Consider the following 60,948-nt stretch of genomic DNA (forward strand, 5'->3'; position numbering starts at 1 on the left):
GAAAAAACACGCACTGAACTGATTAACTTTATTACTGGAAGCGCAATGCAGAACACAATATTTCGGCAGATCGCCCGATCGTCAATTGAAGAATATTTGGATAAGCTTGAGAAAGAGAAAGTTATAACACCGATTGATACAAGCCAGTGGGTATCATAAATCATTACTGTGATGAAGAAAAACAATGAAATCCGGTTGGTAATAGAATGCAAAGTGTCGCTTAATATGGCACTAGTTCGCAAAACATATCCTTTATCAATAGCTCAAGATATCTTTGCTAACTTGGCGGGTTGCAAATATTTCTGTGCCCTTGATTTGGAGGGTGCTTACACACACTTAGAACTTTCAGAAAGGTGGTGAAGGAACTATACATGCTTTCACAGGGAGCCTCTTCAAGCACGTCTATACTTCAACAAGTAATGGACAAGATTTTGGATAATATTGGAAACGTGTCGTGTTATCTTGACGACGTTTTATTTACCGGGGAATCTGTAGACTAGCCAACAGGATCTCGCACATTTGGGACACATAATAAATGATAAAGGTCTAAAGCCATGTCCGGATAAAATATCCACCATTGATCTTTCCCGTCAAAAATTGTATCTCGTTTTATTGTCTCAGTTGATTCTTTGACTTCTTCAAGGTCAACTTTGCCAAAGAACCCATATTTGTTTAAGCCTCTAACTACTTTTAAAATCTAAAACAAAAGCCGCTGATGCCATCCATGCGAAACATTTTTGCAGTGCCTCCCCCTGTCGCACGTTTGTGATTCTGCTACTGATGGCAAAGATGTTTTTCGTCGTAGTAGTCCCATGACAATTTTATTTTTCGTTGAGATTTTACTGTTTTGTTAATTAGTTATTATTGTAGTGACCGTACTAGTTTTAAATCATTATTAGGATTACGAACAATCTGTTAATGTACACCATAAATAAACAAATAAACGTTCTGCCGTCGCCGAACGATTATGCTTTGCATTTTGAATAAAATATGGCTCGGCTCAACCTTCACTTTTTAAGAATGGTGATCCTGAAAAGAACCGAATAATTTCCAAAAATGCGCCTTTCGAAACATTAAAAGCAGCCACTCGATAGTTTGGATTTGCAAGAAACTGTAGCTTGAGAGCTGCTTCCACTGATGATGGTACTACAGACGCTACCGTTGCAGAACTGTACTCTACCGCTGCTGCCATGACCGCCACATGCGCCATCGTAGCGAAACAGCTACCGATGGTCCAATGTGGCTAGAAAATTTTATTGGAGGGGTTCTGGTGTAAGAATAATTTTTGTTTTGGGTCAGAGGGGGATGCTGCAAAAATTAATTCGTATGGATAGCACCAGTGCCATCCAAGTGAGATTTCCTCACAAGATTCTGATTTGGTTTTGTTGCTGTTTGTGATTGAGAAGAAATAATGGAAAATACATCAGTTACACCAGAAATAATTTTTGTTTTGGGTCAGAGGGGGATGCTGCAAAAATTAATTCGTATGGATAGCACCAGTGCCATCCAAGTGAGATTTCCTCACAAGATTCTGATTTGGTTTTGTTGCTGTTTGTGATTGGGAAGAAATAATGGAAAATACATCAGTTCTCTAAAGGCCATTAAAAAAGAAAGCTGATCTGAGTAGAAATTTCTGCAAAATACAAAACACAATCGATTAGTGACGGGATAAAGATCATTAGCAACGATGGCCTTACCAAGATGAATACACAGCTAGGTGTTGCAATCTGTCAAGTTTATGGACGAGAAGAAGGCGGGGGTGAAAAATTCATTTCGGTGCAAAACAGAAACAAACCGGCTGGCTCTCCCGTACTAAAATCCAAGATGGCTGAATCGTGAATTTAGCAGATTGGAACACCTAGTGGTGTATTCATCTTGGGCCTTACGTTGTCCAACGTCTACCTTTCGGTCGTGTCTTGAACACAATCCTTCTGATTTATTCGGTTAGAAATGTATCAATTATCAACATTTAGTAATGAACAATAAACATAACCTTCTGTTGACATGATTTGTGTTTTATTTTTTATTTTTTATTTTTTTTTTATTTTTGAAAAATTCACAACAGTTACCTTACCATGTTTGTTGCAGATAAAATAAAACGCAACATTGTCTTTATCCTCTGCAGATGAGGACAATGAATTATCGCTATTCTATTTTGTTGCTTGTTTTTTGCATGTTTTAGCGACAAAAAGAAGTTGTAGTTGAAAGTGCAGTAGGCATGCGTTTCCTAAAATCTATAATAAATTTGTTCGATGTTCTGCCAAACCGCAACAAGCAGCTTTTGAACTCAGTTGTACGGCTGAGGGACATTCGAAACGATTTGTGATCAGTTAAATCGGCTAAACGAAAGCTTCGGCATAAAAATGGGTATTTTTTTTTATTGTGCCTGGTGCGATTTGACAGAACCCCGGCTATTTGATATTATATTCCCAGTTTTCAGAAAACATCCTAGACCGGACCGAGAATCAAACTCGCCATCTCCGGATTGGCAATCCTATGCCTTAACGGCATTGACAACAGTTACAGTCAGTTAGCAATTGGAAAGGACAGTTAATATATGATGAAACCATGTTTACCTCTGGTGCTCCACAAAAATCACAGAAAGGATCGCTTGTTAGTGGACAGGTATCATTGGATCTGGATTCACTGATAAGTAATGCAACCATAATGAGATTCTTAAACACGTGTGCTTCCGATATATTTTGAGTAACGACACAAAAAACGGTGGAAATTTAAGTGAACAAAGAAGTTCCTCGTGGAAATTAAAATGTAGGTATTTCTTATAGAAACTTATTATTTTTAGTCGCAACCAAAAATATACGCCAGGTCGCCTAAGAAAAACATACCTCCGGAAAAAAAGCTACTTTGATATTTTTGAAAATTTGGCCACCACGTGGTGGATTCTGGCGGTAAATACTTTGATTGCAGGTGCTATTTGTACTGCTCATAAATTTTACACATCTATGAAAGCCTGAAATGATAACGAAAGTTTTCATTTTGTTTCAAGGCACAATATGAATTTATTTTCAATGGAAATAAAAACTTATTTCACGAAAAATTATCCGTAAAAATTCAATTTTTTTATAGAAATTCAAAAAAAATACCAGTGAAAATTGAACAAATTGTCTACGAACATTCTAACACAAATTTCCTTGAAAATTTAAACGAGATTTTCAAAAAAAAAATTAGGTTTGATGAAATTTTAGCTATCATAGTCCTATGTCAATAGTTTGCACAACCCCGTTGATGATTGTGTTGTTTTCGCTTACCACTGTTTTATAGTCAATATCCAGATAATTCTTTTTCAGCGTTGATCCGAATCCTTTTTTATGAGAATTACTTCATGCACATGAACCGATTAACAGGTGGCGATGGGGCAGCAACTTCGAACCAGATCACGGCGAATACCTCCCTTCAAATTTTATCAAAACACAAACACAACTTTCAAGGCACTAAATATTCCTGATTGCAGCAATGTTTTAACAAAAACTTTGTCCTACACTTTCAAGGCCCAAAAAAGATTTGCTCCGGTTATCATCCGACACCCGAAATAATGTAAACAAAACACTCCGCGTAGCGCGACCAAACAACCAGACCACGACCACTACGACGGCGACGACGTTGTCGAAAAAACGCAAAATCGCGAAGCAAACAAGACCACGGCGATAACGATGACGACGACGACAACAACGAAGAAGTCACGTTTGCTTGTTTCGAACCTCCGAACCGGAAGGAATCCGGACACCTACTTTCCGCCGCGACGACTTCCGGCTTGAACGCGCAACCAAAACCGGGCACTGACTGCACCCAAAGAAGCAAGCAAATCAAAGAAAGTAATGCACTATTTTCCGGACGGAACTTCAGCAGAACATTACGGTTTTCTGTTCACTTTTTTTACGCGATCATGCCTATGTACGTTTACGATACACGACGACGGGCGAATCAACGAAGCACACACGCATCAAGCAAAGCAACACTGTCGTAAAAATGCAATGAGGAACGATGGGCGGCGGATGACCACACGCAAAACTGTATGCGGACAACGGTATGGATTGAGTTGGTGTGCGTGCGATTTGTGTGCTGGAATTTTGACAGCAGAAAGGGAAATTTTGTTCGCTGTCATTGATCGAAATTTCCCTTTTATCTGACGAAGAAGACTGTGCGTAGTGATTAGTTGGGATGGAATTTTGCTGTATTTCATTAGATATTGTAGACAAATTTTATGCAACAGTGTAATATTACTTTTAATACTCTAATTTAAGCTCGCTGGATCTACTTATTTGTTGAATAAGGTAAGATTTGCTGCAGTATTCGGAATATAATTTTTACATAACATTGTCGCTAAAATTTCCCACAACAAACCGGTTACAGTAACGATCATAGATTTAGACTAGGATAGGATGTGCCAATTAGACATTAAAAATCGTACCGATTTTCTGTCAAAATCGTGCCGGTTGCTGATTGGGTGAAAATGACAATCGATTGCTTCGATCGGCGGTATCAAATTTTTTAAAGGGCAGCTTATTGCTACCTTCGCCGTGTTGCTGGGTAATTAAATTGAAATTTATGACAAAATTCAAAGTTTGTTTTTTGAGTTTTTGGGTAAAATTCATTTATGCTAGGCTGCAAATGATGTATGCATGATTCTTAATAGTTATGCTAATTTAAAACACTCAATGAGATGCATTATTGACCAACTTTTTACTCATTCCACTGTAAAACTCTAACATAACCATGTAAAAACTTTTTTCTGATAGTACGTAGCATCCTTTATTACGAATTATGTAAGAAGAGAACGAGAAAACATGATTTTTTCACATACACTATTCAGCGGATTTTGCATAAAAAATATTCGGAAGCACTGGCCACCACCTCGTTAAAGCAATCGACTGAAAAAACAACAAGGCAGTTGCAATTCTATTGTCACATCCTATCCTAGGATTTAGAAACGTGTAATTTTGAGCTTTGCAACAAAACAAATTTTGTGATCATTTTTCAAGGCTCTCATAGAATATGTGAAAACTGTATCCGCATTACAAATAGCACGTGCTATCAAAGCATTCACCGCCAGAATTCTTCATATGTGGCGGCTAAATTTTCAAAAATAGCAGCTTTTGGTCTGGGGAATGTTTTTCTTAAGGCGACTATCGAACACTTATTTTACGTTGCGGCTAAAAATAAGCAGGGAAGTAATTTTTTTTATGAGCGATACAATAAATTATAATTATTTAAACCATTCAAACCAGATTTTGGATTTAATTAGGAATGAAATTATGCTTGATAGGGTTGAAATCCTATTTGATGTAATTTTGATTTATATTTAGAGAAGATTTGATATTTCTTCAATTTGAATTAGATTGGGTTTTTTTTTTATTGGCTTGGATTGGGTTCAGACTATGACGAGCTTTATGAAATGATTTACATAGAATAAGGTTTGGATTGAGCCAATTTGGATATTATTTTGCTGGATTTCAACTAAGATTAGTAGTAACTGAATTTAGTGAATGGTTTGATTATAATTTGGATTGCTTTTTGTTTACATTGGGACTGAGTTTGGCTTGGATGTATCATCCCGACAACAATCCTGCTTCAAAACGACTTGAGAAGCTGTTAACCCGTCTATTTTTAGGATTTGATTTGCCTTTATGTTGGTTCCCAGTAATCAATGGATTATAATTGTTTATCTAAGGCCGATGACATAGTGACGCGTGTGCGTACGCGAACGCGTCCAAGACAAAGACAAAAGGAATCCTCTTGCTGATATTCTGCTTAACGAGTGCTTAGACGCGTTCGCGCACGCACACGCGTCACTATGTCATCGGCCCAAGTAACCTTTGCTCTACTTCAGCGATTCTCAACCTGGGGTACATGTACCCCTGGGGGTATCTCCGCTGGCCCTAGGGGGTACCTCGGACAAAAAAGCGTAATGGCGGACATATAACAATTTCAATCAAAATTCATTGATAAAGTATTGATAATTGTGTTTTCTATTTCAAAAATTTATATTGTATATAATATGAGATGCGATCAATAAATCCCAATTGACACAACCAGCACAATGTATGAAGGGCTGCGGAACAAAAGATCAAACGAACAGAACGTCGAATGAACAAAATGATTTGTTTTTCCCCAAAAACTCGGTTGCTTCGTTGCAAGAGAATTAGAAGCATCCTTTTACGCATCTCGGAAGCCTTCTTCCAAGCAGCTCGAAGGCTTCCTTTCAAGAGGCTCGGAAGCCTCTTTTCAAGAGGTTCGGAAGTCTCCTTTCAAGAGGCTCGGAAGCCTCCTCTCAAGAGGCTCGAAAGCCTCCTCTCAAGAGGCTTGGAAGCCTCCTCTCAAGAGGCTCGAAAGCCTCCTCTCAAGAGGCTCGGAAGCCTCCTCTCAAGAGGCTCGGAAGCCTTCTCTCAAGAGGCTCGAAACCCTCCTTTTAGGAAGCTCGGAAGCCTCTTTCCAAGAGGCTTGGAAGGATCCTTTCAAGAGGCTCGGAAGCCTCCTTCCAAGAGGCTTGGAAGGATCCTTTCAAGAGGCTCGGAAGCCTCCTTCCAAGAGGCTTGGAAGCCTTCTTTCAAGGCTCAAAAGCCTCTTTTTCAAGAGACTCCAAAACATCCTTTCAAGATGCTCGGCAGCCTTATTTCAAGAGGCTCGGAAGCCTCGCTTCAAGAAGTTAAGAATTCTTCTTTCGAGAGGCTCTGAAGCATCCTTTGAAGAGGCTCGGAAGCCTCCTTTCAAGAGGCTCGGAAGCCTCCTCTCAAGAGGCTCGGAAGCCTCCTCTCAAGAGGCTCGGAAGCCTCCTTTCAAGAGGCTCGGAAGCCTCCTTTCAAGAGGCTCGGAAGCCTCCTCTCAAGAGGCTCGGAAGCCTCCTCTCAAGAGGCTCGGAAGCCTCCTCTCAAGAGGCTCGGAAACCTCCTCTCAAGAGGCTCGGAAGCCTCCTCTCAAGAGGCTCGGAAGCCTCCTCTCAAGAGGCTCAGAAGCCTCCTCTCAAGAGGCCCAGAGGCCTCCTCCCAAGAGGCCCGGAAGCCTCCTCTCAACAGGCTCGGAAGCCTCCTCTCAAGAGGCTCGGAAGCCTCCTCTCAAGAGGCTCGAAAGCCTCCTCTCAAGAGGTTCGGAAACCTCCTTTCAAGAGGCTCGGAAGCCTTCTCTCAAGAGGCTTGGAAGGATCCTTCCAAGATACTCGGAAGCCTTATTTCAAGAGGCTCGGAAGCCTCCTTTCAAAAGGCTCGGAAGCCTCGCTTCAAGAAGCTCAGAATTTTTCTTTCAATAGGCTTGGAAGCATACTATCAAGAGGCTCAGAAGCGTTCTTTCAAGATGCAACGGAAGCTTCCTTTTAAGTGGCTCGAAAACCGCCTTCAAGAGGCTCGGAAGCCTCTCTACAAGAGACACAGAAGCCTCTAATAAAAAGGCGCGGAAGCCTACTCTAAAGGGACTCAAAAGCTTAAAGGAGTTTCCCTTCAAAATGGCTCGGAATTATGTTTTCAAGAGGATTGGAAGCCTACTTACGAGAGGGGGTACCTCAAATCATGCAAAAGTTCGAAGGGGTACCTCTTAAGAAAAAGGTTGAGAACCGCTGCTCTACTATATAAAGAAAACCAATATGTCATTCCTCATTCTGTATTATTTGGACTTCCAATTCTTTTTAAGTTAGTTCTTTTTAAGAAAAGTCAAGTCCATTTTATTCCGGAAGTAATCCGAACATAACAATTGGCGACGAGGACACAAGAACCGGAAGCAATGGCAGATCTTCAGCAAGCAATCCTTCAAATGGCCGAGCTTCTGCAGAAGCCAACGCAGCCGACACCAGCACCTAGCAACCCGGAGCAAACAATCGAAGCCTTAGCAACGAAGATTTGTGAATTTTCATTCGACCCGGAAAACGGAATTGCTTTCGAGAAGTGGTACAGCCGTTACTAGAACCTTTTCGATTCTGACGCCAGGAACTTCGACGACGCCGCCAAGGTCCGACTGCTGCTGCGAAAGTTGGATACACCGGCACATACCCGGTATGTCAACTTTATCCTGCCGAAGCTCTCAAAAGACGTGAATTTTGCCGACACTATCAAAACCCTTAAGTAAATTTTCGGAGCGCAAATGTCATGGCTACGCGGACATTAGAGCAAGACTACTCTCCAGAACCGAAAACGAGGTAGCAGGAACACCCGTCATTCTTCAAACCCTGATCGACGACTATCAACTGCTCGTCAATCTCCAAGCGGACACTTCCATGATCGAGCGTCAATCATTCTCGAAATCAACGGTGCACGCACTTCAAGAGAAGAATGACAAGGGAATCCATCGTCAGAAACAGCCATCGAAGCCGGAAAGTACAACAGTTGAACTACGACTTCGAGATTAAACACGTATCCACGAATGACTTTGGTTGTGCAGATGTGCTATCCCGGCTGATCGATAAAACCATACAACCAGAAGAAGAATATGTCATCGCAGCGCTCACCCTCGAGTTAGATTTGTCAAACATTCTTTCCGATGCAACGGAAAACGTTCCCGTCTCATTTGCAGCATTGAAGAAAGCAACATCAACAAATGTCACGCTAAAAAAATATAAAGTACATTCGTGACGGATGGCCCAACTGATCCAAGAATCTCCCCACTGCTGTTCAACCATATTACAACAGACGAGAATCACTCAGCATAATCGACGGTTGTGTAATGTTTGGCGATAGGGTCATTGGTCCTGAGATGTTCCGACGAAGAATCCTGCAACAGTTCCACCGAGGAGCTTCGTATACTGGCCCGGTATCGACAACGACATCGAGGACTACGTGAAACACTGCACACCATGTTCAAAAGCAGTCAAAACTTCTACTAAAACAACATTAGAATAGTGGCCAATTCCTGTCAAACCCTGGTCAAGGATTCATATCGATTACGCAGGATAGGTAGATGGCGTATATTTTCTATTAATAGTCGATCCATATTCTAAGTGGAGTGAGTGCACTCAACGAGATCAACGATAACCAAAACCACCATCAAAATACTTAACTGAACCTTCGCAACATTCGGCATTCCGGAGCTAATAGTGTCCGACAATGGCACTCAATTTTCGAGCCATAAATTTCAAGCATTCTGTACAAATCAAGGCATTCGTCATATCCGCATCGCACCGTACTACCCACAATCAAACGGGTTAGCCGAAATATTCGTGGATACCCTGAAGGAGGAGAAGCATTAGAAGAAGCACTCAGCACCTTTTTGCACGTATACCGTTCGAATCCATCCAGCGACTTGAATGACAAAAATCCCGCTGAACTGATGTTTAGGAGACCGCTTCGTACCGTATCGTCATTGCTCAAACCTACTGAACGTAACACAGGCTCCATATCAAGAGACAGGAAGAAGCAGAGGGTTTGAGAATATTTATCAACCTTGCAATCTCGAACAAAGTGGAAAGTAGCAGTCGATAACGTGAAAGTAGGAGACTTGGTGAAGATAACTGAACCAAAGATTTCTCGAGGAGAATGGCCTTTGGGACGTGATGTAAAGTAATGGGAGATGATGAACTTGTCCGTTATGCTGATGTTCGTACTCAGAATTCAACACTGCGTCGTCCAGTTACTAAGTTAGCAATTATTGAGGGTCTGGATTAGATAGTTGCCCACAAGGATGTTATCGATCATTTAGTAATCTGCGTTCGATCATGTAGTAGTTTGCCTATAACTCATTCCAGAGGCTGAATTCCAAAATGTGTTATACGGTGGACTTCTGATGCGAAGGTTTTTCTATATATCTGTGTTAACACGGGTACCGTCGAGCCGGTCGCCCTATCGCAACCGGTTGTACCGCATGACTATATTGGAGATCGCAGATCGACGTCGACGCTGATAAGCTGTCAACAGGACAAATACACAACAGAAGAAGAACATAGTCTCCAACGTGGATTTCGTGCGAAGTGTTATTCCTTAAATTTTCTATAATACAACGTGAATTTTTCTCATTAATAATAATCTAGTGGCTTAACCTAATTACAAACTAGAGCAGGTAATATAATTGAATTAAATCTAAAAACTAGATTCTAATTTCTAATGGTACCTACAACTACTTAGAAACTAATTATAACCTAGGAAGGCTGACAGTAAACAAAGGCAAGCAATTAAAAGGACACTGAATTGTAAGTAGTTACCCTAAAATACCTATGTGAAACCTAACGAAAATTAATTATACCCTATAGTTTGGAGCAAATACAAATTTGACTGCAAAGCCAGTGTATCGCCTTGTGTTACTGTCGCAACAATCTGCCTAATATATCGATGTTTAAATTCCACCATTGAAGGAGTTACAGTGCTAGTTGCAGTGACTTATACCAAATGATAACAAAATTCCAATCATTCAGTATAAGCTACTGCTACTAGCTCTATAGCTCTATTATCAGTATAATTGAAACATCGAACTGTTAGGCAGAGTTGTAGATGAACCTTTGAATTAGAAGTCCACCATACTACACATTTTGAAATCTAGCCTCTGGAATGTGTTATTGACAAACTACTAAATGATTGAACGCAGATTACTAAATGATCGAAAACATCCTTGGTTGCCCAGGACAAAACGAGGGGGGAGAAAATAAGATAATAAGTCACAGAAAAAGAGAATTTGCCTACCTTCTTCCTCTTTCCATACGCAATTACTATTTTATAAAATATTTCAACGGAATTATTTTGAGAATTCTGTAAAGGCACACAATCAACGCAGTATAGATTGCCAGGTAATATGTGTACGTACATTTAGCACTATAAGATGCAGTATGTGCACTATAAGATGCAATTGACCGGAAGATTAGATAAGCATCCCCCCCCCCAAAGGTTGATTCAAATATTCAAAAATGTACGTTTCCCGTCATATCTTTTTGACCGAAAATATTAATTTGAGGGGCCAATCAATTGTCAAAACATAATTTAACAAAATGAGATGTTTTTGGGCTCTGTAGGAAGGTTAACCGAACAATGTTCATTTGATGTTTTTGCTCTCCTCAACAGACCCCAGAGTTCCAACCACCGAAGCCCGCGATGACGTCGATGACCTTTGGTCAGAAGAAGTTCATTCCAACCGCACCGGAGAAGGGCAGTTTCCCACTGGACCACGAAGGTCAATGCAAAAAGCTGATGCTGTATTACATGCGTTGCCTGCGGTCAAATAACGACGATAACTCCGCCTGCCGACAGGAATCGAAGGCCTATCTGCAGTGCCGTATGGAGAACAATTTGATGGCCAAGGAGGAGTTTTCCAAGCTTGGATTTGCCGATCTGGAGGATGATGCCAAGAAGAATGAGAAGAGCGATAAGTGAATAATTTACTGCAGTGAAACAAGTGGACATAAATTTTAAACTATTGAAGAAAAACAATGACGAAAAGAAACATTCTGATCGGGTGCACCGGAAGCGTGGCCACGATTAAATTACCGTTACTAATTCAAAAACTGCGTGACTCAGTCCCGGACATACAAATCAAAGTGATTGTTACCCACCACGCGGAGCATTTCTTCTCCGCCTCGGACATCCCCGAAGATGTCCCCATCCAGCGGGATGCCGACGAGTGGAGCAGTTGGAGCGGTCGCGGTGATCCCGTCCTACACATCGAACTGGGCAAGTGGGCCGATCTGATGCTGGTGGCACCGCTGGACGCGAACACGCTGGCCAAAATGGCACAAGGTTTGTGCGACAATCTGCTGCTGTGTACGGCGAGGGCATGGGACTTTGGGAAACCGTTTTTCTTTGCCCCGGCCATGAACACCCGCATGTGGGACCATCCGATCACGGGTCCGCAGATCGAGACGCTCCGGTCGTGGGGTTTCAGGGAGATTCCGTGCGTGGCCAAGACGCTGATGTGCGGCGATACGGGGTTGGGTGCGATGGCCGAGGTTGATACGATTGTGCAACAGGTGGTGGGGTGTTTGGGGGAGATGGAGTTGAGAAATTCGTAGAGGTAAATAGTAAAATATTGTTCAAATTTGTACTAGAAAGTGTGTTATACATTCACTTAGAATTGTTAGAAAAAAATGTGGAAGTACCGTGACCTGCCCTAATTCCGCGCATCGCCAGATACTGTAATTTTTATAAAAAATCAGAACTTGGCTATCGGATCATGGACATCACAATATGTTTGAACATTTCACCAAATAATACGATGTCTATGATAGCCAGGTTCTGATTTTTGATGAAAACCACGGTATTAGGCGATGCGCGGAATTAGGGCAGGTCACGGTACTTCATTCTTCTTAAATACTTAAATACTTCTGAGTAAAATCGATGACAAACATTCCCAAACCATACCCGATAGCACAACGAATCCTGCACCAGCGAAAAACTCCAGGAAGGGGATCTCTATTTCGATTCGGATCGATCGGACTATTCACAGCTTATTGTCGAATTATGGATCACAATGAGTGAATAGATCGAATATTCTTTTAGATCAGCGGTTCTCAACTTGGGGTACATGTACCCCTGGGGGTACCTTCGTTGGCCCTAGGGGGTACCTCCGACAAAAATGCGTAATGGCGCACGTATTACTATTCTAATCAATTTTTATTTCAAAAATTCAAATTGTACATAATATGCAATGCGATCAATAAATCCAAATTGAATTCTGCCTTCCACAACCAGCACAATGCATAAAGGGCAGTGGTGGAAATCTGTGAACCTTGCTCACAAAACGAGAAGTAGGCAATGCAAAATACTCGCGAACACTTGTTTTGCCTTTTTCTTGCCTACCTACTACTCGCAGAGAAAACAAAAAAACGAACCACGAAAAATGTTCGTGAAGCTTCGCGAGTCATTCGGGTTGAATTGCAAAATGTCATAAAACAACCTCGGAACATGTTTATCACGGATGTTCAAGCAAGAACACCTTTGTTTATTGTTATTCTGTTTATCTCAAGTGAAAGTTATCCATTGTATTCGAAGTAACCACAAATACTCGCGACCGTGATTTTTACTCCCGAACAAAATATTGCCCTGCTTTTTTACTTTGCTCTGCCCGTACTCGCGAACAAAGCAAGCACCAGAAAAATGCTGGCAGTAGGTTCGCGCGAGTGTGGCATTTTTTGATAGGGCCAATTACAATCTTTTCTTACTTGTGAAGCGAGTATTTCCACCACTGATAAAGGGCTGCGGAACAAAAGATCGAACGAGCAAAACGTCGAATGAACAAAATGATTTTTTTTTTCACTAATGCTCGGTTGCTTCGTTGCAAGAGGATTAGAAGCATCCTTCTACGCATCTCAGAAGCCTTCTTCCAAGCAGCTTGAAGGCTTTCTTACAAAAGGCTCGGAAGCCTCCTGGGCACTTCAAAAGCCTCCTTTCAAGTGATTAGGTTGCCTCCTTTCAAGAGGCTGGCAAGCCTTCTTTTAAGAGGCTCGGAAGCCTCTTTTTAAGAGGCATGGAAACCTCCTTTCAAGAGGCTCGAAAGCCTTTTTCAAGAGGCTCAGAAGCTCCTTTCAAGTGGCTGAAAAGCCTCTTTCCAAGAAGCTAGAAAGCCTATTTCAAGAGGATCGGAAGCCTCCTTTCAAGAGGCTCAAAAATTCCTTTTAAGAGGCCCAAAAGCCTCCTTTCAAGAGGCTCGGAAGCCTCCCTCTCAAGAAGCTCAAAAGACTTCTTTTCTAGAGGCTCAAAAGCCTCCTTTTCCAGAGGCTCAAAAGCCTTCTTTCAAGAGGCTCGGAAGCCTCCTTTCAATATATTTTCAAAAGACGCGGAAGCCTCCTTTCAAGAGGCTCAGAAGCCTACTTTCAAGGGGCTAGGAAGTCTTCTTTCAAGAGGCTTCAACCGCCTCCTTCCAGGCTCAGAAGCCTTCTTCCAAGAGGCTCGGAGGCTTCATTTCAAAAGGCTCAAAAGCATCCTTTCAAGAGGCTCAAAAGCCTCCTTCTAAGAGGCTCGGAAGCGTCCTTGCAAGAGGCTAGGAAGACTCCTTTCAAGAGGCTCGGAAGCCTTTTTTCAAGGGGTTCGGAAGCCTTACAAGAGGCTCGGAAACCTCCTTTCAAGAGGCTCGGAAGCCTCATTTCAAGAGGTTCAAAAATCCCCTTCAACAGACTCAATAGCATCCTTTCAAGAGGCTCAAATGCCTCCCTCTAAGAGGTTCTAAAGTGTCCTTTCAAGAGGCTCGGAAGCCTCCTTCAAGAGGCTTGGAAGCCTTACAAGAGGCTTGGAAGCCTCCTTTCAAGAAACTCAAACTCCTCCTTTTCTAGAGGCCCAGAATCCTCCTATCAAGAGACTCGGAAGCCTCCTTTCAATTTCCTTTCAAGAGGCTCAGAAGCCTCCTTTTAAGAGGCTCAGAAGTCTTCTTTCAAGAGGCTCAAAAGCCTCCTTCCAAGAGGCTCCTATAAAGATGCTCGGAAAACTCCTTTTAACATCCTTTCAAGAGGCTGGGAAGCCTTCTTCCAAAAGGCTCGAAAGCTTTCTTCCAAAAGGCTCGGAAGCCTTCTTTCAAGAGGCTCGGAAGCCTCTTTTCAAGAGGTTTGGAAGTCTCCTTTCAAGATCCTTTCAAGAGGCTCAAAAACCTCCTTCCAGGCTCAGAAGCCTCCTTTCAATAGGCTCAAAAGCCTCCTTCCAAGAGGTTCGGAAGGCTCCTTTCAAGAGGGTAGAAAGCCACATTTCAAGAGACTTAAAAGCATCCTTTCGAGAGGCTCGGAAGCCTCCTTCTAAGAGGCTCGTAAGCGTCCTTTCAAAAGGCTCAGAAGCCTCCTCCTTTCAAGAGGCTCGGAAGGCTCCTTTCGAGAGGCTCGGAAGTTCCTATTCAAGAGGCTCAGAATCCTTCTTTCAAGAGGCTTAGAAGTCTACTTTCAAGTGGTTCGGAAGCCTTTTTTCAAGAGGCTTGGAAGCGTCGTTTTAAGCTGCAGAGGAAGCCTCCTTTTTAGTAGCTCAAAAACCGCCTTCAAGAGGCTCGGAGGCCTCTCTACAACAGGCTCAGAAGCCTCTAATGAAAAAAGCTTCCCTTCAAAGGGCTCGATATTATTCTTTCAAAAGGATTGGAAATCTAATTTCGAATTTAATTAATGCAATTAATGCAAAAGTTCCAAGGGGTACCTCTCAAGAAAAAGGTTGAGAACCGCTGTTTTAGATTATAATGTAATCCAATTAGGTACACTCTGAAAAATCTTCACGTCATATTTACCTGAAAATAAATGTGGTTCTCATCCACCATACTTTTCACGTAAGAGTGACCTGAATGGCATGTAACCTGAACAAAATTTTACCTCGTTGAGTTACGTGATTTATCAGGTGAATCTGACTGGATTTTCCAGTACTAATGACGTGAAGTTTGAAAGTAGTTACGTGTTTGATCAGGTGAACTTTACGTGATTTCTACGTACTGGTTACGTGAAATTTCAGTAAAAGCTACATGACATCATGTAACCACTACATGGTTTGAAATATATTGCAAAATTGTTTTTTAATGAATGCAAAATAAGCTAGTGACTGCCTGCAGCCGTAAACAGGAGACTTCTTCGCATTGTTGATGCACTTGATGCGTTCAACTGCATTTGATGCAGAATGATGTTTTTATCATTAGGCAGAAAATGCTGTCATTCGGCCATTGCGCTTCGGGAAAACACTGTTGGAGAGAACAAATCAGTTACTGAAAAAAGTCGAATAAAACTATTAGATTTGTAGAAAAAGATGGAACTAGTTTCTTTCTCGAAAATTGCTGCTATTTTCGCTGTTAAATCAAGCAAAAAGTAGTTCACTCTTGGCAGTTGAAATCTGGAATAGAAATTTTCTACTAACGCTACCGAAAACGGTAGTTATAGGCTTCATGTAGCTTTATCTTCTTCCATATTACTTTCTACGAATCTTATAAATTTTATCCGACTTCCGCTGATTTTTTTTTCAAGGAGAGAACATGCAGGTTCGGAAAATCCCCGCCTAGTTGCACATGAAATATCGCTTACCTCTGCAAATCGTATAATTATGTTTAGGTTATGTGTCTTTCATTCTTACGTGAGTATCAAGTCACTCTCACGTGAAAAGTATGGTGGATGAGAACCATATTTGTTTTCAGGTAAATCGGACGTGAAGATTGTTTACAATGCTAGTTTTCCGCAAATACCGAAGCTGCAATCACACTAACACAATTTCACTTTAATTGTTTACGAGTACATACAAACATATTCACCAAGATTTTTAGTAAAAGTTACGTGAATTTCAGGTGAACATTACTAACATCACGTAACAATCGTCGTTTGTTCAAGACAGATCAGTTACGTGATTTTTCACGTGAATATGACGTGATGATTATTTAGAGTGTAGTTTTTCTTATTTTTATCCATGTAGACAAGAGTAATCATATTATTTGAGAGTCGATGTGACAAATGTCTATTAATAGATATATTTATCACATTGCCACTAAAATAATAACCTTTCTCATCAAAAATTGTATCTCGTTTTATTGTCTCAGTCGATTATTTGGCTTATTTAAGGTCAACTTCTCCAAAGCACCCATATTTTTGAAGCCTCTAACTATTTTTAAAATCGAAAACAAAAACCGAAAAAGCGCTGCACGTGTGAACCGGCCTTTTGGTCACTATTTTGAGTCTAGTCACTAAAAAGTCACTATTTGCATCCAAAAGTCACTAAAGGCACTATTTTTCGGAAAATGGTCCTAGAGTCACTATTGTAGAAAAGTTCAAAGCTAAAATCATTTTTACCTACTATTATTAACAACAAAATCAAATGTGAATCTGGTAGCATTATATAAAATTTGGGAAATATGCACCAAAGAAGTTCCAAGTGTTTTTTAAAAATCGTGAGGATATTTCCGATTCATTTCGATTCATGACACCATCTTCAAAATCCAACTCTGTGGTACTTATGAGATTGTCGTAGTCACTGGCCTCTTTGCTGCCACCCTCTCCTTCCGTACGGTGAAGATGGGCGTGGCCAATAGCAGTTATCTTCATGTTTTTGTTGTTCATACCTTTTCTTGATTTCTGATAGCATTCTAATATAATTTCAAAAATAAAACACTAGTTTGCAATCTACGAATTACATCATAACAATGCTAATGCCACTTGTAGCTCGAGATCCGGTTTAAAACTTCATACAAAAGCCACTGTTTCTGCAATTGAAAGTCACTATTTGGTCATATTTTAAGTCACAATTTTGAATGGCATTCATCGTGTGTACAGGGTGACAAGGATGTTATCGATCATTTAGTAATTTTCGTTCGATCATTTAGTAGTTTGCCAATAACTCATTTCAGAAGCTGAATTTTGAAATGTCTTGTATGGTGGACTTCTAGTGCGAAGGTTTCTACAACTCTGCCTAATGGTTTGTTGCTAGAATTTAACTGATAACGGAGTTATAGCGCTTGTTGCAGTAACTTAAACTAAATGATTGGAATTTCATTATCTTTTAGTCCAAGTTACTGAAACTATAGCTGTAATTCCGTTACTAGTGGAATTCAAACAACGAACCATTAGGCAGAGTTGTAGAGAAACCTTCGCACTAGTAGTCCACCATACAACACATTTTGATATTCAGCTTCTGGAATGAGTTAGTGACAAACAACTAAATGATCGATAACATCCTTGGTTTTAGATCAGTGTACTTTCATCAGATTTCTAAGGGTCTGTCTCATTTGGAGAATTAAACAGAAATTGAACTTAAAAGTGACATTTCAATAATTAACTTAAAAGTGACATTTCAATAACCCTGCTCGCAGAGCAAGATTACTTTTGACAGATATCGAATCATTTAGCATCGATGTCCTAATGGGCTGGATAGCACCACCCATTCTTATGACTGGGGTGATTTTCTAATTTTCGAACTGTCACTTTTAAGTTTAATTCTCCAAATGAGACAGATCTAAGGGGCTCCACACACGATCCGACATGTTGTACAACATTGACTCCACCCCCAGGAAATTTGGATCAGTCAGAGTAAAGTCGGAACGTCTGTGACTGGTTGGACAATACAACTTGCCCACAGACGGTCCGACTTTACTCCAACCGAACCAAATTTCCTGGGAGCGTAGTCAAAGTTGTACAACCCGTCGGAGCGTGTATGGGGCCCCTACCGCTGCATCTTTTTTCGAAGAGATGCAAAGATTTTTAGGGATGGATGAACGGTGCAAAATCTTTGCATGCGCTGCTGCAGCAGATATCAGATGATCAACATGCAAGTATTCCGGAGGAACCATCCTCGGAATTATCTCTCTGCTGCCTAAAGAATCGCTCCCGGATTGCCGGAAGAACCATTAGAAGAGTGCCGGAGGAATTGGTTGCGGATCGCGGAAGAAATATCGGGAGAAATCGTTCGAGGATTGGCAGAAAAATCGTTGACGGAATGTTTTGTTCCAGTAATCCGCCAACTATTCATTACGAACCATTCCTCCGGTAATCCGCGGACGATTCCTCCGGAATCCGTGAACGATTCCGTGGAATATTCTTCAGGAAATTCACAAACGATTCCTCCGGAAATTCGCAAACGATTACTCCGGAAATTGAACAAAGGTTCGGTTCCTCCGGGAATTTGGAAAAAAAATCCTCCGACGATCCGCAAACGATTCCCCCGGCAATTAGAGCGATTCCTCCGGAAATTTACGAGATATTCCTCCATCAAATCGGAAATATTTTTTTGCGGCAATTCACGAACGATTCCACCGACAATAAGAAGCGATTCCGTTGGCAATCTGTGAAAGATTTGTCCTACAATATGTAGTACCCAAATAAGATTAAGATGCAGGCACCTTCACCACCCAGCCAGCGGCTCCGTCATTGTCACAATATTGTCACACAATACACAAATTATTCCTCCAGGAATTTACGACCGAATCATCCGGGAATTAGGGAACGATTCTTTCGGAAATTCGCGAACGATTCCTCTGGCAATTTGCTAACGATTCTTCCGGAAATTCGGGAAACATTCCTCCGGTCCACAAACGATTTCTTTTGTAAACCACCAATGATTCCTCCGGGAATTAGGGAACTTTCTCAGTTGCTTCGTTGCAAGATTATTGAAGGAGGCTTCGTTCTACGCTTCTAGGAAGCCTCCTTCCAAGCATCTTGGAAACATCCTTTCAAGAGGCACGAAAGCCTCTTTCAAGAGGCTCGAAGGATTCCTTTTAAGAGGATTTGAGGACTTCTTTCAAGAGGTTCGGATGCCTCCTTTCAATATGCACAGAAACCTCCTTTCAAGAGGCTCGGAAGGCTGCTTTCAAGAGGCTAGGAAGCATCTTTTCATGATACCTCTTTTAAATGGCTTGAAAAAAGAAGCCTCCTTTCAAATGGCTCGTAAGACTCCTTTCAAGATGCTTAAAAGCTTTCTCCAAGAAGCTCGGAATCCTTCTTTCAAGAAGTTTGGAATCTTACTTTCAAGAGAGGCTCAGAGGGCCTTTTTTAAGTGGCTCGAAAGCCACCTTTCAAGAGGCATGGAAGCCTACTTTCACTAGGTTCGGAAGCCTCCTTTCAAAAGGCCCGGAAGTCTCTTTTCAAAAGGCTCGAAAGGCTCCTTTCAGTAGACTCGGAAGGCTGTTTTCTAGAGGCTCGGAAGCTCTCCTGTCTCTCCTTTAAGAGTCTCAAACTTGTTTCAAAAGGCTCAGAAGCGTTTTTTAATGACTCGAAAGCCGCCTTTCAAGAGGCTTAGAGCATCCCTACAAGAGGCTCGAAAGCCTCTTTTTAAGAAGCGTGGAAGCCTACTTTCAAGAGGCTCTGAGGCATCTTTTTAAGTTGCTCGAAAGTTGCTGTCTTTCAAGAGGCTCGGAAGCCTACCTTCAAGAAGCGCGGAAGCCTACTTTCTTTCAAGAGACTCGGAAGCCTCCTTTCAAGAGGCTCGGGAGCCTCTCTTGAAGAGGCGCGGAGGCTTACTTCCAAGAGGCTCGGAAAACTCCTTCCAGAAGACACCTTACAAGTTGCAATCTATCAACTAGTCAGTTTGTGCCGAATATATTTAATCTTTTATCGTTTATGCAGCTTTCATATAGTCATAAAACAGCTCTGTCTGAATTAGCAACCCAACTTATGGATTAAAAGCTCATGTATGCAATTAAGTTGCTTGTTAGCAACTTCCCATATTACGGTGAGAAGCCTTCACATTGAAAACGTTTTCGCTCTTGTTATAGCACTAACAATATAGCGTAATGGGGCTATAAATGAACTAACGAAGCTTTTAGGCAACTTCTGTATCTTTGAAGATTGCACAACGTTTAAATAAACTCTATACAGCTTCTTTTTTTTGCTTATCAGTTTGGAACGTCAAAATCGCAATGTTTACATTTGATTTTTGTTGCCGGAGCTGTGTATGATGCAGCGTACACACCAGTCAAGCAGTTTGACGAACATTGACTCCACCCCCAAGAAAACGCATCGGTTGCTGCTTTGTTTGAACGTGTATGAAGTTGTTCGAACAACCATTTGACAGTTGGCGGCTCGGTTGGAAAAAATTAAAACGGTTTGATTTTGGTTTGAGTTGTCGAGGGCGGAGTCAAGCTATTGATTGCTGTAATGGAACGTACACACGGTCAAGTAGTTTGACCAACATTGACTCCTCCTCTTGTTTATTCAAACATCCATCAAGTTTTACCAACAGCGGCACGAACAATCAATTTATTCGACCAACAATATCACACACGAACGACCGAAGCGCCAACTTGAGCACCAACCATCAAAAAATATATGGGGGTTTGTGCAACTTCACTACAAATGCTAAAACATGTTCGGCGAACCTTGACTCCGCCCCCGTCAACTCAAACCGTTTTATTTTTTTCTAACCGAGCCGCCTGTGGTAGCTCACCGGATCCATTTCCAAGAATCTCGTTATTTCTTTTTTCGAATGACCAGAAAATAGAGACTCGTGACTTCACGTGCTTGTGCCTTGAAAACTGTACACTGAATGAATCTCTGAATTTTCTTCCACCTAGAAGGGTCCTCCACCGGAAGCGTTCTTTCCTTGTCTCACAAACATGTTTTTTTTTCTGGGCGAACAAATTCTCTTGCTGTCTCTCTCTCTCGCTCTCGCTCTTTCGTTCATACGAGCATCGGAACTTTCATTCATCCAGCTTCCTGTCAACAATCAACATGCGTTTCGGACTCACTCAGGACTTTGCGTTTTATTCATTCAGTTCTTGCGTTTCATTGGTCACAGAAAAAAACTCCATGGTAACAATTACTATTTTGTAGACTACGCCATGTTTTTAAAACAACCACAAATTTTCAGTTAAGTTAACCATGCATTCGGACAAATTCACCACTGATTCAGTTCATGTAACAACATTCCACCACGACCACAGTTGAATTTTACTGCGCGCATGCTAAAATCAAACGGGTTTGTTGTCTGCTGAAAATCGTCGGTGCGTATTCTTAAATTAACCCTCGGAATGGTAATTTCGACCGCAACATTTTTTTGCGTGTACTGTTAATTCGAATTAGCGAACATTGTGTTTTTTTGACGTATGTTATATTCATTCAAAATGGTTATAATCAATTTTTTTATTATTCTTTCATGGCCACTGTATATCCTACACCCCCAACTGGTTGTTCGAACAACTTCATACACGTTCAAACAAAGCATCAACCGAAGCGTTTTCTTGGGGGCGGAGTCAATGTTCGCCAAACCCCTCGTTTAGTCAAGCATCGACAAAGTTCTACAAACCTCAACACGCACACTCAATTTATTCGACCAACAATATCACACACGAACGACCGAAGCGCCAACTTGATCACCAACCATCAAAAAATATATATGGGGGTTTGTGCAACTTCACTACAAATGCTCAAACATGTTCGGCGAACCTTGACTCCGCCCTCAACAACTCAAACCAAAATCAAACCGTTTTAATTTTTTCCAACTGAGCCGCCAACTGTCAAATGGTTGTTCGAACAACTTCACACACGCTCAAACAAAGCAGCAACCAAAGCGTTTTCTTGGGGGCGGAGTCAATGTTCGTCGAACTGCTTGACTGGTGTGTACGCTGCATAAAGACATCAATAATGCTATAGTAGATAGTGTAAGAAAACAAGCCATGTAGAAGCAATATTTCTGTTGGCGGCTACTGTTAAACGATTAGCAGCGGATGCTACTGTATACAGATCGAGGAAATGCTGTGCTCCACAATTTCAGCGATTTATGATGCATACAAGTTAGCCAACAGAACATGCTGATAGATGTTTGAATAATAGTTGAAATAATGCTGAAAGTATAATTTTTAAGCTTATGTGCTAAAAGCAGCATGTAGGCCTAACGTTTATACAGCATGAAACTGAAAATAGCGTTAGTAAACCAACCTATGGGCCTTTTCACGAGACGTTTAAAAACAGCTGATTTTATCGTCAATTGACAGTTCTTCTATGAAAGTGACAGCTTCGGACTTGCAGGCCTGTTCAGCGGTTGTAAACAAGTGCAGTCTCGGCAGTGTCACATGAAAAGGCCTATAGGGTATGCGAAGAAGCACATCCATAATTTTTTCTTTGTTATTTACATATGTTAAAGTGACGGTGATGACAGAGCAGCAGCAATTGAATTAGGAGATCAGGAGTTCTAATCTGGGTTAGCAACAAAATTGATATTTCAGTTTAGAAAAAAACATTAAATAAACTCCGATATCTACTCTCGTTTCCAATAATATTTAATCAAATTGAAATCAGTGGCTGTATAAATCTTATTTACAGATTATTAATGTTTTAGTAAAGATTGAGAGAAAATTGTGTAACATGCTGTAAAGTAGTTGTGCAGGCACGTCAAAAACAGCTGAGTAGATTCGCCAGATTTACTGGTAAAATAATTGAATAGAAGTTCTTGAACATATGTATAGCACACATATTCAGCTTGAAGCCGTATAGACGAGCTGCAATAACATTGACATTGATATTAAATGTTAGTTGGGATGTTTATTTAGCATCCATCTCTCTACTCCGCTTTGACTGCCAAAGTTTGTTCGCTACCTCATTATATTCGGACAATGAGTTAGATACATTATTGTCTTCGATGTCAGTCCACTCGTCAAGGATCCCCCTTGTTGTCGGATGCTTCACCTGTTTCACTTGATTTTTTGTAGTGATTAGACTTCAAAGCGATTGGCCGACGAGCTCGGTGGTCTAGTGGCTACCGCTTCTGCCTTATAAGCAAGAGGTCGTGGGTTCAATTCCAGGCTCGTCCCTTTCCTACTTTGTATTTCTATCTTAGTTCTTTCTGTGTTTCACGTTCTACCAAAACGATTCCTACTGTTATAACCTTCCACACAATCCCAAAACCTCCCGTGGCACCTATGAGAGGTCGTAGAGTTCTCTGCATCTTTCTTAAGTTGGTGTCCAACTAGTCATCTTTTTCCTTCCTCAGCATTCGCAAGGACGTGGCCAGGACAGATCTCGACTATTGGATAGTGCAATGCTTCCATCTAAGAGATAGTGATTAGTCCCAAATCAATATCTGAGGTAACGGATGAAAGTAATGCTACTCTCATACAATAGTCTTGGCTTGTACCACCTACGAATTTGTGCGAAATGCTCAATGCTAATGCTAATGCTAATGCTAATTAGACTTCAAAGCGATTGGGTCCCTCTTGCAGCTGTCGATGAATCCCACTGAAGTAGTCGTCTTCGCGATCCCCTGGTTATCTTTGCTTGCCGAGGTAGCTGGGAGGCCATGCGAGAGTTGAAACTTGCGTGTTCAGAGCCATATCAGTGCTAGTCATGAATTATCATCTGAGCCTTTCTTCCAACCCAGTTGGCAAAACTTGGTGGCATTATTGGGCAGCATGCTACAAGGTCCACCACGGTTTTATGGGACGGAAGACAGCCTAGCCATTAGCCCACTCACCGTTTCAGTTCTATGTTACCCGGCCTTACTAAGAGAGTAGAATGTCTCGACCGCCAGCCCTCGCATTCAAAATATAGCAATTGAAACTTAACTGCAGGCCTGGTAGCGGGTCACTTTTTAGTGACTTGGTCACTTTTTTCGGGCTAGTCACTAAAAAGTCTCTTTTTTCGACCTCAAGTCACTAAAGTCACTTTTTCTCGCAAAAAGTCACTATTTTCAACTATTTTGAAACTATTGACAACGATTTTTTTAAAAGGCTTTATGTATCCATCGGAAGATGCTTTGTTCATGGCGGAAATGAAATTACGGACCTTGGAAAAATGATCGCTCTGTAACTTCGCCAGCCATTTAATTCGCGCAGGGGGTCCCGTAGCGTAGTTGGCTACACGTTCGCCTTTCAAGCGAATGGTCATGGGTTCGATTCCCAGTCCCTCCACCTAAACCCTCGTCAGTCGCCGGATGCGCAGCCTATGCGGTGGCGTATTGGGGTGCATGCCCCACCGTGAGGAGACCTGTTGATATCGTTTTTTTTTTAACTAAAACTTTATGCAGTAGGGGAAGGTGGGGAGACTTGATTCTCCCCTGTTTTACCAAGAACTAAAGTAGTGTTGTTATAGCGTATTTTTATAATAAATCCTCTAGACATATGATCGTTATGTTGCGAGTTTTTTTTTAATTGACAACCTTATTTACTCTATTATTTACTGTGTTTTGTTCCTCCTGAAGATGTTTTTTAGTGGCCACGCAAAATTAGAACAACTTCTCTCAATGATATTTGGTCATCATTTTGTTGGTCATCTATCATTTTTTCACAGCACAAATCCATAAATATGCTAAATGACCTTCATTGATAAAATGCTATCATTCCACCACAATTTGAGGATATTTGGATTTTAGGTTGTTGCCTCAATATGAGCAGACTTCCCTCATTGGGCATCCATATAAAAATTTGTCTAAAAAATTCAAGAAAGTATAATTTGTTCTCAAGCGGCCAATTTTTGTAGATTTGACAGATGTAATTTTGAAGATTGCATGCGCTGTCGAATTCCATAGCAAAAATCGTTCATGAATACGCACAGCAAGTCGGAAAACCTGCGTATTTTGGAGTATTTTTTTTAAAGTTCAGATAGCATGGTCCTCATTACAAGCAGGAGGTCGACGGTTCAATCCCAGGCTCGTTGTACATGAATCTCCATAATTTTTGTATTGTTTTCTACTAAAACGATCCGTACTGTTGTTCCTGTCGCACCAAAAATTCAAAAAAACATCCGTTTCACCTATGACAAATCGTAGAGTTCTCTGCATATTTCTTAAGTAGGTGTTCAGCTAATCCAATGATCGAAATTTTCACTCATTCTCACGAGAAGAGAATGCTCATTCACGAAGATTTTCGCCGAGAAATCATTTTCAGAAAACAAAAACAGGTGTTAAGAGTGATATCCATATTTCGCTCACTTCCAGTGGCGTAAAAATTTGATTTTCTTGCAGACTACTCACAGTTTTGAGTTGTCCTGCTTTTTACAGATATTGAGTAAAATTTCCGTGGGGTTGAAAGAGAAGGCAATACAAATTTACTTAGTCACTAAGTAGATAAAAGTTAGCGTGTACTATTTTTTCGTTTCTCTTCTGAGGTTGGTTCTAAGAGAAAAATGGTGAGTGAAAGATGTTTTCCACCACAAATTACGAAAAAATATTCTCCTTCGATCCAAAAACGCTTGATTTTTTTCTCATAGAACTTGCAACTGAAATTGTAAGCTTTTTCTGCAACTGAAAGTCACTATTTGGTCCCTTTTTTCGTCAGCTTTGGTCACTAAAGTCACTATTTTGAGTGGCTTCAGTCGCTACCAGCCCTGTAACTGGCATCAGTCTTAATGCGCCCTCGGGGTGGGACGTCATATTATCAGCTTCAGTATTAAACTGAACCTGAGGATATGACTAGATTTACACTACTACAGAATATCTAGATCCTAACGTAACGGATAATTGAACATCTAATTCCTAGTTAAAAGTATCATATACCAGTATAATAAATTAATCATTTTATTTTGGAATTATGGAGAGTGAAACCTGAAAAGTGTTGCAAGTTACCCCGTTTGACGGTAATAATCTCACTTAGCAACTGGAATCGGCCCGAAATCTGTACTAAGATCGTTGGGAGAGGTGCAAATTCCCCACCATCTTCATAGCATCCAGAAGGCTTTCGGATTGTCATCGTAAAACCTTCACTCGGGTTATCATTTTACTTTGTAATATTTATTTGGTTATCCAAGATTTTTCTTATTACAATGCGCTGGTTGCCACGGTTCACTTCCGTTGTGTATATTTTGTTTGCTTTGTCCTTTGCTGCTAAAGAATATTTTGTTGTTCTCAATGTAGATAGATTACTTTAAAGTGTGTTTAAATGTTAGGGTTTTTCACCTTTGCTCTTTTGTCTTCCACTCTGCTACGATTTTACATTTGAAGGGTTCGATCTTCTGGAGTAAATGTTCTTCTGTCTGCTGTTTCGAGAAGAGTCCCTAGCATTGCTAATGTTCATACAATTTCTGTAGCTTTTGTTCAAAGATAACCCATAAATTCCTCCAAACTAATGGCAAATTCAACGGAATCTATTTTAAATTATCTACTGCTGTTAATTGATTGTTTTGAAGAAGCCAACTCTTGGGATGAAGTTTGCACGCTTCGCTTCTTCGATCACTACCCTTGTGTTTGATATTTTAAACAATTACGAAACTAGCTAGAAGATAAGATGGGGAAGGAAACATGTACACAGAAAGATAATCGAACAACTCTGTGCCGAAAGTCCGATATTAAACTTACTAAAACTAAGATAGGGATATATATGGGAAACCGTCCTTAAATACGAAATAATAAAAAAGTACTAAATCAACATGCACCTAGCATTACTCAACTAAGAATATAAAGGGGTTTTGCGTTGAAAATAATAATCATAATAATTACTATTGCTGGAGTGTTTCGAATTTTTGAAACACTTGAAATAACTCTTCACCAAACACACCCGAACAGGTGGGTGGCTGACTACCACGAAGCGGAACCGAATTCAGATTTTTGTTTTGATACTTGAAATACGCAAGTCTCCATGCGTTCTAATAAATACGATCGTGGGTTTTAAGCTTTTTTTTTCAATCGATGTAAGCACAAATCAATGCCCTTCGTTAGGTCACCCGATGTCGATTTTCTCGAACAAAGGTCACCGCTCTTTTATCACCGTTTCCATTCGTCACAGCTCCTAACTGAAAAACAACTCATAAGTCGAAGCAACTACGTTACGAAACCAAAATAAATCGAATCTTCCTCTCGAGTCCTTCCTTCTCTCCATTTTTTTTTGTTTTGGGATAGTGAGGTTTGTCTGTCCGACTGTCCCTGCTGATGACGACTTGACGGAGGCTCACTTTGGATGGGTTGTTTTTCATACACGCGCGCACGCTTCTGGCTGCTCGTTCTCTCTTAGACAGTCGAAATGATCGGAACCACCGTGGAGGGGGATGCTGCTGTGGCAGCCGCCACCGGTCCCGCCGTGGCAGCAGAACCGGTGGCAACCTCCGCGGACGATACGACCGAAGACGACGACGATGATGACGACGACGACGAAGAAACGGATGATGCTGGTGGCAAGGTTTGTGCTTTTAATTGTCACTTTTCCGTCGGGACCGCCTGGTAGCGGGGCTTACTGTGGGTGAACGGCAGGTACCGGTACTTGATCATGTGCTGTAAGTGGAAGGAAGGTGGAGTTGGATTAGAGAATCAGGAATTTATTTATTTAATAATAAATATTAATGGCTAAAAGTTGGTCGTGGTAGGAAGAGCGATTTCAAATAATAATGCATAAACTGTAAAAAAGCACTCCCTGGACGACAAAGGGGAGAAAAAAAGATATTTTAGTTACTAGATAAAGATTGTCGCTGTCGTCGCTGTCCGAAACATCTTTTGCTGGCGAGGATAAGGGAGCTAAATGTCAACGAAGGAAAATCCATACGATTTGACAGCTTAGTACCCAACATGTTCCGGATCACCTTAATGAACCATTCCAAAAAATCCGATCAAGTTGAAAGCTATGGATCATTAGAATGGAGAAAATAAATTTGATCCGTTCAACAAAGGGATCCGGTTTGACCATCTACACATGTACCCCAGGTTGAGAACGGCTGCTCTAGGAGCTTTTCCTTAAACTCGTCCAGAAATTTCTCCAAAATTTTCCTACACGAATTTCTCCAGTACTTCTTCCAGCAATTCCTCTGGAAATTTCTATTGGTATTCCTGCGGGAGTACATCCAGGAATTCCCCATGAATCGCCTCCATATATACCTATAGGTTGCTCCGGAAATTCCTCCAGGAATGTCTCCGGAAGTATACTCTGGATCTGGATTTTTTTCAAGCATTTTTTTTCGGAAATTCCTGCAGCAATACCTCAGGAAGTTCCTCTAAGAATTCATCCAGAAGATCCTTCAAAAATGCCTCCAGAAACTCCTAGAGTGTTTTTTCAAGAAAAGGAATTCATCCTGAAGTTCCTGTAGGAATTGCTTCTCAAGTTCCTCCAGCTATTCCTCCGGAAGTTCCTTTAGAAATTTCTCCGGAAGTTACTTCAGAAAATCCTTTGGATGTTCCAACAGGAATTCGTCCGAAAGTTCCTTCTCCGAAAGTTCCTTCAGAAATTTATCCGAAAAATGCTTCAGAAACTCCTCCGGAAGTTCTTTCTGGAAATCATTTGGAAGTTCCATAAGTATGTTGGTGCTGGGGTTGATACCTTTCTCATGTAAAAAATACTTTAAAAAATGAGTATTTTTTAGCGTGTATGGGCATAAAAAAAAGTATTTTGGCCATAACTTCTGATCCCATAGTCCGATCTGGCCAATTTTTAATAGCAAACAATGGGACAAGATTCCCCGTTGAATGAAACATGTTGCAAGTAAATCGGACAATGCTAAGTTCCAAAAAGTTTTTTACAAAATTTGTACACGTACACATACACACACATACATACGCACACACAGACATCACCTCAGTTCATAAATAAATGGAAATGATCGACTTTTCAAACTTATTGGATTTTGAAATTTCTCGTTGTTGAATAATCATAATTTTAATATTGAAAACATTTGAAGACATTTTACTCGACTGTGAAGACATTTGAAAATATCCTCTGGCATCCAGCATCTAAAATCTGGCTCAAATATTGAAAACAGCTAAATTTGATTTTATGCCATTTATAAAAAAAAATAATGCATTTTACATTAGATTGCAATAATATATGCAACTTATTTATAGGCTGACCAGATCCTTTCGGTGAAAAAACGGGACAAATGCACTTGCAAAACGGGACATGTCAAAAAACCTTGTGGGAAAATTCAAAATGTGTGGGCTTAATTTTCATTTTCCGTGTAAAAAGTTAGAGAAATTTTTTAGAGTGAATCATTCACCACCATAACCTTCTTCTGTATTAAGTTAGTTGTGGAAAAATATAACAAATAATTCACTCTTCAAAATAACGCGGAAAAACTCGAAGGAGTTATTTAATTTATTAACGCATTCTTCATTTTTTTTAAATTGTGAAATTTTGAAATTTTTAATCTACTCTTAAACATGGATTTTATTACTGACCAATATCAAAAACTTTTCCAATTGTGAACAATTGAAAATAACAAAAAAATAGTCAAAGTACCCTGTCAAAAGGCATATGCGAAAAGAGCAATAGGGTAGGATTATAGATTTTTCGTGCTAAAACCCTTTTTCATGAATATAAGTGAGGGAAAATCTACGGACAAGAATAACAAGAAACGAACATTAATTAAATGTAATTTTAATTATTTCTATGAATATGGTTGGCGCATGTGCTTTAATGTAAAAACTAATCAACTCACAGTACTTTTTGATCGAAATTGATTTAAATGACGCTAAAAGTAGCCTCACACATCGGGAATCTTGTCCATTGTTTTTGTTCCATGTGCTTCTAAAAGAGTGAGATTCATGCAATTTCTTCACCAAAATTAAGACAAATCCCGGCTTATTTGTAGGCTGATTTTCAGCTCGGACTCTCGGAAATTTCCACCGGATTGTATTTTGAATCGGGCCGAAATTCTAACTTCCTACAACGAAATCCCATAAATCTTGCCCACACATATGAAAGCGAAACTTGCTGACAAGCTCCTGATCTGTAAACTAGCCTTAAAGTACGTGAGAACCAAAATCCGAACAAACTTTCCCTCGGTTTGAAAATGCCTCAAACTCGATTTGTTCAACTGATTTATAATTTTTTTTATTGTCGTCGATTTTTTACAGTAGGGGAACTGTACCGGGTTTGGCCATGTTCCTAATTTGGCCAATTTTACGAATGACTTCAAAAATAATGCGATTCGGGAGGGTTTTATTAGTTCCAACAAGAGATATATCCCTCACGATTCGACGCTGCTTTTCACTGATCGATTATTTTGGAAAATTATGTATTTTTGAGGGTTGGCCAAATTACCGCGTGCACTTATCCTATATGATTTCGGTGCACTTCTCCGGTGCACTTCTCTCTCTATATGATTTCGGTGCACTTCTCCTATATGATTACGAAATATTAGGAATTATTCAAAAAGACTGAATGATTCCTAATGATTCGAAAAGAATCAATCGAAAAAAAAACAGAATTACCTTCGCAAGAAAAGAAAATCGTAAATTAAATTTAATTTGGAAATTAGAATGTCTGTCCCTGCGCTTTATTTTCTTGACGTTGAGGCCTGACCTGATTTTCAGGATGTACTTGCCTACCAAGTTACCGGTTCCGTTTAATTCATTGATGAAATTATCCAAATTTGTAATGGCTTCGAAATAAACAGAAAAAGTCATTGAAATGAAACTGTATGAAGAAATTTCCCGTTGTCATTAACTGTGAAAAACCTTAAGAAAGTCAATCCATGCGAAATGCATAACGGCAAAAATATCTTCCTTTGAAAATCAACACAATCTCACACTTTTTTTTATTGATTTCGTCCACTTTCTTTGTATTTGGTTTGAGATTCCTGCCTAAATTATTGATTTTTTTCTTTTGGAAGAATCAATGAAAAAACGGGACAATTTGAGAATTTTTTAGATTACGACGGGACAGCACAATAAGGTCTAAAAAACGGGACTGTCCCGTTAAATACGGTACGTATGGTCAGCCTACTTATTTATAGATTCCCCCGTAACACTGGGAAGACACCTTTGCGTTGTGTGTTACGGTGTAAGATATACCACGCTGACATTGTCAGCTACAGATCCGGACACAACGAATACCTTTCCCAATATCCAACTCCGTGGTACTTATGAGGGTGTCGCTTAGTCGGGGCCTCTCATTAAGTAAGTACAACAACAACACTTCCTTCCCATCCCGAGTTACGGTAACGATGGGCGTGGCCAGGAGTAGTAATCCTCATGCTTTTTTGATTTTTTTTTCTAGGATTTAAATCAAGGACGACATCCACCTAATCTGAATGGAGATTTCAAAAGAAAAACATAAGTATCACTAGTGTCCAATGCTATGCTATGTAGTCATGGAAGTCATTTATAAGATTATGAAATGAAATTGCGGATTGTGAGATTTCATCTACATAAACCATTTTTTCATTTTCATTTGTTGTCTTTCTATTCCTGCTATAGCAACGAAACCTTTTGGGAATCCGAAGCGAATTCTTTTGCTGTTTCAAAGAGGAAGTATTCGGAGTCCCGAAGGAAATACTTTTGGGATTTCGAAGACTATTCTTTTAGGATTCCGAAAGAAAAAAAATATTTGGAATCCGGAAAGTAATTATTCTACGATCCCGGAAGGAATCCTTGTCATGGTGCCGCGACTTATTTTCAAAATAAAAATTCCTTGATTTTTGCAGGTTTTTTCCAGGGTTTTTGTAAAACTTCCCGGATTATGAAAGATACATCGAATACATACATAACTTTTAGGAGCGTCACGGTTTTAAGTTATACATGGTGCAGATGATTTATTTATGTGAGAAATAAAGTATAAATTAGTTTGGAAGCTAAATAGAAAATTGATAATTATAGAAGGGATTGCCATTATAACAACAAGTTTCTCAGTAACAACGTTGTTTTCTCTAAAGGCGACTTTTACACTTAATTCCTTCAAAAATTCTAGGACGAAATTCTAGGAACTTCCGAAAAAAATCCTATTTTATTTATTTATTACCAGACTAAGACCGGAGTGGCCTGTGCAATATATAAAAGTCTTCTCCATTCAGCTCGGTCCATGGCTGCACGTCGCCAACCACGCAGTCTGCGGAGGGTCCGCAAATCGTCCTTCAACTGATCGATCCACCTTGCCCGCTGCGCACCTCGCCTTCTTGAGCCCGTCGGATCGGATCAGACCCTTCAGTCTGATGTAGGCTTCCTCCATCTTTTCAAAGTTACGTGCCATAATATTTATGTCGTCAGCGAAACCAAATTACTGGACGGACTTCGTGAAAATCGTACCATTCGTGTCAACCTTTGCCCTTTGTAATACTCCCTACAAAGCGATGTTGAATAGCAGATACGAAAGACCATCAACTTGACGTAACCCTCGAAGGGACTCAAGAATGCCGCCGAAACACGAACTACGCATATCACCCGGTGCAGCGTCGCCTTGAACAACCGTAGCAGTTTAACCGGAAATCCGTGTTCGTGCATAAGCTGCCATAGCTGGTCCCGATCGATTGTATCATATGTGGCTTTGAAATCGATAAATAGATAATGTGTGGGCACGTTGTATTCGCGGCATTTCTGCAATACGTGGCGTACGGCGAACACCTGGTCTGTAGTAGAGCGTTCACCCATAAATCCCGCCTAGTACTGCCCCACGAACTCTCTTGCATCTGGTGTTAGTCGGCGGCATAAAATTTGGGAGAGTACCTTGTAGGCGGCGTTCAGCAATGTGATTGCGCGGTAGTTGCTACAATCCAGCTTATCGCCTTTTGTGTAGATGGGACACACGACACCTTCCATCCGCTCCTGTGGCAGAACCTTATCCTCCCAAACCTTGGTAATTACCCAGTGCAGCGCTCCAGCCAGTGCCTCACCACCATATTTAAACAGATCTCCTGGAGCTGGCCAACTCCAGGGGCTTTGTTGTTTTCACCCGGCCGATCTCCTACTGGATTTCCTGGAGATTCGGAGCCGGAAGACGTATGTCCTGCGCGCGTGCTCCTAGGTTCATTACCATACCGCCACCGTTGTCTGCCATATCGCCATTCAGGTGCTCGTCGTAGTGCTGCCGCCACCTTTGGATCACCTCACGCTCGTTTGTAAGAAGGTCCCCGTTTATGTCCTTACACATATCAGGGTGTGGCACGTGGCCCTTACGTGAACGGTTCAACTGCTCAGAGAACTTTCGTGCATTATTAGCGCGGTACAGTTGCTCCGTCTCTTCACGGTCTCGATCTTCCTGCTGGCGCTTTTTCCTCCGGAAAATCGAGTTTTGTCTGTTCCGCGCCCGTTTGTATCGTGCCTCGTTCGCCCTCGTGCGGTGTTGCAGCAATCTCGCCCATGCTGCATTCTTCTCCTCAACTAACTGCTCACATTTGCCGTCATACCAGTCGTTTCTCTGATCCGGAGCCACCGTGCCTAGTGCAGCGGTTGCGGTGCTTCCAATGGCAGATCGAATATCTCTACAGCCATCTTCAAGAGATGCTGCGCCTAGCTGCTCTTCCGTTGGGAGTGCCACTTCCAGCTGCTGCGCGTAGTCTTGGGCTAGCCTACCGTCTTGTAGCCGCCCAATGTTCAGCCGCGGCGGACGACTCCGACGCGTGTTGATCACCGTCGAGAGTTTTGAGCGCAGGTATACTGCAACGAGGTAGTGGTCGGATTCAATATTCGCACTGCGGTAAGTGCGTACGTTCGTGATGTCGGAGAAGAATTTACCGTTGATTAGAACGTGGTCGATTTGGTTTTCCGTTACTTGATTAGGTGATTTCCATGTGGCCTTGTGGATATTCTTGCGGGGGAGGCTGCAAAGTTTATGCATCGTTAGCCGTTGACGTTCGATACGGTATGCAGACTATCCCGTCCGATGACCGGTCTATACATTTCCTACCTGAGCGTTCATGTCACCGATGACGATTTTGACGTCCCGCAGTGGGCATCCATCGTATGTCTGCTCCAGCTGCGCATAGAACGCTTTTTTCTCGTCGTCGGATCTCCCTTCGTGTGGGCAGTGCACGTTGATGATGCTATAGTTGAAGAAACGGCCTTTTATCCTCAGCTTGCACATCCTTGCGTTGATTGGCTGCCACCCAATCACGCGTTGGCGCATCTTTCCCAGCACTATGAAGCCGGTTCCCAGCTTGTTGGTGATGCCACAGCTTTGGTAGAAGGTAGCCGCTCGATGCCCGCTTTTCCACACTTTCTGTCCTGTCCAGCAGATTTCCTGCAGCGCTACGACATCAAAGTTGCGGGGATGTAATTCATCTTAGATTATCCTGTCGCAACCTGCGAAGCCTAGCGACTTGCAGTTCCATGTTCCAAGCTTCCAATCGTGATCCTTTATTCGTCGCCTAGGTCGTTGCCGATTGTATCGAGTCGTATTATCTTCTATGTCGTTCGTAATGGTTGTTTGTAAAGGCGGCTTATTGGGCCTGCGCAAACCTCCTGTCTCGTCGGAGGGCCGTCGTGTCAGGGCTGTTTAGCGTCCCACCTAACACCAGGACTTGGGCTTGTGCGCTTTGAGCGGCACACGGTCGCTTTGGAGCCTACTTGCGGATTCATGCAGCTTTTTATAGAGGTTTAACAGGGCCCACTGTCAAACCCCACCACATCCTAGGCAGGCGCCACAACTCGCAGATGGCCTGGGGAGGGATCGTCAAGCCCTTGGACATAGTCCCTGCTGCCCCCTGCTGCCTTTTCTATAACTAATTATGCTCAAATTTGGCCTAAACATTCTTTGCATATCAAAGAATATTGTGGCCAAAACAAAACCTGCCGAAGCCGTCATTTCCCCTAATAATGAAAATTTTACCTGTTATGAAACTATGGTTAAATAATAAAATTAATAGTAGTTTGTGCAACAAGTTGCAAAAAGATGATTTTTTAGCAGGAGTTGTACGTTTATTCAACGAGGCTTGTCGAACTCGACGTGGCATTCTGGGGAAATTTTTTAAAATTCAATAAAACGATGGTCTTCTAATAAACCTAAATTTCTAAATGACAGAGTATAAGTATTAAAATTAATTAAAAATGGGTGGCCAAACACTCTCGAATTAAAAAATCTTTTAAATCTAATTAATTCTTTATTTTATTTTAGATTGAAAAAATCCGACCAATTAATTCACCTCCACACATTTTTTTTTGTATTTATTCTTAATTGCTAATAAACAGATTTTTTTAAATAAAAATATGATATTTCTGAAATAATTTCAATCAAAAAGTTTTGAATTTAGTGGCTTATGTCAGAACCACTTCTGACATAACTTGCTCTACATTACAGACTTATTTCGAAGGGTCGCAAGGCAGATTTAACAATCATAAACGAATTTAACAATCATAATAAACTTTCTGTCATTGGCGCCCTTACCGCTCATTATTCTCCCTGACGCTGAGAAACATAAATTTTCCTGTGATGAAACTGAGGCCGTTCACTATCTTTGTCACCGGAGGGTATTAAAGCTCACCAACAGACGTGGTTCTGGTTCCAATATTCCTCAATTCTGTACTCTTTACTTGAGGTGAGCATTTTAACAAATTCCATATGTGAAGAAAAATATTATAGTAGACATGAATAGGAAATAACCTCAAGATTTTCACAACATATTTGGATCTTCTTTGGTGCATATTTCCCAAATTCAATATTATTGCTACCAGATTCACATTTGATTTGGTTGATGATAATAGGTACAAATGATTTTGCTTTGAACTTTTTTACAACAGGCAATATAAAGATAGTGACTTTTGTGACCATTTTCCGAAAAATAGTGACTTTAGTGACTTTTGGATGCAAATAGTGACTTTTTCGTGACTAAACTCAAAATAGTGATCAAGTCACTAAAAAGTGACTCGCTACCAGGCCTGAAAATGCGAATGTTACAAATATGCGATCATGGGCAGTTTAGCCGAGCACGAAAGGTATGTAGGCTACATTTTACCTAAACTTCCGAAGGAATTTACCTTTGCGCCGACAGTAGCAAAGCTCAAGTGCCTTTTCGGAGCAAAAGAATTGGTAATCAGTCGACGATAGCGATGCCTGCAAATAGCGAAAAATCCCTCAGAGGATCATGTGGCGTTCGCTTGCAGGATGAATAAAGCGTGTGTTGAATTTGAGCTCGACAAGCTCACTGAGGAGCAGTTCAAGTGCTTGGTGGACTGGACGTGTGTGGCCTCAAATCGAAGAATGACGTCGAAATTCCGACTCGTCTCCTCACAAAAATTGAGGACAACAATGACGTCACGTTGGAGCAACTTTCGGAGGACTATCTGTTCAACTTAAAACATGACAGGGCGATGATCGAATCTCCGACTCTCTTTGGCCAAGTTCAAGCAGTGCGCAAGTTCGATAGCGGAAAACGATTTGGAAAGCGTGAACATCAAAAACGGCTCTGCGGTGTGCTACATTTCCTTCGGGACTGTGGCTACAAAATCCACAAATACAACGATTGTGGCCGATTCGGGCACCGTGAGGGGTACTGCGACAGTTCCGTAAACTTGGAAGCAGACGCAGAATGCGGGAAATTTCAAGCAAGGTGTTGGCCGACGACATGTGCAGCGTGCAACAGCGGCGCCGATTTGTTTCCGTTGTCATATCCGGAACGCAGATACGGTTGCAGCTTGACACGGCGTCATCAGCAGGGACATATGGAAGAAGCTCGGAAGTTGTGTTCTAGCACCAGCTACAGTAAAAGCGAAGACAGCGTCTGGCAACTTTCTGCCGCTCGATGGAGAATAAGAGTGCGATGTCACGATCGGAGGAAGTACACGATGCGAGCTGGTCCGCGTCTCCAAGATGCAACTACATCTGCTCGGTTCCGATCTATTTTACAGCTTTAGTCTCTGGTCTCTACCCATGGACACCTTCTGTTGCAGCGGTTCTGGTTCCCCAGCTTCACTCGAGTCATCCTTTCCGAAATTTTCCGGCGAAAAGCTCGGTTTGTGCAGTAAAACCAAAGTGAAATTTTTTTTTTTTTTCGAGGGTTGACCAGCTGTAGTCTTAATAGACTGGTATCTCGGCTGGGCTCTCCATGTGATACACAATACTAGCAGACGACTCAAGCTATGTTGCTCACTAGGTCACTGCGGCCTGGGTTTGTATTGTGATCATACCGATACATTATTCTTTCTATCTACAGTCTGTCAATTATAAACCGAACAAATAATGGAAGCTCAACATGTACATAGATGTTTTCTGAATAAGTAGTTAACATGTAAATTTAATTATTAGTTACTTGGAGCCGACATTCAATACCTAATAGTAGTCTATGTTGACAACGGGTGGTACTGTTGCCATTTCCAAGTAACAATTTCGAATAAAGATGTAATGATATCATTCTGGTAGGGTAGTTTCAAAATAGATTAATTTAAGTACTATTGTAATAAATGGACACATTGAAGAGCTTCCCTTATTTTAAAACGGTTGAGTATCGGATGTTTGTCAATACGTTGTCGAGTTAATTGTATCCTATCAGTCACAGTAATGTCATATGTTAAATGTTAAAGTTTCAGTAGTCTAATAGTGATCATTATACAAAATTTCTGTCCAGTTGTTCCGTAATTGCTTTTTTTGTCAAGTTCTATTCCCTTTTCTAATATTCAAACCTTTATTATTTATTAAAATAATGAGGTCTAAAATTCAGTTATTCAGATTCAGGGTATGCAATATTCAACGCATCATATGGTCTATCCTCATTTCCGTAAGTGGTCAAGTTATTAGTCTTGTAGCAATAATAGTGGTACTAGTTATTCTCTATCTTGTGAGTGCAATGGTCTCAATTAACTATTCTAAACAGAACTCTGTCTCTTATCTTTCTGTCCACCGATGGTCATGTATTTATTTTCGTTTTTTATTATTTATTTGATATCTTTGAATTTCAGTCATTTATTTTACTATCGGTCATTTATTTTATTATAAGGTAAAGGTCAGCGAATTTGTCTTAATACGAGAAACACTAAGTCATGTCCCCTATATATCCGCTAATTTTTCTAACTAACCTAATAGAAGGAAGAGAGAAACAGTTTTTTTTGCGTTGATCCATGCAGCTAGAGAGACTAAAATAAAAAGATTATCGAGAAGATATAATAGATACATTCACTATCTCCAATGCCAAATTAGTAAATCTACAAATTCTACTTTTCACTACTAAAATTCTACTTCAGCTATACGGGTACAAAATGAATTATTGTTAGCTACTACTACAAGTATAAATAGATGTATGCTATTTGGATAAGCGTTTGTTTCAGGGTCTTGTTAGTATTAGAGTTATGTTAGTTAGACCCCTACTGAGCCCTGCCGGCACCTCCAAATTTACCAATAGGCAGTTGTTGTTAGATCGTGCGACACCAACCATTAGTTAACTTGGAGGCATGGTACCTCAAGTGTTTGGTATAACTGTTGACCTTATTTAAGTAAGATGTGATAAAAGTTTCTCTACGGAGCTTATTTTCAAACCATTACCATTAAAATAACGATATTCTTGTGAAAGAGATATAAAAAATGGAAAAATATCCTAATTTTTTTAATTTAGTGTTGAACTTAACCTTTGTTTGAAAAAAGCACTCTATTAAACAACAAAAATAAAAATAAAATAAAAATCTTTTTAAGACACTTGAAATATCAACGTCAAGCCCCTTATCCATGGACAGGGCAGTGAAACCAAAGTGAAATTGAGGCTGAAAGAAAGTATTCGACCCGTTTTCTGCCCGAAGCGTCCGGTAGCGTATGCGAGCTCGATCGACTGGAGAAACTCAACATCATCACTCCTGTCGACTACTCCGAATGGCCGCTCCTATTGTTGTCGTTCGCAAAGCCAACGGTACGTCGGTACCAACCGTCGGAACTATTCCACGGGATTGAATGCTGCTCCCAATTAGTATTCGCTTCCACTTCCGGAAGACATCTTCGCCAAGCTCACTGGCTGTCCGACGCTTTCTTGCAGGTGGAAGTCGACGAGCAGCACCGCAAGTTGCTCACTATCAATACGCATCGTGAACTCTATTCTTACAACCGTCTTCCGCCGAGTGTGAAGACAACATCTGGTGCATTCCAACAGCTTATCGACACAATGCTTGCTGGCCTAGAATGCATTTCCAGCAACCTCGACGAAGTCATCATCGGAGGTAAAACAGAAGAAGCGCACGATCGCAACCTTTGAGCTGCTTTGAGGCGAATCCAGGAATGCGGTTTCACCATCCGCGTCGACAAGTGCACTCTTCGTAAGCAGCAAGTACAGTATACGTGGGTCTCGTCAACGACGGTTACGCCCGGTTCCGACCAAGATCGAAGCGATATCCAAATTACCGTCTCCTAGCGATGCCTTCGGTGTACGGTCCTCCTTGGGGGCCATAAACTACTACGGCAATTCGGTCCGTTCCAGTGGACTCCGGAGTGCCAAAAAGCGTTTGAGAAGTTCAAACAAATCCTCTACTCGGATTTTTTTTTTCTTGAGCAAGAGTAAACGGAAATCTGCGAACAGACACCCGAGGAGGTTAACTCTGGTAGTGTGGGGATGGGTTCACCCGACCCACCAAAACCAAAACACTTTCACCAGTCCGTATCCCCCGGCCCGCAATTAAGCAATACAATACAGGGGAGGACTATTGAGAACGCTCACGCCTATGCTACCGCACTCGACGTTATTAGCATTAGCATTAGCATTGTTACGGTGTAATTCGTAGATTGGACACTAGTGATACTCATGTTTTACTTTTGAGATCTTTGTATAGAATGCTATCAGAAATCAAGAAGGGGAGTGGTCCTTGATTCCAGTCTTAAACAAAAATAACAAAAGCATGAGGATTACTACTCCTGGCCACGCCCATCTTCACCGTAACTAGGGAGAGCCACTCTTCTTCTTCTGTTCTTCAGCTTTATTCTTCTTCTTGATTATTTCCTCGTCCTTTTCTGTATCCTGGTTGCTTTGCGGGAGCATTTCTCTCAGCTTCTCGATGATTCGATCTTTGATGTTGAGGTTTTCCTGCAGCTTGTCAATCGTCTCAGTAAGCTTGGCGACTTGGTGGACCAGGTCTTCGATCGTTCCGTTTTTTTGGGTGGAATCGAGCCGGTTACTTACTCCGGATTTTCGTGTTTGGTTGGCTTGCTTGTCGAAGGTGTTTGCATGTCCTGACCCGGAGCGAGCCTCGTAGTCCTTGCGTGCTTGTACATAGGAGATTCCCTGGTCGAATCGGATCCTCTGAATTTCTACCTCTTTGAGGTATTCCGGGCATTTATGGCTTGACTGATGGTGTTCGTTGGTTTTGCAGAAATTGCAGAACTGGGGCTCGGAATATCGTGGGCGGTTGGTTGGAGAGTTGCTTGCTTCGTCGATTGCCATGGTGTCGTCGATGGGGTGGCATTTGGCGCAGTTGCCGCAAATTTGCGTGTTACTTGGGCAACGCTTGCTGGAGAGGAAGGAAGTGTTGGTGTGGTACTTACTTAACGAGAGGCCACCGACTTAGCGACACCCTCATAAGTACCACGGAGTTGGATAATGAGGAAGGTAAACGTTGGGTCAGGATTTGCCTGTAGCTGGCAATGTAACCGTGGTAGATCTTATCCCGTAACACACCACGTAAAGGTGTCTACCCAGCATTACGGGTCTATGCTAACGCACTCGACGTTATAACACAAAATCGACTTTAAGGGTGGTAACCTCATCACCCGTCGATCGCAAGCTATGATAAAAACCTGCCGGCCTGTATCATATACTCGCGCCTCGCACACTACGATCCGAAGCGGGAGATCATCGTCGCTGCCGACGCTTCCTCCATTGGACTAGGAGCGATGATTAGGCACAAGTTCCCCGATGGTACCATCAAGGTTGTCCAGCATGCCTCGAAGGCACTCATGAAAGCGGAGCAACGTTACAGTCAGCCGGGCGGTGAAGGTTTGACCATCATCTTCGCCGTTACGAAGTTCCACAATATGCTCTTCGGACGGCACTTTCGTTTTCAAACGGATCATCATCCTCTGCTGCGGATCTTCGGATCCAAGAAAGGTATTCCGGTCTACACTGCAAACCGCCTTCAACGCTTCGCACTCAACTTGCTACTCTACGATTTCGACATCGAGTACGTCCTACTCACAAGTTCGGCAACGGGGACCTGCTTTCCCGGTTGATCAACCAGCACGTCAAGCTCGATGAGGATTACATTAACAACCTGGAAGGGGATCTCAGGTCAGTTATATCTAGTTCCGTTAAAGTGTTTCCCATCGTTGCATCGCAAGCGCTGCCTGGAACAGTTCCATCGTGGCCATCCCAGCTTGCAGCGTATGGCATGCCAGCATGCCACCAGTGCGCGTCCGTATCTAGATCACATACTCACTCTCACCAAATCCAAATTCAGTCACATTGCAGTTGCTGCAACAAAATTGATCTGAATTTGCTACTAGGGCATCCTTTGTTTTCTCGGCTGGGTATGCCTGCTACACTGGTCAGCGACAACGGTTCCCAGTTCACCAGCGCCGAGTTTGCGGATTTCTGCATCACCAACGGCATCGAACATCTCACGACGGCTCCGTCCCATCCACAGTCCAATGGCCAAGCGGAAAGATTCGTGGACACCTTCAAACGGGCAAGATTAGAGAGGGGAAAGGATCGATACAAGAAGCACTGGATACATTTCTTCTAACGTACCAAAGTACCAAAGTAGAACCGTGCTCTTCCCGACCAGAAGTCGCCATCCGAGGTCATGTTCGGGCGCAAAATCCGCACGTGTCTCGAACTTCTGCGTCCTCGGAAGCCTCCTTTTAAGAGGCTGCATTTCAACCGGCCAATCATCTCCTGGTTTTCTGGGAGGTCCGGAGCTGGAGAACGATTGTCCTGCGGGCGTGTTCTCAGGTTCGGCACCGTACGCCATTGTTTGTCTGCCATATCGCCATCCAGGTACTCTTCGTAATACTGCCGCACGCTGGTTCGTATGAAGATTCCCGTTTATGTCCTTTCACGTGGCCCTTACTGCCGTCATACGCATATTTGTCCCATGTTTGCTGGGATTCCTATGTACATGGGACAAATATGCGTATAACGGCAGCTTAGGCTTTATGCAAAAATTGCGTAGTGCAAAAATCGGTACATATTTTGAACCGCCGACCCACCTCATGTAACAACAAGTAACGCGTGACTAGACATTATATTTATGCAAATTGCGTATCCGACTTTGATTTTTTATATAATTATTTTGTTACGTAACGTAATTTGTGCACAAAGCCTTAACGTGAACGGTTCAACTTCTCATTGAACTTTCGTGCGTTTTTAGTGCGGTAAGTGCTAGCGCTTATTCCTCCAGAAAATCAAGTTTTGTCTGCTTATCGCCCGCTTATTGTCCGCTATATCGTGCCATGTTTGCCCTCGTACGATGCTGCTGTTATTTTGCCTCGTCTTTCTGTCCTGTCCAACACACTTAGTGTGGCTATGTTGCGGGGATGTAGTCAATCGTAAATTATCCTGCCGTAATCTGCAAATAGCGACTTGCAGTTCCAGTTTCCAACCTTCCAATGAACATAGTTTCTGCTGCCCTGCCCTGCATCGAGGTCATCTTGCAATTTGCTTTTAGATCAGCGTCTCCATTCCAATTGAACGGATCAATTTAAGCGAGGAAACGAAATATTGTTTGTGCTTCCGTAACCGTTTCAGGGAATGACTGTCATAAACCTAATCAGTATGCAACATTACGTGCCAACTAATTCTGTGTCAGCTTTGAGTACTTTGGGAGATAAGTCAATGACATCATTTTGATAAGATAAATCTGTATTTGGGCGTAATTGCAAACAAAAAATGAGAAAACAAATTCCTACCCATAACAATAACTTTCTGAAAAATCATAACATGTAGGGCCTATCCGATAAATCGAGTAAAATTCTATCAAATAGGAAATTTTGTTTTGGGGAAAAATGTTAACATTCTACGAAATCGTTAATACACATGTTTATAGCAAACACACCCAAATCTCTTAGTACTCCAGAAACGTGAATTTACTAATCCACGTTCTTTAAATAATAGCAAGACCACATAAACTCTACTTACCCTAATCTGCCGCTTCATGGTAATGCAGAACAGCGTAATGAAGTACATCACCAAAATCGGCCAGAACACCGGAACGTTGAACACCTCGAAGAACGTGCAGATGATCCCGATGACCGTACTCTTGCTGATGGCGTACCAGAACTTGAACTCCGGTAACCGCCGGATGAACGGCCGAAATTCTTCGTTCGCTCTGGTCGGCAATTCGGGGCCTTGGTCGTCTGAAAAGCAAAAATCCAACATTAACGTCCTGAATGGTGGTTCTTGCACGAGAGCATACCATCCAGATCCAGGGCGGGGTCGATCTTCGGCGTCAGGAACGCAATAAACAAATTCAGGTGATAGATCCCGAGGGCGTACGTCACAATGTACCAGCCCTGTTTGGTGAATACTCGTAGCAGGAAGAGGAGAATCAGCACGATCGCGCCCGCCCATCGGAGCCTGGTGTGCGGTGTCCATCGGTCCAACTGAAGCTGGTATAGCTGCAATGGTTATGACAATTGGGTAAAAATTTGCGAATACAAAATTTGCAGCAATTTTTCTTTGATTCGAGGAATTTTTAATTCAAAAATACATTGAAGCGTTTAAATAAATAACGTAATAAAATAACAGTATACAATTAAATAATAGTTAATAAACGATTTGATTCAGCCATAAGAACAAAATCTTTGGTCTAACAGATGGCAATGAAAGCATACATGAATTTGATTGGTAAAGTGCGATATTTTATTCACAACCAACTCGAAAAAATAAAATTTGTTGAAATCGAAGGGATTGTTTCCGTTTTTTGTAACGATTACCTACTCCTTGAATGCAGATTATTTCGTGAATATCATCAGAGCATAAAGTAGAAATAACTCATATTTATTTTGATTAAAAATTACTTTCTTAGTCACAAAAGACTTTAGCTGTTTTGTTCGATGATTTTTAGCATTCGCGTGCCAAAATTTTCACAAGTTAGAAAAAAAACTGTATAATTATTCAACTAATTAGAACGACTGACTTTAACAAGAACGTGTAAAGAATGCGAGGTTTTTCGATCTGGCTGGAAAGGTAAACAAAGCACGTAATCAATTTTCTAAAACTAGATCCTAATCGAGAACACTGTTTTTCAAAATAAAACTTCCCGAATTGTTCAGATGGTCCATACCTGTGAAATACGTTTGAAGAACTGTGACACCACATTCCTACTGGGAGCCGACTCCTCGTTCATCATGATGTTGCTTTGATTGCTTCCAAAGTGCGTCCAGCGCGCTCCTCTCTGCCCTGCAAGAGAACAGAACAAATTGTCAAACCATCAAGGGAATTACTTTTTCAGCTGACGCGACAGAACACATTGACTTGACGCTGCGCTGCTGCTGCGCCTAATCCAATTAACAAATGGGTCGAGCAATACTCACTTCAGTTGCCTGCTCCGTCTTCTGGCAGAAAGATAAAATCAAGTTCGTTCTTCCTTTCCGCAAAGCAATCAGTTCACTGTCCCTCTTTCTTCCTCCCACCCCTCCGACGACGAATCAGCATATAAGCCCTTAAAAAGGAAAACTGAAAACACGGGACCCTCCCCCAGAACCCTTTTCTTCACTACTTGTGTGGTGGTGGCACTTGCGATAATATTCAGTAGGACGAGGTCGTCTTCCTGCTCGTCACCCTGAATAATTTAGCAATGGGAAAGAATTATTACACCGCTGTTACTTCTGCCACTAGAAAAACAGATGCGCCGATTCTCGTCCGCGTCCTCCCGTTCTCAAATCGATACAACTGAAGCAACAAATTTCAAACACCACACTTTCCACGGAAAAGAATCGAACGATTTTCGCAATCAAATTTATTACACAGCGTTGGCTGATTGCGGAAAATGTCCAGCGAAAAAAAAAATCACTCGAGTTACAGAATTTTTCGCTGAAACACTCCGCGACCGTCAGCCGAAGAACCGTCAGCCGTCGCGAAACCACGTCAATCTGTCAAAAATGGACAATCAGGCGATGGTGGTATAAAGTTGGTGAACGCGATCTGAAAATACGAACGCGTTCTCTGTGTTATACGAGTAAGCACACAGGGCTCGTATAGTTAATCATTGGTCAAAACTTGGCTCTCGTTGAACGCACAGTAAACTCAAATTATTTATTGCCTGATTTTCTTAAAATTGCACGCGGCGTACCCTTCAGGAAAGGTACCGCCGCGCTTTTTGCACCCCGTTTACTTGATTCTTATGAGTGAATAGCATTGCGGTGTATCCCGCATAATAAAAAACAACATGTTATATGGTCAGAATCATTATCCAGCATTTTACGAGCGCTAATGGCCGCCACAATCCCACTCTGTTTTTGGTAGGGTGGATACAGTTTGAAGTTTGGCTTATGTCGTATGACACAAAAACGATAAGTTTTCATCATCATAATGATGAATTCATGATGATGATGATCGCTGCGGTGTCAAACGACACAAGCCAAACGTCAAATCGAATTCATCCTACCAAAAAGTGAGTTAAATTGTGGCGGCCATTACCGCACGTAAAATGCTGGATTACGATGTAAGATATAGCTTCACAGTTTACGTTGCGGTTATCAAATACTTTTCGGCGATTCAACCATAACTGCTCGACATCAACGCTAAAGCCCCAAACGCAATACAACGGAACGGCGACGGAAACGGCAAATTTGACAGAAAATATATGGGCTAACTGTCAAATTTTCCGTTTCCGTCGCCGTTCCGTTGTATTGCGTTTGGGGCTTAAATGTCAATGTATGACATGCTGTCCCGAAAATGTTTTATATTTCCTGCATTATTTGTCAACATTTTATCATACTGTCGAGCGAAAATTTTGCAGGCGAAAACGGCCGATTTTTTATGGTGACATAACTTAACAACCCATTCAACATATTGTTATTTGTCAAATGACCGTACCACAAACTGTTGAAACTTTATATGAGATTGTTCATATACAGTTGTCAACAGTAAAGGATACTGTTGCCGACCGCACGGGAAAATGTCCATGTACAGTTTGTAATTATGCGGGTCGTTTGGCGCGACCGTACCCCGCACGGAAGGATGTCTAAAAGCGAACAGGAATCTACCTCGTTAGGACACAAACCACCGTAGTCAAGTTTCAAAATAAGTTTGGGTTCGAACCAAGTGTATTTTGCCCTCGGGTTTTTGCGAGTGTGTTTGTTTACCTCTACACCTTCATCACTACTAATCAGTTGAATCGGTTTAGACCACTTTCTTCCGCGCTTTTTGTTGTCGCCATCCTTTTTTCACAGGTTACAGCCGGGAATTGGTTGAATTGCTGCTCACCAACGGTGCATCGATCCAGGCCAGAGACGATGGAGGACTCCACCCGCTGCATAATGCGTGTTCGTTCGGTCATGCCGATGTCGTTCGCTTGTTCCTGGAAGCCGGCGCCAATCCAAATACCCGGGACAACTGGAACTATACCGAGGCCGCCAGCAAGGGTAAGAAATCTGATTAAAGTGATCGATGGAATCTGGTCAAACTTCCCGAAAGAATCTGCTCAGATTCATCGAAGAAATCAGCCCAATATTTCCAAAGGAGCTTGCCAAGATTTCCCAATTGAAACCGCCCAAAATTTCTGTAGGAATCAACATTCCCGAAGGAAGCCGCTCAGGATTCTTGAGGGAAACCACCCAAAATTTTTAAAAAGATTCCGTCTACGTAAGATTCCTGAAGTAATCCGCTCATAATTCTCGAAGGAATTCAACTAAAATTCTCTATTTAGTTAATAATGTTTTCTCTAGAATTCACCAAAGAAATCTTCTCGTGATTTTCGAATGAAACACCCAAAATTCCTAAAAGAATCTGCCTACGATTCTTGAAGGAACCCGCCCAGGATTCACAAAGTAATCCGCTCATACTTCTTGAGGAATTTCCTTATTCAATCCATACAGAACTCTTTGAGAAATCACTCAGAATTTCACGGAGGAATCTGCTTTATTTTTTCAAATGAATGTGCCAATGATTTCCGAATGAACCGCCCAGAATTCCCAAAGGAAACCGCTTAGCATTATTCCAGGAATCTGAATTTTCGGAAAGCCAATCTTCGATGGACTCTGCCCATAATTCTCGAAAGAATCTGCCTGAATTTCCCGAAGGAATCCGATCATATTTCTCGAATGAATCTATCCAAAATCACCAAAGGAATCGACATAGAGTTCCCGAATGAAACCGCCCACAATTTCCGCATGAAACCGCGTTAAAGAATCCGCTCTGCATTTCCTCAGACAGGTTTTCAGACTAAAATTCGCTATTATTGATTTCCAGATGGAATCCCGTATGGATTAAAAAAAATCCCAACGGGTTTTAAGAAATATTTTGCAATGGATTCCGAAAGGTGCCTTGATCGAATTCCAGGAGGAATTCCAATTAGATTCCGGAAGGAATCAGAACTAGAGGAATGTTTCCGGGATACTTGTTATCTACGATTTCATTTGAACATTTATTGGAATTCCTTCGGAGAATTTGTTCAGGAATTTCTAGAAGTCTTCCCAGAATTCCGAAAATTGTTTCATCCATTCTAATAAATCCATATATTGCTAAAACTATTACAGGATACCTCCCGCATGGAAGGATGTCTAAAAGCGAACAGGAATCTACCTCATCAGGACGCCAACCCTATGAATGTGTCATTGGTTGCATCTCATCAAATGCACATTTGAACAGAATCACCATTTTATTTTTGAACCGTTAGCCAATGTTCGCTCTTCGTCTATCCCCTCACCCATAGAATTGATTTTGCCGGGTAAAATATTTCGTCAGTTCTTGCCGTTGAAGCGGTTGAAGCGGATTTCATTCAAAGTGAAAAAAAACGAGGAAAAACCAACCAACAACCATACCGATGTAAGTGTTTTCTGTGTTTGCAAAATATTCCATAAAGATTTGTCACCATTTTGTCTCTTTTACAGGAATCTGGTATGCCACACAGTGGATGGTGAATGGCACAGTAGAATCCCTTCAGGAGCTTCAGGAGGGAGGCTTCCGCAATAAATTTCTGAAGAATCCCTCCGACCATTTTGGGAGAAATCTTCCAGGAATTCCCGAATAATTCCTACAAAAGTTGGGGGAAAACTCGTTCAGGAATTGCGAAAAAGAAATCATTCTGAAATTCCGAGTACAATTTCTCTATGAATTTCTGAAGAATTCTTTCGAATAATTCCTACAAAAAAGCATGGTGAATTCTTATAGATATTCCGGGTCCTCCCAAAAATTCCGAGAATATGCAGTGATTCCGATAAATTTGGTACAATAATTTCGAGAAGAATCTCCAAAGAGCTTTATAAGAATCCTTACAGAAATTTCAGAAGATTCCGTCCACAAATTCCTCAAGGAATTTCGGGGGATTTCCTCCAAGAATGTCGGGGAAATTCCTCTAAGAATATAGGGAGAATTCATTCAGGAATTCCCGGAAAATCCTACAGAAGTTCGGGGAGAATTTTTACAGAAATCCCAAGAGAAATCCATCAGAAATTTTGGGAGAATACCTCCGAGGATTTCGAGATAATTTGTCTAGGTATTCCAAGAAAAGTCCTCCTAGAATTCCTAGAATTCCAGTCCATTCTGTAATTCCGTGAGAATCCGTCCAGGGGTTTTTCTCCATGACTTGAAAGAATTCCTCAAAAAATCGGAAAAATTCTTCCTGGTAATCCCGAATAATCCCTACAAAAGTTCCGGCAGAATTCCCCACAAGTTCCGAGAGAATACGAAAGGAAACGGATACCTTTCTTTCTTCCGCAACAGGATACCTTCCTTTCTTCCGAGGACTCCATTCGAAATTGACCGCTTTTCTGTTCTTTTCTTCTTAGCAGGGCCTTAGCAGGGGAAAAAACCAGTTTAGTGAACATTTTCGTAGGAATATCCATCGCTAATTACTGCCCACAATGCAGCAGGTTCCAATACTCGTCCAACCCAACTAGAGTTTGTCCATGTCCATGAAGCAGATGATCGATTCTAATATGTATTTATATTTTAAGTAATTTATTATTTATACATAAAAATGTACAAATATAATGTTGAAAAGAAAATAAAGAATAAAATTAAAATGAATATGTCCACAATAACTATTTTGTAAACAAGCCGAAAGAAGAATGCTAAGAAGAAGAATCGAGGTACCCATATCTAAATAATATCTAATAAAAATCTAGTAGAGCTGTGGTACTAATGTCTATGAGATATCTCTGCGTTATCTAAGAGAACCGTTATGTCAAATCCTTTCCGGTTCAAACGGTCTACTCGTCTAAAATTTGAGGTAGACACCGGTTTAAACGGTTGTTGCATTTGAGGTGGATTTGAGGTCTGACAGGTTCTAGAAATCGACCAAAAATATCTAGGAGACTAATTTTTTTGTCTCAGAGATATCACGGGAGATTTCTAGAAGACGTTTCCGAGCGGGCTTCCTTTCTTCCGAACTTCATTAAAATGAATCGTTTTTTTGTCCTTTTCTTCTCAGCAGAGCCGGGAATAAGGAACCGTTTTATAGGAGGAATGCGTCGAGATATTCGTCCGTCATTATCCACAACAGGGGGTTCCAGTGCTCGTCGAATTAAACAAACTTCGGCTGTCAATGAAGCAGATGGTAAATTCCATTATTTTATTATTGAAATGTATAATAGAAATGTACAAATATTAAATAGAAATTAAAATTAAACTAAAATAAATATGTTTGAAAAAAAGTTTGTTATCAAATCGAAAATTAAAAAAATTATAAAAAGAATACTAAGAAGAAGAATCAAGGTACCCATTTCTCAACCATATCTAGTAAAAATCTAGTAGAGCTGTAGTACCCATGTCTAGGAGATATCTCTGCGTCATCTAAGAGAACCGATATGTCAAATCCTTTCCGGTTCAAACGGTTTACTCGTCTAAAATTTGAGGTAGACACCGGTTGAAACGGTTGTTGCATTTGAGGCGGATTTGAGGTCTGACAGGTTCTAGACATCGTAGAAAAAAGTCTAGGAGACTCATTTTTTTGTCTCAGAGATATCACGGGAGACTTCTAGAAGATCTTTCCGAGCGGGACCTTTCGACAGTCATTCGCCGCGTGAGGTACCCATTTGGGAACATTACAAACGCCGCGCAGTGTATCATATCCAGAAAATCTGACAATATTGTCGCGCTTATCTTTTTCTAGAATGCTGCGGCGGTCTTACACTCGCAGGCTCGACTGCGAAGGTAAACGTCAAGATAGCCGCCGTGTTAAAAGATAGGCATAATTTTCCCACTCAAAACAAAATCACGTGCTTTTCAACGAGCTTTTCGCGAAATGACAGCAGTTTTCGATTGTATTGTCAGTTTCGCTGGTAACAAAACGCGCCGATCACTTTTTTAACACCTTTAAAATCGTCGCCAATATCATTATTTTCAATCTGTGGTAGTTCAAAGTCAAATTATGAAAATATGCATGAAAAATAGTACTAAATTTCGGGAAATAATGTGATTATTGAAATCAAACAATTTTGTTCACAGTTGATCTGACAGATCTTATGGCCATTTTTGCTGGCGTCGATTTCGGCGACGATTTGCTTTGCGACGATTTCAAATCGTCGCGGCCGATAAGGCGGGAAATTGATAATATTAGTGAGAGGCAACCGGAGTCACTGAGTACATGGAGAGTGTATATCATGGCAAGTGCATGCGGTGGGTGAGATTTTCATTGACTCTGTTGTGTTGACCGTTGCGATTACCTGAGAAGCAACCAGCAGGAAGCCGCAATATTCTATTTTATCTCGAGATGCATAATATTATGCATCTCGAGATAAAATATACTCAATCCAGTTGAAACCCGAAATTGGGTGCTAGCGAAGTTGGATTTTTCTCACAATCCGTACGTTAAAGCTAACTTCGGAAGTGGTGCGCTGAATACCGCTTCGCGATATGAAAACAGCGCACCACCAGGAACTAATAACCTAATTAGTTCCTGGCGCCACTTCCGAAGTTAGGTTTAACGTACGAATTGTGAAAAAATCCAACTTCGCTATCTCGATGACGTGCTCCTTTCGGCACGAACAAGGGAAGAGGCAAATACAAAACATTCGTTTTATACATTGAAAGTGGAGAATTATGAACGTGGCATCTTCACAAGCCGGCTAGTGAAGAGGATGCATCGTTCGTAGGGCAGCGTGAATTGAGGATGCTTCCTTCGTTAATCGGCAGTGTTTCAGATGCGTGTGAGTGTTGTGTAAATACAAAACCGTATTAGCGAGAAAGAGAGAGCCTGCATTATATACCTCTCTTTCACACATTCATTCCAACAGATATGCGCAATTCAGTATAAATGAGGCAAGAGAGTTAAATATTCTCTGCACTAGCGGGTGCTTGATTTCACTCTCCAACTGTTTCATACAACAGTGTCATATGGAGTGAGGAAGCATTCTTCACTAAGCACTTTGAAACCGTTCTCTCATGAAGCTACCTTCCTCGGGAGTATATCTGCCCGAATAAAAAATACAGTAGAATAACAATACAATTTATTGTAACACTACTATTAATAACATTAAATTAGCAATAGATTATATTGTAAATGAACCCATAGAAATACATTAGAATGCATTGTTATGAACCTTTCACTCAAATGTAAATGAAGTTTTCGCAATAGAATGTACGGGTTGTTAAGTATCGTAACAATACAAAATCTGATATTTTTCCATACATTTTTTTCGTCACACAATAGAGTGTATGGTTGATATATTGTTGAAATATCCGATCAAAACTGTTCAAAATACATTGGATTGTATTGTATTTGTATAGTAAAACAATACGATTTTTGATTTCTCAGTTGTGACAGCTTTACTGTTCAACAAAGCAATTTAAAGGGAAAAAATACATATTTGGCGCTTTGAGGCAAGTATTGTTATATAGTTTATATGCAATGTAAAGAATCGTTTCAAAAGTTATCAATGTATGAATCTTATGTACGAAAATGTTTCAAAAACAATTGCAAGTATTGTTACATTAGAGAAATATGTTGATGTATTGTATCCTCAGTGTGGATACAATCTGTGTAACCATCAAGAAACAATATATCCTATTGTATACCGTACATTGTATGGTAATTCAATTGTTTTCACAATTGCACCAATAGTACATTTTTATCCGGGTGGTGCTGAAGCATCGGTCATCATCTTCATTGCTTCATTCATCCAAGCCCTTCTATCCCCCAAGTCCGGTTTTCAACTGGATTGAGAATAGATTACTGCGGCTTCCTGCTGGTTGCTTTTCAGATAATCCCAACGGTCACTAATCACGACAGAGTCAATGAAAATGTTACCCACCGTGTGCACTTGCCATGATAAAAACCCTGCTATCATATTATGTTGCTATCATAAAAGGCGCAGTAATTGCAAAGTGGATTGATCCGTATAGATAAAATGACGCATTCATACTAGAGGCCTGAATAAGAGAAACGCGGATAGGTATGTTCCGTCAATCGAACCGTCAAAAAACAGCAGCCAATCGAGCAGGAGACCTGTCAAGCAGCCAAAATGCCAATAAACAAAATTGAATGTATTTTACATTAAAGTTTGCAATAATATATGCAAGTCATTATTAGATTATGAAATAAAATTCCATTGTTTATTGGATTCTATTGTTATGTGATGTGGATACATAAAATAGCGAATTGTGAGATTTTATCTACTTAAACCATTTCTTCCTTTTAATGTGTTGTTCTTTGATGAAGAAGATTGAATGCAGTGTTGGCAGAGTCATATTTTCTATCCGCGTTTCTCTTATTCAGGCCTCTAATTCATACAACAAAACAATTGAAAAATATTGAAATCTCGTGATTCATTCGTGGTTCAAATTAGAGGCCTTCCCAAATAAAAAATACAGTAGAATAACAATACAATTTATTGTAACACTACTATTAATAACATACACGGTAAAAAATCAACAAGTTCAATTTAACTGTTCCATCTATTGAATAATGAACTTGAAAATCACTATTATTGAAAATGATATTCCTTTGATTTTGAAGTGGTGTCACACCTTTCACAAGTGTGTTGAATGCAGACAATTCCATAACATCAACACTGTTGATCAAAGTGCTACTCACTGGATGTTGAAATGATTAGCACTTCGATCAGCACCAATAATGTCTCCACTAGAATTGAAAGTGATATGCTATTGAATTCACAGGTTCAAGGCTATTGATTCAAGAGTGGAGCGATATTGGTGCTGTTCTAAAAATAGATGACAGTTCTTTCATCTATTCTGCTTATTTCAAGAGGTATTTCGAAGTGTGAGATGGATACATGGTAAGACGAAGGACTTTCAAGCAAAGGTATGTTATTCAAATCTGAGCTGAGGTAATTCTTTTTTTTTTTATTTTGATGTTTTATATTCAAAACATTGTGCACGTCAAATGGAAGTGATGGTCTTTGAATGCGACGAGCTCAGCTATTGATATTGATTTGATTACAAAGTAGTGCATATTCAAATGCAGAACAGTTCGCATGGACGTGTATATTTTTTACCGTGTAATATTGGCAATAGATTATATTGTAAATCAAACCATAGAAATACATTAGAATGCATTGTTATGAACCATTTACTCAAATGTAAATAAAGTTTTCGCAATAGAATGTACGGGTTGTTAAGTATCGTAGCTATACAAAATCTGAGATTTTTCCATACATTTTTTTCGTCACACAATAGTGTAATCCAGTTTTCCGCGAGCGGTAATGGCCGTCAGCTTGCCTGCGGGTCAGTCTCTGATTTGACGTTTTTGGAGGTCAACTGCACCCACTGCTCAGAGTATTCTGACCAATGTGACATATAAAAAGATGCTGATTCAGTGAATTCAAGCCTTCTTATATACTACATTGATCAAAATGCTCGAATGGTGGGTGCAGTTGACCTCCAGAAACGTCAAATCAGAGACTAACCCGCAGGCAAGCTGGCGGCCATTACCGGTAGCGGAAAACTGGATAGTGCACAATAGTGCAATGGACTAAACCACGATGACGTCACGCGGCGATTTTCAGTGAGAAGAAAACGTCCGCTGCGAGCAATGTTTACAAAAAATGAACCACACGCTCGTTTGAAACCACTCAAAATTGAGTGGAAAACCACTCATTTTCAGTAAAAGTGGAACAAGTCAAAAATTGAGTAAACCATGGTTTACTCATTTTTGAGTGAAGACCGGATGACAGGCCAATGCTAAGAGTTCATGTTTAGCGTAGCCAACACCAACACCAACGCCGAGCAACGTACGTCAAATCTAAAAAAGCTTAACATCATAAAACATCCAAATTCAGCTTTCTTCAATATGCAACTTCAATCGGGAATATTCATTAATTCATTATTCATGAGTTTAATTGATTCAAAACTTATCTACATGATCAATTTTGATTTTACTTACATGGAGAACAACAATTTGTCTTTTATTTCACCGTGAAAAGCTTGAGCAGAATTAAAAAATAAATCCTGCTCTTTTATTGTTGTGGATATTTTTAATTATCAAGCTACAATTATTGGTGTTGTTGACGATTGTTGACATCTCATGCAACTGACAGCGGTCTATCTGCACACTGTGCCCGGGACATGGTGGCTATTTTCAGGCTAAGGGAGTTAGATAGGGATGTCTATAGCCTGCCGGATGATGTCAAAAAATGACTACACACAAAAAAAAATCGTTGGTAAAATTAAAAGAATCGTTGGTAAAGTCAAGAAAATCAGTTAGTGATTTTCAGTAGAAAGTAGATGATTGTTGAATTAACAATTGCAAGAATGTCACTTCGGCGAGATCTGTAACAAGAGCTGACTTGTCAAAATAACATTTTCTTCTCAGAGCTAAATGTATATTTACCATTCAAAATGAAATTTTCCTCTCAAAACTAAATGTGTATTGTACACTAGAAATGACTGTGATACTTTCAAAACAAGTATTGTGTGTTTTCAATTTCAGTACGCCGTAATTACCCAAGTAACACCAAGCATTACAATATTGCACATATATCAATCATAAACCGGCATTCTAAATGCTAATTGCATTAAATCAGTTTTAACGATGTGAAGTTGCATTTATTTATCAGCTGTCAGACAACGATATTCTAAATCAGCATTACGAATGCAGCGATGCATTACTTATGCTTTATATCAACATGTGAAAGTAATGAACCACTAATTCGGTCTTATAAGTGCCCTTTTCCACTTTAAGTCAGCTTTTAGGGCTGTATTTTTTACAAGTATATATAGCTTCATGGTTACTTGGGTAATGTTTACATATTTATTGACAAATAATTATTTTTATTTTTCTTAACTGCTTCATAATAATAGTTAATGGATAGTTGATGGAGCGTATTTACAGCTCTCGTTTTTCACATAGACACAATTACTAGTGGATTGTAACGGGAACTATCACGAAGTGCACACCAAATTTGCAAGATGGTTCAACCGGTCACCCAAAAATTAGAACGATGGCCGCAACAGGAACGAATTATGCTTATTCTGAAATTAAAGCGACCACAGATTAACATCCCATTGCCAATTTGATAAATTCACAACTCACATCAGTGTTTCGAATATTCCTATATTCCATTCCCTTGCTTTGGTGGTGCCAGAATAAGCGATGGTGATCGTTTACCACGACTTCGAATGCCACGGAATTTTGATGCACTCCGAAAGGCATCGCTCTTTGATGCAGCGGCGATTCTCTTTTTGCTCCACGCATCATTCTTCAAAGCGACCGGAAAATGCAGGATCCGGAGTGGGCCATCTAATACACATTCGTACAGCTTACGCGCAGTTCCAAATGGATATGGAATTCGCCCGATTGTAACCTTTTATTACTGGAGGTGGCACTAGACGAGCATTCTATTTGTACTTGGGCGAAATGAGCACTATACATAGTACACGACCATCGGAAGCAAACGAACGCCTATGCATGGCAACGATCCTTCACCCTTTTCACGTAGCGACCGTTTGAAAGCTTTTCGTAATTTACATCTCCGTCATCATTGTCGTCCTACAGGGATAGAGATAAATAAAGTTGAAATGAAAATGGAATCGTAGAATTTTTAGCCTCGTTTAGATTTTGTTATTGTACCAAAATACTCTGTCCAAACATCTACTCACCGGTCACGTTATTCTCCTTTCCTTTCGTGGTACATTTTTTCTTCATGGCGCAGGAGCTCTACTTCGCCGGAGTAAACATGCAGGGGCTCACATCATATGGTACTGCCACGAGCCGGAAGCGAACAATTTGGTTGCGTAAGGGAAGCAGGCAATAGGGCGTAGGCTTCGGCGTAGAGAAACATCGGTCTGATTGGGAAAAATTCCACGCCAGATAATTTTTCGAGCCGAAACGAGGAACTGTAAATGCATTCTGAACATGATCGCGTGGTTGGAACTGCCGTCTGAAAAACAGTTTAGAATAACAATTCTATTTTAATACCATAATTTAAATTGTAACTTACACATTGTCTCTTCGTTCTTCAGCTGTTCAATTTGCCTTTACCTCGCTGGTTGTGCTTTACATACAGTATATTTTCCAATCTTTTCCAGAAACCCCTCCGGGAAAAGTTTCTCCGCTTTATTTTCTTCAAATTTTGGTTGACAGATCGAAGCGGGCTGCCAGTTACATTTTTTTTTTATGATCTGTGATGCCAGAAAATGAAACATGAAAGTAGATTTGACTGTTTTAAAAATTTTGTTCTGAGTGCTTCCACTGTAAAAATAACAATTTTACACTGAGATAAAAACTATCAAATCAAACATTTTGCTTTCAAATTAAATATTTTAGCACTCAAATATACCAAATTTTCCAAACTTTCAAAATAAGATTAGAAAATGTGAAAAACACAACTTTTTTTTTCTCTGTGTACAATCTACTCAAATTCATTATCGAAGAAAAATGTAATATTGATTACTTTTCACTCAAATTTTGCTAAATATATTTTTTTAATTTTTGCAATTTCACCTGATTCAATAATATTCGAACCAAACTCTTTGTCATTTATTGAAACAAAAATATTACAAAAGGTCTCCATCTATGGGATTGCATCAAAAACATATTTTATTTTATACTTGGTGTATTTGTCCGTTCTGTATCCATTCTTTGTCCTGTCCTCCAGTATGAAGACCTGAGAGCTCCTCTTAACGACACCGGTGGCACACAACAGCTCTTTCCCGTTGTCGTACTGGTGGCTATATCTCTGCGATCAGTGGTGGTTTGCTAGTCTTCTGGAATTGTCACAATCGGTAATTGATTATGAGAGCAGTGCCATATTTATTGATTTTACTTACCTTCAGTAGAAAATGAACACACCAACTGGTCCTCCCTAAAGTGGCTTCTATGCTCCTTTGGGCTGCAATATCAAGAGATTAAAACATGTTTTTAGCTTTATGGGGATACTTCTAGCTTATTCTTAATATCTTAATACAACTTACCTTTAATATCCACAACGGTTTCCGGTTATTGCAGATTAATTAAAATTTTAGGAAGAATGATTTTCAAAATAACTATTCTTTATGTCCTCACTTTGATGACAACTTAGGCTTTGGTCCGATTCGTAAATCAAAATCGAATTAAACTTAAAAGTGACAGTTCTAAAATTTCCAAATAACCCTGCTCGCAGAGCAAGATTACTTTTGACAGATATTGAATCATGTTTGATAAATGTTTTGTTGGTCTTGCTGGGTAGCACCAGCCATTCTTATGAGCGGGGGATTTCATAATTTCCGTACTGTCACTTTTAAGTTTAATTCGATTTTAATTCACGAATCGGACCAAAGCCTTAAAATTTTCACTAAATTTATCTTTCCTGCATTCATAAATAATATGACTATTTACTACCCAATTCATAAAATTCATTTACTCATTTTTTGACATATGACGCGAATTTACTAAATTGAGTAAAAGTTAAACATGAATTGAGTGGAATCTAATGGGCGTGCACGACATGAACATCCGGTGAACTAAAAAGCTCCGAGTACACTGAAATATTCATCGGCCCGCAGCGGATGTCACATTTCCAACCGAAAAGAAGAAGAATCGTGGAAAAAGAAGACGTTCGTGGTTAAGTCCTTCGAGCAGACGATCTATCAATCAGCTTTCAATTATTTTTATGCATGGAATTGTTATTATTGAAATCAGCAAAGTTTTAAATTTTTCATAAACTATTCATACACACAAAGAACAAACATTATGTAAATAAATGGTTTGAGCCTTACATTTAGAAATTGTTTGTTTTTCGTAAAATTAAAAGTTTATCCGTCACTGTAAAAGTGATGTTTTTAATTCGAAAGTTGTTTTTATCTATTTATAGTGTAAATAGAAGATTTTTATCTTTTAGTGTGAAAATTATAAATCTGTCACATCGCGAACAAATCTTCTTCTTCTTATTGGCATTACATCCCCACACTGGGACAGAGCCGCCTCGCAGCTTAGTGTTCATTAAGTATTGTCGGCGTAGCACCAAGTTAGAATTCGGAAGTCGGGACTTCCGAACCGAACTTTCTTCCGAAGTTTTATTTGGCAAACTATTGTACTTCCAGTTGAAAACCGAAGTGAGCTCTCGCGACAATCGAGTTTTCTCCTGTTTCCTTTTGTCGCAACTACGTCGCGACTAGTGCGCATCATGGCGCACGGCGGTGGCATAGATGTGCACTAGTCGCGATGCAGTTGCGATATCAGGAAACATTGGAAAAACTCAATCGTCGCGAGAGCTCACTTCGGTTTTCAACTGGAAGCACAATAATTGATGCGTTGTTTAGCGCATCTTTAGGGGAATCCAGCGCACTACTTCCGAGGTTGGGAATGTTGCCTGTATCTGGACAAAAATCCAACTTCGGTATAAAAAGCGGTATAAATTTATTCCGGATACACAATACATCCACAGTTATTAACTGCGAGGTTTCTAAGCCAGGTTACCATTTTTGCATTCGTATATCATGAGGCTAACACGATGATACTTTTATGCCCAGGGAAGTCGAGACAATTTACAATCCGAAAATTGCCTTGACCGGCACCGGGAATCGAACCCAGCCACCCTCAGCATGGTCTTGCTTTGGAGGGCTAAGGAGGGCCCGCGAACAAATACTTATATGTTATTTTGTGCTGTGTCTGCGGCGCAACCGGCAAAAATAAAAACAAAACATTAATGTCGTTTTCGTTTATTCCGAACGGTGTACACCGGCGGTGCAACATTTGCAACCGCAAATACGAACGGTTTGGGTGCAACTTTTTGACTGCCAACGCATGTTTTCGGTGGTGTTAGTGATGTCGTCAATCAAATGTATCGAGTATCAAATAGCAAGTAAATATTATTAAGATTTATGCAAGGATTATATTTTTGTCTTGTTTTTAATACTAATTGATGATTTGAGTGTATTACTTCTACGTGAAGTTAAACGATTTATGGGCCAAACACAATTGATACGTTTGCGTGCGTTTTGACATTTTTCTCATAATAAAACTGTCAAAACGCACGCAAACGTCTCCATTGTGTTTGGCCCATTAGAGTAAAATCAGCAGTGATTCAAATCGTTCGGGGCTGTCAGTTTGAATATGAATCTGAAACATTGAATTTCCCAGCAGCTGTTCTAGATTCAGTTTTTATACCAGTCAACTGTCAAAAAAATAAAACTGGTATAACGCTCCGTTCTATTTTCTGCAGATTTGAACCACGATTGAATCACGAGATTCAAATATTTTTCAATTGTTTTGGTGTATGGATGCGTCATTTTATCTACGGATCAATCCACTTTGCAATTCCGGCGCCTTTCTCGGCAGTAACATAATGATTTCAATTAATTGAAAATTTGAAAAACATGAATAGAACACTGCTGGGGAAACCAGCGAGTTTGTTCTATTTTGCTCTAGATGCAAATTAGAATAGTGGTCGAAAATTTAGAATCAAACTGAATCACTCCTGATTTCACCCTTACAATGATATGGAAATGCTAATATCATCTTCCAAACTTACCCCTTACTTCACTTGCCAGTGGAGATATATCAGCTTCCACATCGATGTTCTTCCCTCCCCCTTCATACGGGAGTTTGGCAGAAGGAAGGTCGTGCGATATGTGCCATCACAAATATTGCCCTCCGCTCGCTTTCAAATCGACTTCTATAAAAACATTCTTCATGCTTGCCGTTTCCTAAAGGAACTATCAATTCTATACTTTCGCCTCTAATTCTATCATGAACATGTATACACGCCCATTAGATTCCACTCAATTCATGTTTAACTTTTACTCAATTTAGTAAATTCGCGTCATATGTCAAAAAATGAGTAAATTAATTTTATGAATTGGGTAGTAAATAGTCATATTATTTATGAATGCAGAAAAGATAAATTGAGTGAAAATTTTAAGTTGTCATCAAAGTGAGGACATAAAGAATAGTTACTTTGAAAATCATTCTTCCTAAAATTTTAATTAATCTGCAATAACCGGAAACCGTTGTGGATATTAAAGGTAAGTTGTATTAAGAATAAGCTAGAAGTATCCCCATAAAGCTAAAAACATGTTTTAATCTCTTGATATTGCAGCCCAAAGGAGCATAGAAGCCACTTTAGGGAAGACCAGTTGGTGTGTTCATTTTCTACTGAAGGTAAGTAAAATCAATAAATATGGCACTGCTCTCATAATCAATTACCGATTGTGACAATTCCAGAAGACTAGCGAACCACCACTGATCGCAGCGATATAGCCACCAGTACGACAACGGAAAAGAGTTTTTGCGTGCCACCGGTGGTGTCGTTAAGAGGAGCTCTCAGGTCTTCATGCTGGAGGACAGGACAAAGAATGGATACAGAACGGACAAATACACCAAGTATAAAATTAAATATGTTTTTGATGAAATCCCATACATGGAGACGTTTTGTAATATTTTTGTTTCAATAAATGACAAAGATTACTCTTTTCCTACAGTTTGATTCGAATATTATTGAATCAGGTGAAATTGCAAAAATTAAAAAAAAAATTTAGCCAAATTTGAGTGAAAAGTAATCAATATTACATTTTTCTTCGATGATGAATTTGAGTAGATTGTAGTC

The 60,948-nt window shown here is 40.5% G+C and overlaps 4 protein-coding genes and 1 long non-coding RNA gene across 7 annotated transcripts; 2 read left to right on the forward strand and 3 right to left on the reverse strand.

The window, feature by feature from the left end:
* The first annotated feature begins 4,114 nt into the window (after positions 1-4,114).
* LOC134226460 (cytochrome c oxidase assembly protein COX19) lies at positions 4,115-11,351 on the forward strand. Its single transcript, XM_062707240.1, has 2 exons — positions 4,115-4,292; positions 10,986-11,351. Exon 2 carries the CDS (start codon positions 11,016-11,018, stop codon positions 11,292-11,294), a length of 279 nt encoding a protein of 92 aa, XP_062563224.1. The 5' UTR covers positions 4,115-4,292; positions 10,986-11,015; the 3' UTR covers positions 11,295-11,351.
* LOC134226458 (phosphopantothenoylcysteine decarboxylase) lies at positions 11,351-11,961 on the forward strand. The gene has a single exon (XM_062707239.1). The coding sequence runs from the start codon at positions 11,351-11,353 to the stop codon at positions 11,927-11,929; it is 579 nt and encodes a 192-aa protein (XP_062563223.1). The 3' UTR covers positions 11,930-11,961.
* Positions 11,962-25,981: 14,020 nt separating this feature from the next.
* On the reverse strand, positions 25,982-44,888 carry LOC134226461 (protein RER1). Of its 3 annotated transcripts, none has more exons than XM_062707243.1 (6): positions 44,619-44,888; positions 44,338-44,495; positions 44,088-44,203; positions 43,218-43,419; positions 42,941-43,158; positions 25,982-27,476 (listed from the first exon to the last, which is right to left on the reverse strand). In XM_062707243.1, exons 3-6 carry the CDS (start codon positions 44,151-44,153, stop codon positions 27,402-27,404), a joined length of 561 nt encoding a protein of 186 aa, XP_062563227.1. In that variant the 5' UTR covers positions 44,154-44,203; positions 44,338-44,495; positions 44,619-44,888; the 3' UTR covers positions 25,982-27,401. The 3 variants fall into 3 exon arrangements, with proteins under 3 accessions (XP_062563227.1, XP_062563225.1, XP_062563226.1); XM_062707241.1 differs by having other exon boundaries at positions 44,338-44,465; positions 44,523-44,888; XM_062707242.1 differs by having other exon boundaries at positions 44,338-44,585; positions 44,770-44,872.
* On the reverse strand, positions 41,299-42,329 carry LOC134223607 (uncharacterized). The gene is made up of 2 exons (XM_062702799.1): positions 41,552-42,329; positions 41,299-41,479 (listed from the first exon to the last, which is right to left on the reverse strand). The coding sequence occupies exons 1-2, from the start codon at positions 41,772-41,774 to the stop codon at positions 41,304-41,306; spliced, it is 399 nt and encodes a 132-aa protein (XP_062558783.1). The 5' UTR covers positions 41,775-42,329; the 3' UTR covers positions 41,299-41,303.
* A 10,308-nt stretch (positions 44,889-55,196) lies between the features above and the next one.
* On the reverse strand, positions 55,197-56,768 carry LOC134223608 (uncharacterized). Its single transcript, XR_009982632.1, has 3 exons — positions 56,365-56,768; positions 55,458-56,304; positions 55,197-55,396 (listed from the first exon to the last, which is right to left on the reverse strand). It is a non-coding gene; the product is annotated as an uncharacterized LOC134223608 (long non-coding RNA).
* Positions 56,769-60,948: the final 4,180 nt, after the last annotated feature.

Source organism: Armigeres subalbatus, chromosome 3 (assembly GCF_024139115.2).
Source record: "Armigeres subalbatus isolate Guangzhou_Male chromosome 3, GZ_Asu_2, whole genome shotgun sequence".
In the NCBI taxonomy this organism is placed as follows: Eukaryota; Metazoa; Arthropoda; class Insecta; order Diptera; family Culicidae; genus Armigeres; species Armigeres subalbatus.

What these genes read in the sequence shown, in the direction of transcription:
- LOC134226458 (XM_062707239.1), top strand. Translation starts at nt 11,351, where the DNA reads ATGACGAAAAGAAACATTCTGATCGGGTGCACCGGAAGCGTGGCCACG.
- LOC134226461 (XM_062707243.1), bottom strand. Translation starts at nt 44,153, where the DNA reads ATGATGAACGAGGAGTCGGCTCCCAGTAGGAATGTGGTGTCACAGTTC. An exon ending in TCTTCAAACGTATTTCACAG is followed by an intron (nt 43,420 to 44,087) that starts GTATGGACCATC and finishes TAACCATTGCAG; the next exon opens with CTATACCAGCTTCAGTTGGA. An exon ending in CCCCGCCCTGGATCTGGATG is followed by an intron (nt 43,159 to 43,217) that starts GTATGCTCTCGT and finishes TTTGCTTTTCAG; the next exon opens with ACGACCAAGGCCCCGAATTG.
- LOC134226460 (XM_062707240.1), top strand. Translation starts at nt 11,016, where the DNA reads ATGACGTCGATGACCTTTGGTCAGAAGAAGTTCATTCCAACCGCACCG.
- LOC134223607 (XM_062702799.1), bottom strand. Translation starts at nt 41,774, where the DNA reads ATGGCGTACGGTGCCGAACCTGAGAACACGCCCGCAGGACAATCGTTC. An exon ending in GGTTCTACTTTGGTACTTTG is followed by an intron (nt 41,480 to 41,551) that starts GTACGTTAGAAG and finishes GCCCGTTTGAAG; the next exon opens with GTGTCCACGAATCTTTCCGC.